The following is a 54,441-nucleotide window of genomic DNA, read 5'->3' as shown; positions in this document are numbered from 1 at the left end:
GCTACAAGCCTGACAAAGTCAGACACCTACACTGTATAATAGGTTATTTTGGACTGCTGAAGTTCTGGCTAAAATAAATCTTTGGTCTCTGCTGAATGATGACCGGGGGGGGGGGGGGGGATTGGAGCAGTGGCCGCTGCCTGGTTATGTAGTAAAATCATGATTTGGTTTTGCAAAGCAGCTACTGTCTGCGTTAAAGCTAAAAAATCATTCTGTGAATTGGACATGATGAAAGGCTGGACTGGATTCTCTCAGGTTTTTCTACAAAATGTTCTGGTTTGACTGGGGTCTGGCTTGCTGCTCCAAGAATACGAGCTTACAGGCTAGTAATCAGAGAATTTATTTTTCTTCCACATTAGAATTCTTCATATACAGCTCCGGCATGCAGAATGCATTCCAAACTCACAGACAAAAACTAGTCATAATTCTTCTTAAATGAACAGGCTGTCTACTTCAAACATCTTCTTATCTCTGAGTCAAGTTCGCCATACTTAAAAATAGTATTATCATGCAATTTATAAGCTCACTTCTCCAGAGACACGGCAAAAAACATCCATCTTGTTTATAGGACTTTGTAGAAAAGCATTCGTCTCTTCCGGTCAATTCCGGATGTGATGTAATTAATTAATTTACACATTCTGAATAGCATATTAAAAACCTCTTCCCCACAAGTTCATCTTCTTTTGAAGAAAAGACAAACTTTGCACTCAACCAGGGATTCATGTCTCTATCCCCATTATCTAACGAACTATGGCTATGCATACTTTTGTTGGATGGCTGCTCTATAAAATTTTCATCAACACTAGCTTCCTCCACACCGCTTAAATCAGGGTAATTAATAGCTTCTACATCATCATCTACTGAATCTGACATTTCCAAAGGCTGATAGGGAACACTCACAACATAAGCAAAGGTGTTTCCACAATCCGTGCATTTATATGCATTATCACATGTGGATTTTTCATGTATATTAAGTGTACCCTTTCGAGCAAAGGTCTTTCCACACTCCATGCATTTATAGGTTTCTCCCGCGTGTTGATCCACTTATGGGATGCAAGACCACTTCTTTTAGCAAAGGTCTTTCTAGAGTCCATGCATTTATATGGTTTCTCCCCCGTGTGGATCCTTTCATGCAAAGTAAGTGTATCCCTCCGAGAACAGATCTTTTCACAATCCATGCATTTATGCGGTTTCTCCCCCGTGCAATACCTTATGGGTTGCAAGACTTCATGTAGCAAAGGTCTTGCTAATCTCCATGCATGTATATGGTTTCTCCCCCGTGTGGATCATATTATGGGAAGTAAGTGCATTTCTACGAGCAAAGGACTTTCCACACTCCATACATTTATATGGTTTCTCTCCAGTGTGGATCATTTTATGGGAAGTAAGATTAGCTCTTTGAGCAAAGGACTTTCCACACTCCATGCATTTATACGGTTTCTCCCCTGTGTGCATCACCTTATGGGTTGAAAGACCACTTTTTGTAAAAAAGGTCTTTCCACACTCCATGCATTTGTACGGTTTCTCCCCTGTGTGCATCATGTTATGGGTTGCAAGACCACTTCTTCTAGCAAAGGTCTTGCCACATTCCATGCATTTATATGGTTTCTCCCCCGTGTGGATCCTTTCATGTAAAGTAAGTGTATCCCTCCGAGCAAAGTTCTTTCCACACTCCATGCATTTATATCGTTTCTCCCCAGTGTGGATCATCTTATGGGAAGTAAGATTAGCTCTTTGAGTAAAGGTCTTTCCACACTCAAGGCATTTATACGGTTTCTCTCCTGTGTGCGTCACATTATGGGTTGCAAGACCACTTCTTGTAGCAAAGGTCTTTCCACACTCCAGGCATTTATACGGTTTCTCCCCTGTGTGTATAGCCTTATGGGTTGCAAGACCACTTCTTGTAGCAAAGATCTTTCCACACTCCATGCATTTATATGGTTTCTCCTCTGTGTGGATCCGCTTATGGAAATTAAGTGAATTTCTATGAGCAAAGGTCTTTCCACACTCCATGCATTTATGTGGTTTTTCCCCTGTGTGGATCATCTTATGGAAATTAAGTGAATTTCTATGAGCAAAGGTCTTTCCACACTCCATGCATTTATGTGGTTTCTCCCCTGTGTGGATCATCTTATGGAAATTAAGTGAATTTCTATGAGCAAAGCTCTTTCCACACTCAATGCATTTATATGGTTTCTCCCCCGTGTGGATCCTTTCATGTGAAGTAAGTGTATCCCTCCGAGCAAAGGTCTTTCCACACTCCATACATTTATATGGTTTCTCTCCTGTGTGGATCATCTTATGGAAATTAAGTGAATTTCTATGAGCAAAGGTCTTTCCACACTCCATGCATTTATGCGGTTTCTCCTCCATGTGGATCATCTTATGGAAATTAACTGATTTTCGAAGAACAAAGGTCTTTCTACACTCCTTGCATTTATGCGGTTTCTCCCCCGTGTGGATCATCTTATGGAAATTAAGTGACTTTCTGTGAGCAAAGGTCTTTCCACACTCCATACATTTATGCGGTTTCTCCCCCATGTGGATACTTTCATGTGAAGTAAGTGTATCGCTCCGAGCAAAGTTCTTTCCACATTGCATGCATTTATATGGTTTCTCCCCTGTGTGAATCCTTTCATGTAAAGTAAGATTATTCCTATAAGCAAAGGTCTTTCCGCACTCCATGCATTTATGCGGTTTCTCCCCTGTGTGGATCCTTTCATGTAAAGTAAGTGTTTCCTTCCGAGCAAAGTTCTTTCCACACTCCATGCATTTATGCGGTTTCTCCCCCGTATGGATCCTTTCATGTGAAGTAAGTGTATCCCTCCGAGCAAAGGTCTTTCCACACTCCATACATTTATATGGTTTCTCCCCTGTGTGGATCCTTTTCTGTGAAGTAAGTTGTCTGCATGTTTTAAAACATTCTCCATCTTCCAAACATTTATAAGGCTTCTTTGTTTTGTCATTCCCTTTTTGTGATGTAAGGAAGTTATATGGTTCCTCTTGTTGGGCAAGGATGTCTCGCATTGGAACATCAGTAGAAGATGAGCTTTCCAGATTCCAATTCTTTGACTGGTTTCTCTCATGGCTTTCAAATTCGATTCCAATGCCAAACTTCTCAGTTCCTTCTTTAGCATTGATCACTTGGAACAGTTCACAGGAATCTTGATTCTCGGGCCCATTATTACCTTCAAAGCAAAAAGGAAATGAAAATTTTAACAAAGTTAGAGAAAAAGATGAAAGTGTGGAAAGTCAAGTGAATTTCCTTCTGAATTTCTCCGATAGACATTAGGTTGTATGCATGCGTGCTTAGACATTGCACAAATGATGTAGACAGTATTTCTATAATCTTGAGTCATGGAAGCTTTGAAAATATCTATAAAACACCTTTCTTTACCATTATCTAAATATATGCAAATTTCACTCCGTCAATTTTAAGTTAAAGAAAAAAATAGATTAACAGAGTTGGAAGGGAACTTGGAGATCTTTAAATCCAACCCCGATAAGGTGGAAAACCCTTTACCACTTCGGACAAATGGTTATGTCTGAAGTGGTATAGAACATCTTCTTAAAACTCCCACTGTTGAGAGCATTTACAATTTCTAGAGGCAAGTTGTTCCACTGATTAACTGTTTAGAATTTATGTTCATGTGTCAGTTCCCAGAGAACGCAGGCTTTAAAATTCTTTAGTGCAAGATCACACGAGACCAGTGGTGCAAGATCTCTGACTACTAATCTAGCGTGATCTCACACTGTAGTACTTTAGGCCTGTGTTCTTTTAAGCACCGAGGGTTGTACGAGATCTAAGACAAGAGGCTCTGAAACGAAGAGGCCTTCCCTCTCTTGTCAAACATTTTGTCCTGGATCTCGTGCAGGCCTATGTTAGCAGAGAACAGAGGCCTCAAGCACGGTAGTGCGAGATCATGTGAAATCAATCGTGCTATATTTCCCACCGCTGATCTTATGCATCTCTCACTATTTCAGCCCTCTTTTTTCTGCAAATGCACCAAAGTAGGCAATGGAAACAATGACTCGCCACATTGTGGTAAATATCATATTTTTCAGCTGCACTTAAGTTTTGGAGAAGAAAAACAAGGGGGGGGGGGAAAGGTTTTGCCTTCCACGCATCCCGTGTTTGCCCGTCTGGAGCATGAGAAGGCCAAATCCTTTTCTTCTCCCTCTCAAGTGACCGCCTCCCGTCATAATGGTTTTATAATAAAAAAATTAACTATAATCAGCCTTCTTGAACTCTCTGATTGGTGACTAGGAAAATCTTACCAAGAGAGACCACGTTCCTACGGTTTTCAAGCATGACTTCCGAATGTAGCGCTTTCTGGTCAGGGTCCAGCTGAGACCATTCCTCCTCAGAGAAATACACAGCCACCTCCTCGAGGGACACAAGACTCTCCTGAACCCGGAAAAAAGAACAGAACAGGAGGATTCGCTAGATCTGTCCATCTTCATCAATGATTTACACAAGAGGATCGAAGGGGAACCCATCAAATTTGCAGACAAGACCAAATCGATATGAATAACCTGTTGCATTGTGTGTAGCACAATAAATCAGACGCTTCACAAATGACTGCATTTTGCTGATCAAAATGACCTTTATAAGCATAAGAAAAAGATTTCTACAATACGACATATTCTTTCCTCAGTTTTTGGATATGCTCAGTCAACCCTTCAATTTGACTGGCTGATTGAGTCACCAGACAAGATTCATTGACTAACCATGTTCTGATTGGCTCTCCCAGTCAGGAACAAATCTCAACATAACACTGCAGAAGATAAGCTCGAGATATAGTAGAACCGAAAGATTGAGCCCCATCTAACTGTTCTGCCTGGGCCTACTCGGATCGGAACAAAAGCATCCACTTGTAGAGAATTCAAACCAAAAACAAAATTATATTTAAGAATGATTTCTGGAAAACCATGTCAGTATTTTGTCCATGTTGGCAGAATTCCCAGTCAAATTGGCTAATTTATTTATTTATTAAATTTATTTATTTATTTATTAAAATAATGAGTGGCTGCAACTGGTCGCCAAATCCAATTTAGACATATTCTTCAGGGGCCTAATGTCTTTTAAACACACACTGGTGAATCTTCAGGTTTTCATCAGACAGCTGTATCTTGGCATGATGAACTCAAAGGGATAACAGCAGTTTGCCACAAAGCCTTTCTGGAACTCCGGATCTAGGACCTCTACCATTACAAACCTTGGTTCTCCAGGTCTCTTTAGCCATAAATCCTCACTTGTATACTCTCTGGTTGTGGTCAACTGTTTTCTAGAGATATTCAATGTCTAGACATTTCCCATAAAGATATTCTTTTCTGTTTCATGACCTTCTTACCCTGGCATATTAATGGGGCTCCTGGTCCCCAATATCCCCCTCCTTCTCCAAGTCAGGCATTACCATCATTAGGGTTTTGATAGTCTCTGGTGGTTCCCCAGGTTCCCTCACTCTCATTCTCTAAGACAGCTGTCAAGAACATTGGCCTCGGGTACCAAGATGGACCCGGTTCATCCTCCTCAGAATCTATGAGTAACTGAGCTGGTCATGGACCACTCACAACGCTAACAAACTGAAATCAACAGTGAGAAATGTAAGGTTCTACATTTAGGAAAGAAAAACCAAATGCATTGGCATAGAATAGGTGATACCTGGCTCAACAGTAGTTAATGCCAGAAGGATCTTGGAGTCCTAGTGGACAACCACTGAAACATGAGTCAGCAGTATGCTACAGTTGCCAAAAAAACCCCAACAACCAACAGAATCATGAACTCCATGTTATGGAGAAAACTAATACTGACCAAACAAGAGAGGAAAATAGAGAGCACTCTGCACACCAGCTCCACTTCATGAAGGGAGAATACAAATCTAATAATTTCTCCCTTTCTTACTTGATTTGGAGGTCCAACCGCTGTTTGATCACCTTCATAAAAACCAGAAGGCTTCATTCCTTGTTTCTCTGTAAGGAATAAATAAGTTCAAAGTGCATAATTAACAAAATAGGAGGAGATAATTAACAAAATAGGAGGAGGTGTTCTATAGAAGAGAAGAGAGGGTGAAGATAAGAAAGATGGATAATCGGAGGATCTTCCAATACCTTCTGAGGTGTCCTGACTTTGATCTTCCCAAGGGACCCTCCAGAAAAACGGTGTTTGAGGGGTATTTGATGGGTTCTTCTTTCCTTCAGGATCTTTGGTCTCCATAGTAAAACACTTCAAATAGGAGGAAGGAAAAAACAGCAGAATTAATGTACTTCACACAAAATAAAGCAGATTCTTATAGTCGGAACACAACCTCAAAGCCCCCAATATTCACCCGTGAGATTGAGCGAGTAAACAATAGAACAATGTCCTAGAAGAATTGGTGAACTGCAATATATTATGAATGGCATAAAAGTCTGGGAAGGAGGGGTGAAGTATTCAAACCCATTATCTATTCCCTTCTGAGCCCCCCAAGATTTCTCACCTGCAAGTGGACCTGCTCCTTCTGCTCCTCTGCCTGGCTCAGGAGGAGACCTTCCACCAGGGCCACCGCCTGGGAGCTGGTCTGTGCTCCACACTCCCGCACCCAGCCCTCCATCTCTGCAGGCAGAAGGAACAGGAGATGCTCCAGAACCACCAGGTCCAGCATTTGGGCTTTTGTTCGATTTTCTGGTCTCAGCCATCCTCTGCAAAAGTCGTGGAGTCGGCTGCAAAGTCCTCGGGGCCCCTCAGCTTCCCGGTATCGGATGAAGTTACGGGGCTGAACTTCGGAAGGAAGGATGGTTTCTTCCTCCAGGATCTTCTGACCTGGTCTTCTCCAGATCTCCCCACCCTTCCCAGTCTGAGCAGCTGCAGGGCTTTTTCCGTTTCCCTCCTTTGCAAAAGGTGGGGTCTGCATCCTCTCTCTGCCCTGCAGAGCAACTCCAAAGGCGTCCAAGGATTCTTGTGGGTCTCCTGATGTCTTTTCCTTCACAGGGACATTTTAGGTGCAGTAGGACTTAGCCCTGCAAGTTATTCTGCTCTCTCTCTCTCTCTAATCCTAAGTCTTTAAAAAAAGATGCTGTCCAAAACCGGCTTCCACTTTCTGTATCTGAGATGGAAAGAGAAACAAAGGCCAAGAATTAGAAAACAGAATCCAGCCACTGAGCCACTTTCTCCCAACCTGCCCGGATCAATAAGAGGCTCATCCCAGCGCAGGGCCCGGAAGGAGGCAGCTGGAGGGGCCGCCCCGCCTCCCTTCGCCCTCCCGGGGACAGGATCGGGCCCTCGGAGAGCCAGGTGCGAATCCTGCCTCCTCCCCCTCCTTCTCTTCTCTCTTTCTGGGCCTGCCCCCGTCCATGGATCCTCTCCCTTTCCCTTCCAGGCATCCGCTCTTCCCTCTGAAGGGAGAGGGCGGCTGGGGAGCATGGGACCCGGGAAGCGCTCCCCCCCCGCACCTCGGACACATCTGGATCTCCTCTCGCCAGTCTCCCCGCCTCCTGCCCAGCCGCAGAGTTTAAGGAGAACGAGTGTGGCTTTCTAGAGAGGCAAGGCTCAGTGACATCACTTCCGTCGCCGCCTCCTTTTTCAAGTCAGCCGTGACGTAGTGCCTGTTGTTTTTCGTTTGCAGAGGATAGCCGCCGCCCTCCCTCGTGGATTTATTTATTTATTTGTCTTGTCCCATACATAATAATGCACAATGAGGGTTATAGAGCAGTGTTTCCCAACCTTGGTAATTTGAAGATATCTGGACTTCAACTCCCACAATTCCACAGCCAGCATTCGCTGGCTGGGGAATTCTGGGAGTTGAAGTCCAGATATCTTCAAATTATCAAGGTTGGGAAACACTGTTATAAAGGATATAATGAGGTAGAATGTATTAAAGGGGGAATTGAGGAGAAAACAAAGGAGTGAAATGTAACTATGAGAGAATAGCAGGTGTCTGATCCCATCTGCGTCTATAGCAAAAATAGAATTGGCCTTCCTAGTGGAAAGAGCATGATTCTGAAGAAGGTAGTGAACACATTTTTGCCATCACCGATTGGTATCTTGTGGGTTACATTGATAGCTTGCGTTTCCTTGAAGAGTTACAAGAGGATTCCGATTGGATTTCCTGCTTGCTAACTAAACAAGCGAAGGTCAAGAAGACGGACACTTTAAGAAGATGGTTAGAAGGGAAAACACGGAAGAGAAAATGAAAAAAAAAATTTCTTAAATTTTTAAATGAATAAAAAGGAAGGGGAAAATGGAAGTGCACTTAAGCAGCCCCAAAATGTCCAGGGTCAATGCTGCTTGCTGGAACGCCAATTTCTTTGAGGAGGCTGCAATCCTGACAAAGTCAGAGACCTACATTGTAGAATAGGTTCTTTTGTCTCGGAGGAAATAGGAAAATAAGTTTACAGATACAAGGGGAAGATAATAAAAAAATAGACAATTCCTAGTATGTTTCCTGGGGCTGATGATGTCCGATCCAATCTGTGTCTATAGCAATAATAGAATTGGCCTTCCTAGTGGAAACAGCAGGATCTCTGCATGATTCTGGAGAAGATAGTGAACGCATTTTTGCCATCACCGATTGGTATCTTGTGGGTTACATTGATAGCTTGCGTTTCCTGAAAGAGTTAAAGGAGATTTAACTTCGATGGGATTTCTCATTCTGGGTCCTCCACAACAGGGGTTTCAAACTCTATTTCACTGAAGGACACATGCATAGCTGGGGTTGGTGTGGCCAGCTCCTGAAGGGCTAATGCAGGGCTTCCTGCAGACCCTCCCTCATCCTCATAGTATCCTTCCTTCCTCCCACCTTCCCTCCTCATTCTTTCTTCTTCCTTTAGCAGCCCAAGAATGTTCCATTTTGTTGAAGGATTGTTTTTGATAAGTGGCAACTCTATAATGCTGAAGGACATTCAATTTATTTGTAATTTAAAGACAGGATCTAATCTGGTTGCCACCCTGACAAAGAACTACATTTTTATTTTATTTATTTATTTATTAGATTTGTATGCCGCCCCTCTCCATAGACTCGGGGTGGCTAACAACAGTAGTAAACAGCATGTAACAAATCTAATGTTTAAAATAATTTTAAAACCCTTATTTAAAGCCAGACATACACACCAACATACCATGCATAAATAAAGGGGACACAATCTGAAGTTAGTTGGGGGAAAGATCAAAAGCAACATGAGAAAATATTATTTTACTGAAAGAGTAGTAGATCCTTGGAACAAACTTCCAGCAGATGTGGTAGATAAATCCACAGTAACTGAATTTAAAGATGCCTGGGATAAACATATATCCATCCTAAGATAAAATACAGAAAATGGTATAAGGGCAGACTAGATGGACCAGGAGGTCTTTTTCTGCCGTCAGACTTCTATGTTTCTAAATTGTATAGGCCTAGGGGGGAAAGGGTAGTTCAGTTCCCCCATTTCTGGTTCTCCCTCACCCCTGCATAGTAAGCCCATTTGTATCTGGGAACATTAAAGATCTTTGTGGAATACTAAAAAAAAGTCAGTGGCCTTACAAAGTGAAAATCGTGACAAAGTGAAAATGCAAATTCTGGATGAGAAAAAAATATTTCAGAAACAAAATGGACCGAGCACTAAGTGGAAATTGAAAAGTTTCAATTTGTCTTTTTATTGAAAACGTCTTCTTCAATTCGCATAATTTCAGTCAGTAAACAAACAGATGGCATGAATCATTTTTATCACCCAACTCAAAATTATCCCTATTTTTGACAAAAATATACTGATAACTTTATGGGGTTCTAATTTGATGAGATAGGAATTGCTGGAGAGAGATTTTAATACACTTCTGAAACACCCCCGAAAGACACAATTTTTTTCTTTCTGTCCATCTAGGAATTAATGGAGCACTGATGCCTGAAGTCTTTTTTTCTTTTTAAATTAATTTGAAAAATATTTTTAATTGAAATTATTGAAATGATTTATTGAAATTTAAAATTTAAAAGAAATTATAGACATACAAAAAAAGAAACCAAATGTAAAAGAAACACGTAACAATAAATGCATTTACAAAAACAATATTACATCAAACACCTTCCTTATATTCTTTTGTTTTCTTGTTTTGGCAAATACACTTGGTAAAGATAATTGTCTCGGTTATTAATTTGTCTAAATATATACATTTATTATCATCCCTACTGCCTTATCTTAATCATTAATACAAGAATTCTTGTAATTAAAATAATTAAATTCAGTATATAATTAAAAAAAGAATTGTTAATTTAATATTTTTAAAAGAAAGAGACCCCTGTCTTTCTTCATTCTGCCTGGAGAGAAGTCGCTCCTTTGTCTCGGCTGCCGGTGGGGGGGGGGGATTCCGTTAACCGTCGCCTGCTGAGGGAGACCCCGGCGAAGGAGGAGGAAGAGGCAGAGGAGGGACTGTGAAGAAACGAACCAGCGGGGGCAATGAAAGCCCAGACCTGAAGTGGAGGGGGCGGCGAGGGTTACTGCTGTTGAGTGATCCTGGTCGGGGTTTTTTTCTCATTAAATAGCGGAACCCCTGGCTGGCCCTTGCGAAACCCCTGGGTTCTGCAGAACCCCGGTTGAAAAACACCGGTCTATGCATTGAAGACCTGGAAAAGAAATGCGATTCTGGGACCACATAATGTAGGGATTGTAGGTTCTTAGCCAAGCTAAGCCCAGGACGATAAGTAAATGCAGGCCTTTGATAACACAAAATGGGATGGGCTCTTGGCCATCAATGGTCTCAATTACGATGGGAGGTGTGACTGGGCACAAGGGTATGGCGTGAAATCAAGTGAAAGTATCTCCATAAAGTTGGTAGTGGCTCCGGAGTCCACTAAAGCATTAACAGGGAGGGCCTTGGGTGGGTTTTTTAATATCACCTTGGTGACTAAGGTCAGGTGTCTCCAAGGTGTACTGTAGAGCTAGAACTCAGTTTGGTGCCTGCCTGGCCTAATGTCTCTTTTAGGCTGGGCTCTGGTCATTTCCTGGTAGGGTGGCCTGGACCTGTTGCACTGGGCTGTGGGTCGGAAATGGAGCAGGAACTGTAGTACCATGTCTCTTCTGAGGACAAGTATGCTTGATTATGTAGTAAAATCATGACTTGATTTTGCAAAGCAGCTACTGTCTGCATTAAAGCTAAAAAATCATTCTGTGAATTGGCCATAAGGAAAGGCTGGACTGGATTCTCTCAGGCTTTTCTACAAAATGTTCTGGTCTGACTGGGATCTGGCTCGCTGCTCCAAGAATACAAGCTTACAGGCTGGTAATTAGAGAATTTTTCTTCCACATTAGAATTCTTCATATACAGCTCCGGCATGCAGTATGCATTGCAAACTCACAGACAAAAGCTAGTTATAATTCTTCTTAAATGAACAGGTTGTCTACTTCAAACATCTTCTTATCTCTGAGTCAGGTTCGCGCTACTTAAAAATAATTTTATCATGCAATATATAAGCTCACTTCTCCAGAGAAATGGCAAAAAGCATCCATCTTGTTTATAGCACTTTCTAGAAAAGAATTCGTCTCTTCCGGTCAATTCCGGATGTGATGTAACTAATTAACTTACACATTCTGAATAACATATTAAAACCTCTTCTCCCCAAGTTGGTCTTTTCTTGAAGAAAAGACAAACCTTGCATTTAACCAAGGATTCATTTGTACATCCCCACTATCTAACGAAGTATGGCTATGCATACTTTTGTTGGATGGTCTTAACACATTCCATGCATTTATATGGTTTCTCCCCCGTATGGATCCACTTATGGAAAGTAAGTTCACTTCTTGTAGCAAAGGTCTTTCCACAATCCATGCATTTATGCTGTTTCTTCTTTGTGGATCCTTTCATGTGAAGTAAGTAAATTACTCCGAGCAAAGGTCTTTCCACACTCCAGGCATTTATACGGTTTCTCCCCTGTGTGGATCATCTTATGGGAAGTAAGACTAGATGTTTGAGTAAAGGTCTTTCCACAATCCATGCATTTATACGGCTTCTCGCCCGTGTGGATCATCTTATGTCTTGCAAAACCACTTCTTGTAGCAAAGGTCTTTCCACAAATCATGCATTTATAGGGTTTTTCCCCTGTGTGCATTACCTTATGGGAATTAAGGTTAGGTTTTGTAGCAAAGGTCTTTCCACAGTCCATGCATTTATACGGTTTCTCCCCCGTGTGGGTCCTTCTATGATAAATAAGACTACTGCTACAAGCAAAGGTTTTTCCACACTCCATGCATTTATACGGTTTTTCCCCAGTGTGGGTCCTTTTATGATAAATAAGACTAGTGCTATAAGGAAAAGTATTGCCACAATGTATGCATTTATACAGTTTTTCTCCTGTGTGGATCACCTTATGGGAAGTAAGACCACGTCTTGTCGTAAAGGTCTTTCCACAATCCGTGCATTTATACGGTTTTTCCACTGTGTGGATCATCTTATGTTTTGCAAGACCACTTCTTGTCGTAAAGGTCTTTCCACAATCCATGCATTTATACGAGTTTTCCCCTGTGTGGATCACCTTATGGGAATTAAGGTTAGGTTTTGTAGCAAAGGTCTTTCCACACTCCATGCATTTATACAGTTTCTCCCTTGTGTGGATCAGCTTATGGGAGTTAAGGTGAAATTTTGTAGCAAAGGTCTTTCCACACTCCATGCATTTATATGGTTTCTCCACTGTGTGGATCCTTTTATGACAAATAAGACTACTGCTATAAAGAAAGGTCTTGCCACAATGGGTGCATTTATACGGTTTCTCCCCTGTGTGGATCAGCTTATGGGAAGTAAGACCACGTCTTGTTCTAAAAGTCTTTCCACAATCCATGCATTTATATGGTTTTTCCCCAGAGTGGAACAACTTATGAGAATTAAGACCAGCTTTCTGAGCAAAGGTCTTTCCACACTCCATGCATTTATACGGTTTCTCCCCTGTGTGGATCACCTTATGGGAAGTAAGATTACATCTTTGAGCAAAGGTCTTTCCGCAGTTCATGCATTTATACGGTTTCTCCCCTGTGTGGGTCCTTTTATGGTAAATAAGACTATTGCTATAAGCAAAGGTCTTGCCACACTGTATGCATTTGTACGGCTTCTCCCCTGTGTGGATCAGCTTATGAGAAGTAAGATTAGTTCTTTGAGCAAAGGTCTTTCCACAATCCATGCATTTATACGGTTTTTCTCCTGTGTGGATCACCTTATGGGAAGTAAGGTTATGTTTTGTAGCAAAGTTCTTTCCACACTCCATGCATTTATACGGTTTCTCCCCAGTGTGGATCATCTTATGGGAATTAAGGTACGTTTTTTGAGTAAAGGTCTTTCCACACTCCATGCATTTATACGGTTTTTCCTCTGTGTGGATCATCTTATGTTTTGCAAGACCACTGCTTGTAGCAAAGGTCTTTCCACAAATCATGCATTTATAGGGTTTTTCCCCTGTATGTAGCAGTTTATGGGAATTAAGGTTACGTTTTGTAGCAAAGGCCTTTCCACACTCCATGCATTTATACAGTTTCTCCCCTGTGTGGGTCCTTTCATGATAAGCTAGACTATTGCTATAAGCAAAGGTCTTTCCACAATGTATACATTTATATGGTTTTTCCCCTGTGTGGATCCACTTATGGGAAGTAAGACCACGTCTTGTCGTAAAGGTCTTTCCACAATCCATGCATTTATACGGTTTCTCGCCCATGTGGATCATCTTATGGGAAGTAAGACCACGTCTTGTTGTAAAGGTGTTTCCACACTCCATGCATTTATACGGTTTTTCCCCTGTGTGGATCATCTTATGGGAAGTAAGACTAGCTCTTTGTGTAAAAGTCTTTCCACACTCCTTGCATTTATAGGGGTTTTCCCCTGTGTGGATCATCTTATGGGAAGTAAGTTGTCTGCATGCTCTAAAACATTCTCCATCTTCCAAACATTTATAAGGCTTCTTTTTTTTGTCATTCCCTTTTTGAGATGTTAGGAAGTTATATGGTTCCTCTGCTCGGGCAAGGAAGTCTTGCATTAGAACATCAATGGAAGAAGAGCTTTCCAGATTCCAATTCTTTGACTGGTTTCTCTCATGGCTTTCAAATTCCATTCCAATTCCAAATTTCTCAGTTCCATCGTTAGCATTGATCACTTGGAACAGTTCACAGGAATCTTGATTCTCGGGCCCATTATTACCTTCAAAGCAAAAAGGAAATGAAAATTTTAACAAGGTTAGAGAAAAAAGATGAAAGTGTGGAAAGTCAAGTGAATTTCCTTCTGAATTTCTCCGATAGACATTAGGTTGCATGTGTGTGTGCTTAGACAGTGCACAAATGATTTAGACAGTATTTCTATATTCATGAGTCATGGAAGGTTTGAAAATATCTAGAAAACACTTTCTTTACCATTATCTAAATATATGGAAATTTGACTCAGTCAGTTTTGAGTTACAGAAAAGAATAGATTAACAGGGTTGGAAGGGATCTTGGAGAGCTTTAAGTCCAACCCCGTTTAGGCAAAAAACCCTTTACCATTGGTTATGTCTGATGCACTTAGTTTCAAAGAAGGAAAATGAGAAAAAAAAAGGTTTTGCCTTCCGCGCGTCCCGTTTTTGCCCATCCAGAAGCACACTGCAGGCCAATTTTTTGCCTCTGAAAACATGTGTGTTCTATTTTCAACTTCACCGAAGCCACGGAGGACAAAAACCAGACCCGCGGAGTGTTTGGGAGCCTCTATTTGCTCTATAAGACACACAAACATTTCCACCCACTTCTTGGGGTGTGTGTGCTTCTTTTGGTCTGAAAAATACAGTACGTCCCAGCGGGATGGTTTATAGGTAGGGCGAATGTTGCAGTGCCTCTGTTGTAGTTGGTAAGTGTGAACAAAGGCCATGGTGCTGCAACACTCGTAGTTTCGGGACTGGGTCTCAAGTACTTGGGGGAGGGCTCGCCACAACTACGAATGGTCACTAAGTGAACTGTTGTAACACAAGGACTATCTGTGCTCTGGGATGCTGTGAGTGACATTGCACGAAGCCTTTGTTCTTGAATTGGGTTGTGAGAAAGCACTTCTATGGGCTGTGTGTGTGAAAGTTTTGTTCTCATACAATTGTGGAGGTTTCAAGGGACATATGACAACACGCTCCTCTCACATGACCTCCAGAGGATACATAAAAGTAGACATCCTCCTTATCAGCCCGCACAGATACATTCAAACAAAAATGGAAAAATACAGATAAGAAGTGGGACAGAAAGCATGTAAGCAAAGAGACATTGACTCTTTCCTTCTATGGAGCATGAGAAGGCCAACTCCTTTTCTTCTCCTTTCCTGGTGACGATCTCCCGTCATAGTGGTTTTATAATTAAAAATTAACTATAATCAGCCTTCTTGAACTCTCTGATTGGTGACTAGGAAAATCTTACCAAGAGAGGTCACGTTCCTACGGTTTTCAAGCATGACTTCCGAATGCAGCGCTTTCTGGTCAGGGTCCAGCTGAGACCATTCCTCCTCAGAGAAATACACAGCCACCTCCTCGAAGGACACAAGACTCTCCTGAACCCGGAAAAAAGAACAGAACAGGAGGATTCGCCAGATCTGTCCATCTTCATCAATGATTTACACAAGAGGATCGAAGGGGAACCCATCAAATTTGCAGACAAGACCAAATCGATATGAATAACCTGTTGCATTGTGTGTAGCAAAATAAATCAGACGCTTCACAAATGACTGCATTTTGCTGATCAAAATGACTTTTATAAGCATAAGAAAAAGATTTCTACAATACGACATATTCTTTCCTCAGTTTTTGGATATGCTCAGTCAACCCTTCAATTTGACTGGCTGATTGAGTCACCAGAAAAGATTCATTGACTAACCATGTTCTGATTGGCTCTCCCAGTCAGGAACAAATCTCAATATAACACTGCAGAAGATAAGCTCGAGATATAGTAGAACCGAAATATTGAACCCCATCTAACTGTTCTGCTTGGATCCAACTCGGATCGGAACAAAAACACCCAATAGTAGAGAATTCAAACTAAAAACAAAATTATATTTAAGAATGATTTGTACAAAACCATGTCAGTATTTTTGTCCCTGTTGGCAGCATTCCCAGTCAAATTGGCTCATAGATAACGAGTGGCTGCAACTGGTCGCCAAATCCAATTTAGACATATTCTTCAAGGGTCTAATGTCTTTTAAATACACACTGGTGAATCTGCATCACTGCACAATGAACTTAAAGGGATAACAGCAGTTTGCCACAAAGTCTTTCTGGAACTCCGGATCTAGGACCTCCACCATTACAAACCTTGATTCTCCAGGACTCTTTACCCATAAATCCTCACTTATATACTCTCTGGTTGTGGTCAACTGTTTCCTAGAGATATTCACTGTCTAGACTTTCTTCCATAGACATTTCACCTTCTAGAACTTTTCCCATTAAGATATTCTTGTCTGCTTCGTGGCCTTCTTATCCTGGAATATGACTGGGGCTCCTGGTCCCCAATGTCCCCCTCCTCCTCTAAGTCAGGCATTACCATCATTGGGGTTTCGATAGCTGCTGGTGGTTCCCTAGGTTTCTCAGGTCCCACTCTGTAACAAAACTGTCAAGAACATTGGCCTCAGTAAACTAATCCTACTTCTGGATCTACCGATCTATTGCTCTGTCATTGATTGATCTGGTAGTCTCAGCCACAAGTAAGAAAAAGTTCCCCAGAAACGTCATTTCTCAGCTTTTGCGAAGCGGGAAAGTTTGATATTCTCTTATTTTCTCCAGGAACTTGAACCTGCTAATCTGTTCTCCATGTTGTGGAAGAAAACTAATACTGACCAAACAAGAGAGGAAAATAGACCAGCTCCACTTCATGAAGGGAGAATACAAATCTAATAATTTCCCCCTTTCTTACTTGATTTGGAGGTCCAACCGCTGTTTGATCACCTTCATAGAAACCAGAAAGCTTCATTACTTGTTTCTCTGTAAGGAATAAATGAGTTAAAGGTGCATAATTAACAAAATAGGAGGAGGTAATCTATAGAAGAGAGGGCGAAGATAAGAAAGATGGATAACCGGAGGATCTTCCAATACCTTCTGAGGTGTCCTGACTTTGATCTTCCCAAGGAACCGTCCAGAAGAACGGTGTTTGAGGGGTATTTGATGGGTTCTTCTTTCCTTCAGGATCTTTGGTCTCCATAATAAAACACTTCAAATAGGAGGAAGAAAAAACAGCAGAATTAATGTACTTCACACAAAATAAAGTGGATTCTTATGTTCGGAACACAACCTCAAAGCCCCATACGTGAAATTACAACAGAACACTATCCTACAGGAATTGGTGAATTGCAATATATTATGAACCCTAGAAAAGTTTGAGAAGGAGGGGTGAAGTATTCAAACATTCTCTATTCCCTGCTGAGCTCCGTAAGGTGTCTCACCTGCAACTGGACCTGCTCCTTCTGCTCCTCCGCATGGCTCAGGAGGAGACCTTCCGCCAGGGCCACCGCCTGGGAGCTGGTCTCTGCTCCACACTCCCGCACCCAGCCCTCCATCTCTGGTGGCAGAAGGAACAGGAGACGCTCCAGAACCACCAGGTCCAACATTTGGGCTTTGGTGTGTTTTTCTGGTCTCAGCCATCCTCTGCAAAAGTCGTGGAGTCGGCTGCAAAGTCCTCGGGGCCCCTCAGCTTCCTGGTATCGGATGAAGTTACGGGGCTGAACTTCAGAAGGGAGCATGGTTTCCTCCTCCAGGATCTTCTGCCCTGGTCTTCTCCAGATCTCCCCACCCTTCCTAGGCTGAGCAGCTGCAGGGCCTTTTCCGTTTCGCTCCTTTGCAAGAGGTGGGGTCTCCATCCTCTCTCTGTCCTGCAGAGCAACCGCAAAGGCGTCCAAGGACTCTTGTGGGTCTCCAGATGCCTTTTCCTTCACAGGACCATTTCAGGTGCAGTAGGACTTAGCCCTGCAAGTTATTCTGCTCTCTCTCGCTCTTTTTAATCCCCAGGAGAAAAAAATTGCTGTGCAAAGACCAGAAACCCAGGTTCTGTATCTGAGATGGAAAGAGAAATAAAGGCCAAGAATTAGAAAACAGAATTCAGCCACTTTCTCCCAACCTGCCCGGAGCCCTAAGAGGCTCATCCCAGCGCAGGGCCCGGAAGAAGGCAGTCACGCCTCCCCACCCCACCCCGGGGACAGGATCGGGCCCTCGGAGAGCCTGGTGCGAATCCTGCCTCCTCCTCGCCCAGCTTCTCCTCTCTTGCTGGGACTCCGAATGCCCTACCACCCCTCCCCCCTCCCGCCCCTCCACGGATCCTCTACCTTCCTGGCATCCGCTCTTCCCCCTGCAGGGAGACGGCGGCTGGGGAGCATGGGACCCGGGAAGAGCTCCCCCCCCCTCACAAACCTCGGACACGTCCGGATCTCCTCCCGCCAGTGTCCCCGTCTCCAGCCCAGCCCAGAGTTTAAGAGCGAATGTGGCTTCCTAGAGAAGCAAAGCTCTGTGACGTCACTTTATGCGACGTCGCCACCTTTCCATGTCAGCCGTGACGTTCGCCCTCCAGCGGACCAATGGGGAGTCCCCGTAGTTTGCTCCCTTCCGTTCGTAGAGGGCAGCCCCCCTCCCTCGTGAATTTCGGGCAAAGCGCCAGGATTGTAGGAAAGGCGGAAAATGGGGTGGGTGGGGGGGCTGAGGGGAAGGGAGAGGGCGGGGATGATGGGCCTGGGAGTCGGGGGAAGAAAAATGCTTCGTGGTTTCCAGAGGTTGCACTTTCTCCATCTTCTGATTCTTGTCCATGTTTGAAAAAACACCTTCAACTGAGCAGCAGCTGAAATATGCTCCCCTCTCCATCTGTTATGCATGTTTATCATCTAATGTCACCACTGATAATCTTATTTAATTTACCTCAACGTTATGGCCATAGAGAGACCAGAAATGGGGCCTAATGCTGGTAAAATAGATTTTGCCCATACATTTCCTTCAGCCTTTGATCATTGTAGCCCCTTGTTTGAAAGACAACTTGTTCGTCCTACACTGACACCTGTCATTATTCCATCCAGTGGTGGGTTTCAATTTTTTTACTACCAGTTCTGTGGGTCTGGCATGGCTTGGTGGCCGTGGCAGGAGGAGGATACTGCAAAATCTACAGCAGATGGGGATGGGGGCAGTCAGGGGGTATTTACAGGGTTATATTCTACCTGACTGGAGAATTCTGGGACGTGAAGTCCAGAAGTCTTAAAGTGGCCAAGTTTGGGGACCCCTGGCTTAGCAGGTTAGGTGAGTTCAGCTTCTGTTGGTGAATCACGAGATGGTTGAAATACAGGCACGAATCATTTTTATGGCCCAATCCTAGATTATCCCTATTTTTGACAAAAATATTCTGATAACTTTATGGGGTTCCAATTTGATGAGATAGGAGTTGCTGGACAGAGATTTTAATTTACTTCTGGATCCCCTAGTGAATCGGAAGAAGGGTTTTTTTAGAGACAACCCCTCCCCCCCGACACAACTTTTTCCTTCTGTCCATCTAGGAATTGACGGAGCCCTAGTGCCTGAAGTCTTAAAGCCAGTACAAGTCCTCAGAGGCTGGCATTCCTATCTGCACTTTCGGCTCAAGCACCGACCTTTTCAGGATCTATTGATATTCCTATAGGATCTCTTTTAGACAAGTGATGATCCAGTCTCTTAAAAAAAGTCCAGTGATGAAACAATCACAATGTCTGAAGAAAAGCTGTTCCACTGGTTAATTATTTTCAGGGTAAGATTCTCGTTATTTTGAGCTTGCTTCTCTCCTTGATTATTTTACTTATAGTGTTTCTTCTCCTGCCCTCTGGTGCTCTGGAAAATAAATTGACCCCCCTCCTCTTTGCGAGTCTGAAATTCTGCTATCATGTCAGTCCTAATCCTTCTTTTCTGTAGTCTTGTCAAACCCAAATTGTGCAACCGTTTTTCATTTTCAATTTAAGATCCTGCACATTATTTTTCATGCAGATCTGAAACTTGTGATTAAATGACTTTGCCTCATTTGAGGGCTTCTTACTATGAGTGTTTTGGGTTTTTTAAAAAAAACTTTTTGCTCCACGCTGATTGTTACACTTACACGGTTCAGGTCAAAATGACCCAAACAGTTATACAGGTTTGAAACTTGTGATTGACTTTTCTTCGTTTGAGGGGTTCTTACTATGTTTTTGATTTTTGGGGGGGGGGGTTACTTTTCGTTGTGCACAGATTATTACACATGTACTGTTTGGATCAATATTGACCTGAACAGATTTACAGGTCACTAATTATTTCTGCCTGCAAAATTTATTTCCTTTCCTGTGCATTTCATCTCATTATTCAAAAGGGTGCATATTGTAAAGTCATGTTGGATTACTGTGCCATGATGCTAATGTGTGCCACTCTGACAAAACAGATTGAATGATTGTTCAGGAGGGGGTGTATTCTCACTGCTGTGATATATTTATTTATTTATTTATTTATTAGATTTGTATGCCACACCTATCCGTAGATTCGGGGCGGCTATATATTGATTGCATGTCTCAGGACTAAGTACAGATTTGAACAGGGTGTTTCAGGGCCCTATCAGACATACAGATGCAGCCTGCAATTGTGATGCAAGGGGAATATAATAATAATAATAATAATAATAATAATAATAATAATAATAATAGATTTGTATGCCGCCCCTCTCCGAAAACTCCAGGCGGCTCACAATTGTAAACACAATATAAGAAATCCAATAATTAAATACGTAGTTTAAAAACCTATATCATTAAAATAATCATACATCCCAATCATACCATATATAAATTCTATTAGCAGGAGGATACATCACTTATCCCATGCCTGGTGACATAGGTGGGTTTTCAGCAACTTGCGAAAGGCGGGAAGTGTGGGGGCAGTTCGAATCTCTGGGGAGAGTTGATTCCAGAGGGCCGGGGCCGCCACAGAGAAGGCTCTTCCCCTGGGTCCCTAAGTCATTACCAACACTTTGAATTGTGACCGGAAAATAATAGGTAACCAGTGAAGACCACGGAGTGTTGTCGAGACATGGGGATATCTAGGCAAGCCCATGGCCGCATTTTGCATGATCTGAAGTTTCCGAGCACTCTTCAAAAGTATCCCCAGTAGTTGAACCTCGAGGTGATGAGGGTTTGAGGGACTGTGAGCAAAGACTCGCTGTCCAGACAGGGACATAAATGGTGCACAAGGCAGACCTGTGCAAAGGCCCTCCTCGCCACAGCCAAAAGATGGTGTTTTAAAGTTAGCTGTGGATAGAGGACACCCAAGATGCAAACCCTCTCCAAGGGGGTCAGTAATTCCCCCCCCTCCCATGGTAAAGGACGGACAGATGAAATTGTAGAACATGGTACTCAGTCAACCAGTCAAATGCAAGAAATCCATTCTAAAAACAAGGATGTAATTTGGAACTTGCAGTATAGTTTATTTATAAAGTGAACATAATTGCAAACAGCCTGTGTTACCCTTTTCTGAAAATAAAAATAAAGTTTTAATTTCATTTTCCACTTTTTTATGATCCACCACGTTCACACACAGTTTAATAATGAAATAGGTATTGAAAAAGAACATTTACAGAAGTTAAAATCAACATTTTAATAGGTCGGGTCATATAGACCCGAAACAGTACAAGTATATAGTAAAAGCGAAGAGAACGTAAATATTAAATCAGGATAGTTTACAGCCTCTGCCCCTTTGTCTTCCTCTGAATCTGGCATTTCCAGAGGCTGACAAGAACACTCACAATACTACTGCTAAATAGTTACTACCAAGCGTGGATCCTTTTATGAGTACATGACAATTCTGAGGAAAACTCTTTCCACACTCCACACATTTATATGGTTTCTCCCCTGTGTGTTTCATGAGAAATAAGACTACATTTATCAGCAAAGGTCTTTCCACCCTCCTTCCGTTTATACTGCTTCTCCTGTGTGGATCTTCTTATGGGAAGTAAGAGGATCTCTTTGAGCAAATATCTTTCCACAGCCCATGAATTTATATGGTTTCTCCCATGTGGATCCTCTTATGGGAAGTAAGATTAGCACTATGAGCAAAGGTCTTTCCACAATCCATGCATTTATACGGTTTTTCCCGTGTGGATCAACATATGGGAATTAAGGTTAGTTTTTCTTGCAAAGGTGTTTCCACACTCCATGCACTTATACGGTTTTTCCCCAGTGTGCATAACCATATGGGAAGTAAGACCAGCTCTTTGAGCAAAGGTCTTTCCACAATCCATGCACTGATACGGTTTTTCCCCTGTGTGGATCATCTTATGGGAAGTAAGCTGAGCTCCTTGAGCAAAGGTCTTTCCACACACCATGCATTTATATGGTTTCTCCCCTGTGTGGATCATACTATGGGAATTAAGGTTAGCTTTTCGTGCAAAAGTCTTTCCACATTCCATGCATTTATACGGTTTTTCCCCTGTGTGGATCATCTTATGGGAAGTAAGAGTAGCTCTTTGAGCAAAGGTCTTTCCACACTCCGTGCATTTATATGGCTTCTCCCCTGTGTGGATCCTCTTATGGGAAGTAAGATTAGATCTTTCAGTAAAGGTATTCCCACAAATCGTGCATTTATAGGGTTTCTCCCCTGTGTGGATCCACTTATGGGAATTAAGTCTATCTCTTGTAGCAAAGGTCGTTCCACAGTCTATGCATTTATAGGGTTTCTCCCCTGTGTGGATCCTCTTATGGGAAATAAGTGTACCCCTCTGGGCAAAGGTCTTTCCACAAATCATGCATTTATAGGGTTTCTCCCCTGTGTGGATCCACTTATGGGAATTAAGTCTATCTCTTGTAGCAAAATCCTTTCCACACTCTATGCATTTATAGGGTTTCTCCCCTGTGTGGATCCTCTTATGGGAAGTAAGTGTACCCCTCTGAGCAAAGGTCTTTCCACAAATCATGCATTTATATGGTTTTTCCCCTGTGTGGATCCTTTCATGTAAAATAAGTTTACTCCTTAGATCAAAGGTCTTTCCACAATCCATGCATTTATATGGTTTTCCCTCTGTGTGGATCATCCTATGGGAATTAAGGTTAGGTTTTCTTGCAAAGGTCTTTCCACACTCCATGCATTTATATGGTTTTTCCCCTGTGTGGATCCTTTCATGTAAAGTAAGTTTACTCCTTAGAGCAAAGGTCTTTCCACACTCCATGCATTTATACGGTTTTTCCCCTGTGTGGATCATCTTATGGGAAGTAAGATTAGCTTTTTGAGCAAAGGTCTTTCCACACACCATGCATTTATACGGTTTCTCCCCTGTGTGGATCATCTCATGGGAAGTAAGATTAGCTTTTTGAGCAAAGGTCTTTCCACACACTATGCATTTATATGGTTTCTCCCCTGTGTGGATCATCTTATGAGAATTAAGGTTAGGTTTTTTACTAAAGGTCTTTCCACAATCCATGCATTTATACGGTTTCCCCCCTGTGTGGATCACCTTATGGGAATTAAGAATAGGTTTTGTAGCAAAGGTCTTTCCACAGTCCATGCATTTATACGGTTTCTCCCCTGTGTGGGTCCATTTATGATAAATAAGACTAGCGCTATAAGCAAAGGTCTTTCCACAATCCATGCATTTATACGTTTTTTCCCCTGTGTGGATCATCTTATGGGAAATAAGACCACGTCTTGTCGTAAAGGTCTTTCCACAATCCATGCATTTATACGGTTTCTCGCCCATGTGGATCATCTTATGGGAAGTAAGACCACGTCTTGTTGTAAAGGTCTTTCCACACTCCATGCATTTATACGGTTTTTCCCCTGTGTGGATCATCTTATGGGCAGTAAGATTACCTCTTTGAGCAAAGGTCTTTCCACAATCCATGCATTTATACGGTTTCTCCCCTGTGTGGATCATCTTATGGGAAGTAAGATTACCCCTTTGAGCAAAGGTCTTTCCACACTCCATGCATTTATGCGGTTTTTCCCCTGTGTGGATCACCTTATGGGAAGTAAGATTAGCTCTTTGAGCAAAGGTCTTTCCACACTCCATGCATTTATATGGTTTCTCCCCTGTGTGGATCCTTTCATGTACAGTAAGTTTAAACCTATGAGCAAAGGTCTTTCCACAATCCATGCATTTATACGGCTTCTCGCCTGTGTGGATCATCTTATGGGAAGTAAGATTACCTCTTTGAGCAAAGGTCTTTCCACAATCCATGCATTTATACGGTTTTCTCCCTGTGTGGATCATCTTATGGGAAGTGAGATTACCTCTTTGAGCAAAGGTCTTTCCACAATCCATGCATTTATACGGTTTTTCCCCTGTGTGGATCATCTTATGGGAAGTAAGAGTAGCTCTGTGAGTAAAGGTCTTTCCACACTCCATACATTTATATGGTTTCTCTCCTGTGTAGGCCCTTTTATTGATAATAATGCTATTGGTATAAGCAATTTTGTTTCCAGAATCTATGCATTTGTATGGTTTCATTCCCGAGTGGATTCTTTTATGGGAAGTAAGTTGACTCCATGTTGTAAAACATTCTCCATGTTCCAAACATATATAAGGCTTCTCCTCTGTGTCATTCCCTTTTTGAGATGTAAGGAAGTTATATGGTTCCTCTGGTTGGGCAAGGAAGTCTTGCACTAGAACATCAATGGAAGATGAGTTTTCCAGATTCCAATTCTTTGACTGGTTTCTCTCATGGCTTTCGAATTCCATTTTAATTGCAAACTTCTCGGTTCCATCTTCAGCATTGATCTCTTGGAACATTTCACAGGAATCTTGATTCTCGGGCCCATTATTACCTTCAAAGCAAAAAGGAAATGAAAATTTTAACAAGGCTAGAGAAAAAGATGAAAGTGTAGAAAGTCAAGTGAATTTCCTTCTGAATTTCTCCGATAGACATTAGGTTGTATGTGTGCGTGCTTACAGGGCTGTGATATAGACAGGATTTCCATATTCATGAGTCATGGAAGGATTGAAAATATCTAGAAAACACCTCTTTCTTTACCATTATCAAAATATATGCAAATTTGACTCAGTCAGTTTTGAGTTACAGAAAAGAATAGATTAACAAAGTTGGAAGGGATCTTGGAGATCTTTAAGTCCAACCTCGTTTAGGCAAAAAACCCTTTACCACTTCAGATATATGGTTATGTTTGAAGTGGTATAAAACATCTTCTTAAAACTTCCACTGTTGGGAGCATTTACAATTCCTAGAGGCAAGTTGTTCCTCTGATTAATTGTTCAGGATTTATGTTCAGGTGTCAAGTTCCCAGAGAACGGAGGCTTTAAAATTCTTTAGTGCAAGATCACACGAGATCGGTAGTGCAAGATCTCTGGCTACTAATCTAGTGTAATCTCACACTGTAGTACTTTAGGCCCATGTTCTTTTAAGCACTGAGTATTGTACGAGATCCAAGACAAAACTATCTCTTTAAACAAAGAGGCCTTCCTCTCTTGGCAAAACATTTTGTCCTGGATCTTGTGGAGGCCTTGGTCAGCAGAGAACAGAGGCCTCAATCACGGTAGTGCGAGGTCACGTGAATTCAATCGTATTACATTTCCCACTGCTGATCCTGTGTATCTGTCACTATTTCAGGACTCTTTTTTCTGCAAACGCACTAAAGTAGGAAATGGTACCGATGACATGCCACAATGTCGTAAATATCATATTTTTTACATGCACTTAGTTTTGGAAAAGGAAAATTAGAAAAAAAAGGTTTTGCCATCCGCGTATCCCATTTTTACCCGTCCAGAAGCACACTGCAGGCCCTAAATGGGCCAATTTCTTTTGCCTCCATTTTCAACTTCCCCGATGCCACGGAGGACAAAAACGAGACCCGTGGAGGGTTTGGGAACCTGTATCTGCTCTATAAGACACACACAGATTTCCACCCACTACTTTTTGGGGGAAGGGGGGGGAGAGGGACATATGACGACACGCTCCTTTCACATGACCTCCAGAGGATACATAAAAGTAGACATCCTCCTTATCAGTCCGCACAGATATATTCAAACAAAAATGGAAAAATACAGAAAAGAAATGGCACAGAAAGCATCTAAGCAAAGAGACATTGACTCTTTCCTTCTATGGAGCATGAGAAGGCCAACTCCTTTTCTTCTCCCTCCCAGGTGATGATCTCCTGTCATAGTGGTTTTATAATAAAAAAAATAAGTATCATCTATCTTCTTGAACTCTCTGATTGATGACTAGGAAAATCTTACCAAGAGAGACCACGTTCGTAAGGTTTTCAAGCATGACTTCTGAATGCAGCGCTTTCTGGTCAGGGTCCAGCTGAGACCATTCCTCCTCAGAGAAATACACAGCCACCTCCTCGAAGGACACAAGACTCTCCTGAACACAGAAAAAAGAACGGAACAGAAGGATTCATCAATGATTTACACAAAAGGATTGAAGGGGAACCCATCAAATTTGCAGACTTTCTAGAACTCTTCCGATAAACACACAGACATATTCTTCAGGGGTCTAATGTCTTTTAAACACACACTGGTGAATCTTCAGGTTTTCATCAGACAGCTGCATCAGTGCACGATGAACTTAAAGGGATAACAGCAGTTTGCCAGCAAAGCCTTTCTGGAACCCTGGATCTAAGACCTCCACTATTACAAAAGTTGATTCTCCAGGTCTCTTTATCCATAAATTCTCACCTATATACTGTTTGGGTGTGGTCAACTGTTCTCTAGGAATACCCAATGTGTAGACATTTTTCCATAGAGATTTCACCTCCTAGAACTTTCCCGATAAAGATATTCTTGTCTGCTTCACGACCTTCATACCCTGGCATATGAACGGGGCTCCTGGTCCCCAATGTCCCCCTCCTCCTCTAAGTCAGGCATTACCATCATTGAGGTTTCGACAGTCTCTGTTGGTTCCCCAGGTTTCTCAGGTTCCCTCATTCTCACTCTGATCCAGCTGTCAAGAACACTAGCCTCAGGTACCAAGATGGACCCGGTTCTTCCTCCTCAGAATCTGTGACTAAATGAACTGGTCATGGACCACTCACAATGCTAACAAAACCTACAAAATCATACGCTATATTAAGATGTATAGAATCAAGATGACATGAAGTGTTAGTGTCACATTAACCACACTTAAGGACTAGGCGTGACATAATAGCACATATCTACAGTGTTCCCTCGATTTTCGCGGGGGTTACGTTCCAAGACCTCCCGCGAAAGTCGATTTTCCGTGAAGTAGCGGTGCGGAAGTAAAAACACCATTTTTGGCTATGGACAGCCAAAAACTACCCCCATGCACCCTTTTTCAAGGCAGCGCAAGGAGCCGGGCTTGAAATTAGGGCAGGGAGCGACAAAAGTGCGGAGGCCGGCAAAGATTGCTTTGAATGTCGGCTGCCCCCGCCCCCCCAGCGCCTCCGGCCCTCGCCACTACCGCCCGCCCGCCCGATCCACCCCTCTCACTGGCTTTCTTCGGACACGGGTCCTCCTGCAGCAGCGCTGGCGGCTACGGCTTCTCATCCTCCTCATTCGGCCGGTAGCCGCTCTGAGCGCTTTGAGAATGCCTGCCTTGCCCCTCTCACAGTCCCTTAGCTGAGAGCACTTTCGTCCCAGCTATCAGCGAGGGAGCTGCAGGAGAGGTGGGGGCAGGCGTTCTCACAGAGAGGGAGAGGGAGAAAGAGAGCAAGAGGGGGGAGAGTGGAAGGTAGAGAGAGAGAGAAAAATGATAGAAAAAGGGAGAAAAAAGAGAAATGAGAAATTGATTGAAGCAGAGAATGACAGGAAAGAAAGAGAAAGAGAGAGAGAGAAGTGACTCTTGGTGATGACGTATGATGTCACCGGGTGGGAAAAACCGTGGTATAGAAAAAAAAACTGCGGAGTATTTTTTAATTAATATTTTTTGAAAAACCGTGGTATAGCGTTTCGCGAAGTTTGAACCCGCGAAAATCGAGGGATCACTGTATATCTAATCTATATCTAGCCGCCCAGAGTGCTTTGGGATTGGGCGGCATAGCACTCGAATGAATGAATTAATGGATAAGGAAATAAATCTGAAAATTGCTTCTGGTGAAGAAATATTTGGGGAGATTTTATCAAATTCATTGATTCTGCACAACCTTCAGTGCCTTTCAGTAAACTAATCCTACTTCAGGATCTACCGATCTATTGCTCTGTCTGTCACTGATTGATCTGGTAGTCTCAGCCACAAGTAAGAAAAAGTTCCCTGGAAACATCATTTCTCAGGCTTTGCAAAGCGGGAAAGTTTGATCTTTTATTCTCCAGGAATTTGAACCTGCTATTCTGTTCTCCATGTTGTGGAAGAACTCCATGTTATGGATGAAAACTAATACTGATCAAACAAGAGAGGAAAATAGAGAGCACTCTGCACACCAGCTCCACTTCATGAAGGGAGAATACAAATCTAATAATTTTCCCCTTTCTTACTTGATTTGGAGGTCCAACCGCTGTTTGATCTCCTTCATAGAAACCAGAAGGCTTCATTCCTTGTTTCTCTGTAAGGAATAAATAAGTTCAAAGTGCATAATTAACAAAATAGGAGGAGGTGTTCTATAGAAGACAAGAGAGGGTGAAGATAAGAAAGATGGATAATCGGAGGATCCTCCAATACCTTCTGAGGTGTCCTGACTTTGATCTTCCCAAGGGACCCTCCAGAAAAATGGCTTTTGAGGGGCATTTGATGGGTTCTTCTTTCCTTCAGGATCTTTTTTCTCCACAGTAAAACACTTCTAATAGGAGGAAGGAAAAAAGCAGCAGAATTAACGTACGCCACACGAAATAAAGCAGATTCTTATAGTCGGAACACAACCTCAAAGCCCCCAATATCCACCCGTGAGATTACAAGAGAACACTATCCTACAGGAATTGATGAACTGCAATATATTATGAATGGCATAAAAGTCTGGGAAGGAGGGGTGAAGTATTCAAACCCATTATCTATTCCCTTCTGAGCCCCCCAAGATGTCTCACCTGCAACTGGACCTGCTCCTTCTGCTCCTCCGCCTGGCTCAGGAGGAGACCTTCCGCCAGGGCCACCGCCTGGGAGCTGGTCTCTGCTCCACACTCCCGCACCCAGCCCTCCATCTCTGCAGGCAGAAGGTACAGGAGATGCTCCAGAACCACCAGGTCCAGCATTTGGGCTTTGGTGAGCTTTTCTGGTCTCAGCCATCCTCTGCAAAAGTCGTGGAGTCGGCTGCAAAGTCCCCGGGGCCCCTCAGCTTCCCGGTATCGGATGAAGTTACGGGGCTGAACTTCGGAAGGGAGGATGGTTTCCTCCTCCAGGATCTTCTGCCCTGGTCTTCTCCAGATCTCCCCACCCTTCCCAGTCTGAGGAGCTGAAGAGTTTTTTCCGTTTCCCTCCTTTGCAAGAGGTGGGGTGTCCATCCTCTCTCTGTCCTGCAGAGCAACTGCAAAGGCGTCCAAGGACTCTTGTGGGTCTCCAGATGCCTTTTCCTTCACAGGACCATTTCAGGTGCAGTAGGACTTAGCCCTGCAAGTTATTCTGCTCTCTCTCTCTCTCTAATCCTAAGTCTTTAAAAAAAGATGCTGTTCAGAAACGGCTTCCACTTTCTGTATCTGAGATGGAAAGAAAAACAAAGGCCAACAATTAGAAAACAGAATTCAGCCACTTTCTCCCAACCTGCCCGGAGCCCCAAGAGGCTCATCCCAGCGCAGGGCCCGGAAGGAGACAGTCACGCCTCCCCACCCCGGGGACAGGATCGGGCCCTCGGAGAGCCTGTTGCGAATCCTGCCTCTTCCTGCTCGCCCGGCTTCTCTCCTCTCTTGCTGGGGCTTCCCTTCCCGCCCTCCACGGATTCTCTCCCTCTCCTTCCTGGCACCCGCTCCTCTCCCTGCAGAGAGCCGGCGGCTGGGGAGTATGGGACCCAGGAAGAGCCCCCCCGCACCTCGGACACGTTCCGATTTCCTCCCGGCCGTCTCCCCGCTTCCTGCCCAGCCCCAGAGATTGAGAGCGAATGTGGCTTCCTAGAGAGGCAAATAGCAGTGACGTCACTTCCTACGCCGTCGCCCCATTCTTCAAATCTGCCGCGACATTGGCCCTCCAGCGGACCAATGGGGAGTGCTCGGATTCTGCTCCCTTCCGTTCGTAGAGGGCAGCCCCCCTCCCTCGTGAATTTCGGGCAAAGCGCCAGGATTGTAGGAAAGGTGGGAAATGGGGGCGCGCCTGAGGGGAAGGGAGAGGGCGGGGATGATGGGCCTGGGAGTCGGGGGAAGAAAATTTTTCGTGGTTTCCAGAGGCTGCACTTTCTCCATCTTCTTCACCTTCAACTGAGCAGCAGCTGAAATATGCTCCCCTCCCCATCTGTTATGCATGTTTATCATCTAATGTCACCACTGATAATCTTATTTAATTTACCTCAATGTTATGGCCATAGAGAGACCAGAACAGGGGCCTAATGCTGGTAAAATAGATTTTGCCCATACATTTCCTTCAGCCTTTGATCATTGTAGCCCCTTGTTTGAAAGACAACTTGTTCGTCCTACACTGACACCTGTCATTATTCCATCCAGTGGTGGGTTTCAATTTTTTTACTACCAGTTCTGTGGGTCTGGCATGGCTTGGTGGGCGTGGCAGGAGGAGGATACTGCAAAATCTACAGCAGATGGGGATGGGGGCAGTCAGGGGGTATTTACAGGGTTATATTCTACCTGACTGGAGAATTCTGGGACGTGAAGTCCAGAAGTCTTAAAGTGGCCAAGTTTGGGGACCCATGGCTTAGCAGGTTAGGTGAGCTCAGCTTCTGTTGCTGAATCACAAGATGGTTGAAATACAGGTACGAATCATTTTTATGGCCCAATCCTAGATTATCCCTATTTTTGACAAAAATATTCTGATAACTTTATGGGGTTCCAATTTGATGAGATAGGAGTTGCTGGACAGAGATTTTAATTTACTTCTGGATCCCCTAGTGAATCGGAAGAAGGGTTTTTTTAGAGACAAACCCCCCTCCCCCCGACACAACTTTTTCCTTCTGTCCATCTAGGAATTGATGGAGCTCTGGTACCTTAAGTCTTAAAGCCAGTACAAGTCCTCAGAGGCTGGCATTCCTACCTGCACTGTCGGCTCAAGCACCGACCTTTTCAGGATCTATTGATATTCCTATAGGATCTCTTTTAGACAAGTGATGATCCAGTCTCTTAAAAAAAGTCCAGTGATGAAACAATCACAATGTCTGAAGAAAAGCTGTTCCACTGGTTAATTATTTTCAGGATAATATTCTCGTTATTTTGAGCTGGCTTCTCTCCTTGATTATTTTACATATATTGTTTCTTCTCCTGCCCTCTGCTGCTCTGGAAAATAAATTGACCCCTGTCCTCTTTGCGAGTCTGTGAAATTCTGCTATCACGTCAGTCCTAACCCTTCTTTTCTGTAGTCTTGTCAAACCCAAATTGTGCCACCGTTTTTCATTTTCAATTTAAGATCCTGCACATTATTTTTCATGCAGATGTGAAACTTGTGATTAAATGACTTTGCCTCATTTGAGTGCTTCTTCCTATGAGTGTTTTGGTTTTTTTTAAAAAAAACCTTTTTGCTGCGCGCTGATTGTTACACTTACACGGTTCAGGTCAAAATGACCCAAACAGTTTTACAGGTCTGAAACTTGTAATTAATTGACTTGTACAGGTTTGAAACGTGTGATTGACTTTTCTTCGTTTGAGGGTTCTTACTATGTTTTTGATTTTTTGGGGTGGGTTACTTTTCATTGTGCAGATTATTACACATGTACTGTTTGGATCAATATTGACCTGAACAGATTTACAGGTCACTAATTATTTCTGCCTGCAAAATTTATTTCCTTTCCTGTGCATTTCATCTCATTATTCAAAAGGGTGCATATTGTAAAGTCATGTTGGATTACTGTGCCATGAAGCTAATGTGTGCCACTGTGTGATATATTTATTTATTTATTTGATTTGTATGCCACCCCTATCCATAGACTCGGGGCGGCTATATATTGATTGCATGGCTGAGGACTAAGTACAGATTTGAACAGGGTGTTTCAGGGTCCCATCAGACATACAGATGCACCCTGCAATTGTGATGCAAGGGGAATATAATAATAATAATAATAATAATAATAATAATAATAATAATAATAATAATAATAGATTTGTATGCCGCCCCTCTCCGAAAACTCTAGGCAGCTCACAATTGTAAACACAATATAAGAAATCCAATAATTAAATACTGTACGTAGTTTAAAAACCCGTATCATTAAAATAATCATACATCCCAATCATACCATATATAAATTCTATTAGAAGGAGGCTACATCACTTATCCCATGCCTGGTGACATAGGTGGGTTTTCAGCAACTTGCGAAAGGCGGGAAGTGTGGGGGCAGTTCTAATCTCTGGGGAGAGTTGATTCCAGAGGGCCGGGGCCGCCACAGAGAAGGCTCTTCCCCTGGGTCCCTAGGTCATTACCAACACTTTGAATTGTCACCGGAAACTAATCAGCAACCAGTGAAGACCACGGAGTGTTGTCGAGACATGGGGATATCTAGGGAAGCCCATGATTGCTCTCGCGGCCGCATTTTGCATGATCTGAAGTTTCCGAGCACTCTTCAAAAGTATCCCCAGTAGTTGAACCTCGAGGTGATGAGGGTTTGAGGGACTGTGAGCAAAGACTCGCTGTCCAGATAGGGGCATAAATGGTGCACTAGGCAGACCTGTGCAAAGGCCCTCCTCGCCACAGCCAAAAGATGGTGTTTTAAAGTTAGCTGTGGATAGAGGACACCCAAGATGCAAACCCTCTCCAAGGGGGTCAGTAATTCCCCCCCCTCCCATGGTAAAGGACGGACAGATGAAATTGTAGAACATGGTACTCAGTCAACCAGTCAAATGCAAGAAATCCATTCTAAAAACAAGGATGTAATTTGGAACTTGCAGTATAGTTTATTTATAAAGTGAACATAATTGCAAGCAGCCTGTGTTACCCTTTTCTGAAAATAAAAATAAAGTTTTAATTTCATTTTCCACTTTTTTATGATCCACCACGTTCACACACAGTTTAATAATGAAATAGGTATTGAAAAAGAACATTTACAGTAGTTAAAATCAACTTTTTAATAGGTCGGGTCATATAGACCCGAAACAGTACAAGTATATAATAAAAGCAAAGAGAACATAAAGATTAAATCAGGATAGTTTACAGCTTCTGCCCCTTCGTCTTCCTCTGAATCTGGCATTTCCAGAGGCTGACAAGAACACTCACAATACTACTGCTAAATAGTTACTACCAAGCGTGGATCCTTTTATGAGTAGATGGCAATTCTGAGGAAAACTCTTTCCACACTCCACACATTTATATGGTTTCTCCCCTGTGTGTTTCATGAGAAATAAGACTACATTTCTCAGCAAAGGTCTTTCCACCCTCCTTCCGTTTATACTGCTTCTCCTGTGTGGATCTTCTTATGGGAAGTAAGAGGATCTCTTTGAGCAAATATGTTTCCACAGCCCATGCATTTATATATTTTATCCTGTGTGGATCCTTTCATGTAAAGTAAATTTACCTCTATGAGCAAAGGTCTTAACACAATCCATGCATTTATACAGTTTTCCCCCTGTGTGGATCATCTTATGGGAAGTAAGATTAGCACTAGGAGCAAAGATCTTTCCACAATCCATGCATTTATACGGGTTTTCCCATGTGGATCAACATATGGGAATTAAGGTTAGTTTTTCTTGCAAAGGTGTTTCCACACTCCATGCACTTATACGGTTTTTCCCCAGTGTGCATAACTATATGGGAAGTAAGACCAGCTTTTTGAGCAAAGGTTTTTCCACAATCCATGCATTGATACGGTTTTTCCCCTGTGTGGATCATCTTATGGGAAGTAAGCTGAGCTCCTTGAGCAAAGGTCTTTCCACACACCATGCATTTATATGGTTTCTCCCCTGTGTGGATCATCCTATGGGAATTAAGGTTAGCTTTTCTTGCAAAAGTCTTTCCACACTCCATGCATTTATACGGTTTTTCCCCTGTGTGGATCATCTTATGGGAAGTAAGAGTAGCTCTTTGAGCAAAGGTCTTTCCACACTCTGTGCATTTATATGGTTTCTCCCCTGTGTGGATCCTCTTATGGGAAGTAAGATTAGATCTTTCAGTAAAGGTATTCCCACAAATCGTGCATTTATAGGGTTTCTCCCCTGTGTGGATCCACTTATGGGAATTAAGTCTATCTCTTGTAGCAAAGGTCGTTCCACAGTCTATGCATTTATAGGGTTTCTCCCCTGTGTGGATCCTCTTATGGGAAATAAGTGTATCCCTCTGAGCAAAGGTCTTTCCACAAATCATGCATTTATAGGATTTCTCCCCTGTGTGGATCCACTTATGGGAATTAAGTCTATCTCTTGTAGCAAAATCCTTTCCACACTCTATGCATTTATAGGGTTTCTCCCCAGTGTGGATCCTCTTATGGGAAGTAAGTGTACCCCTCTGAGCAAAGGTCTTTCCACAAATCATGCATTTATATGGTTTTTCCCCTGTGTGGATCCTTTCATGTAAAGTAAGTTTACTCCTTAGAGCAAAGGTCTTTCCACACTCCATGCATTTATACGGTTTTTCCCCTGTGTGGATCATCTCATGGGAAGTAAGATTAGCTTTTTGAGCAAAGGTCTTTCCACACACTATGCATTTATATGGTTTCTCCCCTGTGTGGATCATCTTATGAGAATTAAGGTTAGGTTTTTTACTAAAGGTCTTTCCACAATCCATGCATTTATACGGTTTCCCCCCTGTATGGACCACCTTATGGGAATTAAGAATAGGTTTTGTAGCAAAGGTCTTTCCACAGTCCATGCATTTATATGGTTTCTCCCCTGTGTGGGTCCATTTATGATAAATAAGACTAGAGCTATAAGCAAAGGTCTTTCCACAATCCATGCATTTATACGTTTTTTCCCCTGTGTGGATCATCTTATGGGAAATAAGACCACGTCTTGTCGTAAAGGTCTTTCCACAATCCATGCATTTATACGGTTTCTCGCCCATGTGGATCATCTTATGGGAAGTAAGACCACGTCTTGTTGTAAAGGTCTTTCCACACTCCATGCATTTATACGGTTTTCCCCCTGTGTGGATCATCTTATGGGCAGTAAGATTACCTCTTTGAGCAAAGGTCTTTCCACAATCCATGCATTTATACGGTTTCTCCCCTGTGTGGATCATCTTATGGGAAGTAAGATTACCCCTTTGAGCAAAGGTCTTTCCACACTCCATGCATTTATGCGGTTTTTCACCTGTGTGGATCACCTTATGGGAAGTAAGATTAGCTCTTTGAGCAAAGGTCTTTCCACACTCCATGCATTTATATGGTTTCTCCCCTGTGTGGATCCTTTCATGTACAGTAAGTTTAAACCTATGAGCAAAGGTCTTTCCACAATCCATGCATTTATACGGCTTCTCGCCTGTGTGGATCATCTTATGGGAAGTAAGATTACCTCTTTGAGCAAAGGTCTTTCCACAATCCATGCATTTATACGGTTTTTCCCCTGTGTGGATCATCTTATGGGAAGTAAGAGTAGCTCTGTGAGTAAAGGTCTTTCCACACTCCATACATTTATATGGTTTCTCTCCTGTGTAGGCCCTTTTATTGATAATAATGCTATTGGTATAAGCAATTTTGTTTCCAGAATCTATGCATTTGTATGGTTTCACTCCCGAGTGGATTCTTTTATGGGAAGTAAGTTGACTCCATGTTGTAAAACATTCTCCATGTTCCAAACATATATAAGGCTTCTCCTCTGTGTCATTCCCTTTTTGAGATGTAAGGAAGTTATATGGTTCCTCTGGTTGGGCAAGGAAGTCTTGCACTAGAACATCAATGGAAGATGAGTTTTCCAGATTCCAATTCTTTGACTGGTTTCTCTCATGGCTTTCGAATTCCATTTTAATTGCAAACTTCTCGGTTCCATCTTCAGCATTGATCTCTTGGAACACTTCACAGGAATCTTGATTCTCGGGTCCATTATTACCTTCAAAGCAAAAAGGAAATGAAAATTTTAACAAGGCTAGAGAAAAAGATGAAAGTGTAGAAAGTCAAGTGAATTTCCTTCTGAATTTCTCCGATAGACATTAGGTTGTATGTGTGCGTGCTTACAGGGCTGTGATATAGACAGGATTTCCATATTCATGAGTCATGGAAGGATTGAAAATATCTAGAAAACACCTCTTTCTTTACCATTATCAAAATATATGCAAATTTGACTCAGTCAGTTTTGAGTTACAGAAAAGAATAGATTAACAAAGTTGGAAGGGATCTTGGAGATCTTTAAGTCCAACCTCGTTTAGGCAAAAAACCATTTACCACTTCAGATATATGGTTATGTTTGAAGTGGTATAAAACATCTTCTTAAAACTTCCACTGTTGGGAGCATTTACAATTCCTAGAGGCAAGTTGTTCCTCTGATTAATTGTTCAGGATTTATGTTCAGGTGTCAGTTCCCAGAGAACGGAGGCTTTAAAATTCTTTAGTGCAAGATCACACGAGATCGGCAGTGCAAGATCTCTGGCTACTAATCTAGTGTAATCTCACACTGTAGTACTTTAGGCCCATGTTCTTTTAAGCACTGAGGATTGTACGAGATCCAAGACAAAACTATCTCTTTAAACAAAGAGGCCTTCCTCTCTTGGCAAAACATTTTGTCCTGGATCTCGTGGAGGCCTTGGTCAGCAGAGAACAGAGGCCTCAATTACGGTAGTGCGAGGTCACGTGAATTCAATCGTATTACATTTCCCACTGCTGATCTTGTGTATCTGTCACTATTTCAGGACTCTTTTTTCTGCAAACGCACTAAAGTAGGAAATGGTACCGATGACATGCCACAATGTCGTAAATATCATATTTTTTACATGCACTTAGTTTTGGAAAAGGAAAATTAGAAAAAAAAGGTTTTGCCATCCGCGTATCCCATTTTTACCCGTCCAGAAGCACACTGCAGGCCCTAAATGGGCCAATTTCTTTTGCCTCCATTTTCAACTTCCCCGATGCCACGGAGGACAAAAACGAGACCCGTGGAGGGTTTGGGAACCTGTATCTGCTCTATAAGACACACACAGATTTCCACCCACTACTTTTTGGGGGAAGGGGGGGGAGAGGGACATATGACGACACGCTCCTTTCACATGACCTCCAGAGGATACATAAAAGTAGACATCCTCCTTATCAGTCCGCACAGATATATTCAAACAAAAATGGAAAAATACAGAAAAGAAATGGCACAGAAAGCATCTAAGCAAAGAGACATTGACTCATTCCTTCTATGGAGCATGAGAAGGCCAACTCCTTTTCTTCTCCCTCCCAGGTGATGATCTCCTGTCATAGTGGTTTTATAATAAAAAAATAAGTATCATCTATCTTCTTGAACTCTCTGATTGATGACTAGGAAAATCTTACCAAGAGAGACCACGTTCGTAAGGTTTTCAAGCATGACTTCTGAATGCAGCGCTTTCTGGTCAGGGTCCAGCTGAGACCATTCCTCCTCAGAGAAATACACAGCCACCTCCTCGAAGGACACAAGACTCTCCTGAACACAGAAAAAAGAACGGAACAGAAGGATTCATCAATGATTTACACAAAAGGATTGAAGGGGAACCCATCAAATTTGCAGACTTTCTAGAACTCTTCCCATAAACACACAGACATATTCTTCAGGGGTCTAATGTCTTTTAAACACACACTGGTGAATCTTCAGGTTTTCATCAGACAGCTGCATCAGTGCACGATGAACTTAAAGGGATAACAGCAGTTTGCCAGCAAAGCCTTTCTGGAACCCTGGATCTAAGACCTCCACTATTACAAAAGTTGATTCTCCAGGTCTCTTTATCCATAAATTCTCACCTATATACTGTTTGGGTGTGGTCAACTGTTCTCTAGGAATACCCAATGTGTAGACATTTTTCCATAGAGATTTCACCTCCTAGAACTTTCCCGATAAAGATATTCTTGTCTGCTTCACGACCTTCATACCCTGGCATATGAACGGGGCTCCTGGTCCCCAATGTCCCCCTCCTCCTCTAAGTCAGGCATTACCATCATTGAGGTTTCGACAGTCTCTGTTGGTTCCCCAGGTTTCTCAGGTTCCCTCATTCTCACTCTGATCCAGCTGTCAAGAACACTAGCCTCAGGTACCAAGATGGACCCGGTTCTTCCTCCTCAGAATCTGTGACTAAATGAACTGGTCATGGACCACTCACAATGCTAACAAAACCTACAAAATCATACGCTATATTAAGATGTATAGAATCAAGATGACATGAAGTGTTAGTGTCACATTAACCACACTTAAGGACTAGGCGTGACATAATAGCACATATCTACAGTGTTCCCTCGATTTTCGCGGGGGTTACGTTCCAAGACCTCCCGCGAAAGTTGATTTTCCGTGAAGTAGCGGTGCGGAAGTAAAAACACCATTTTTGGCTATGGACAGCCAAAAACTACCCCCACGCACCCTTTTTCAAGGCAGCGCAAGGAGCCGGGCTTGAAATTAGGGCAGGGAGCGACGAAAGTGCGGAGGCCGGCAAAGATTGCTTTGAATGTCGGCTGCCCCCGCCCCCCCCAGCGCCTCCGGCCCCCTCGCCACTACCGCCCGCCCGCCCGATCCACCCCTCTCACTGGCTTTCTTCGGACACGGGTCCTCCTGCAGCAGTGCTGGCGGCTACGGCTTCTCATCCTCCTCATTCGGCCGGTAGCCGCTCTGAGCGCTTTGAGAATGCCTGCCTCGCCCCTCTCACAGTCCCTTAGCTGAGAGCACTTTCGTCCCAGCTATCAGCGAGGGGGCTGCAGGAGAGGTGGGGGCAGGCGTTCTCACAGAGAGGGAGAGGGAGAAAGGGAGCAAGAGGGGGGAGAGTGGAAGGTAGAGAGAGAGAGAAAAATGATAGAAAAAGGGAGAAAAAAGAGAAATGAGAAATTGATTGAAGCAGAGAATGACAGGAAAGAAAGAGAAAGAGAGAGAGAGAAGTGACTCTTGGTGATGACGTATGATGTCACCGGGTGGGAAAAACCGTGGTATAGAAAAAAAAACTGCGGAGTATTTTTTAATTAATATTTTTTGAAAAACCGTGGTATAGCGTTTCGCGAAGTTTGAACCCGCGAAAATCGAGGGATCACTGTATATCTAATCTATATCTAGCCGCCCAGAGTGCTTTGGGATTGGGCGGCATAGCACTCGAATGAATGAATTAATGGATAAGGAAATAAATCTGAAAATTGCTTCTGGTGAAGAAATATTTGGGGAGATTTTATCAAATTCATTGATTCTGCACAACCTTCAGTGCCTTTCAGTAAACTAATCCTACTTCAGGATCTACCGATCTATTGCTCTGTCTGTCACTGATTGATCTGGTAGTCTCAGCCACAAGCATAGTTCCCTCTAAGCTGAGCAGGTGAGCAATCGCTCACTTAAAAATCATCATCAACTCAGAGTTTTCCAAACCTGCCCAGAAGCCGAGAGGGAAATTTTATTATTATTTCTGTCCCGCTCAGTCCCGAAGGGACTGCCGCTCAGACACTATACTTTTCCGCCCACCCCAAAAAAAATTTAGAGAGAACACTGGCCACAAGTAAGAAAAAGTTCCCTGGAAACATCATTTCTCAGGCTTTGCAAAGCGGGAAAGTTTGATCTTTTATTCTCCAGGAATTTGAACCTGCTATTCTGTTCTCCATGTTGTGGAAGAACTCCATGTTATGGATGAAAACTAATACTGATCAAACAAGAGAGGAAAATAGAGAGCACTCTGCACACCAGCTCCACTTCATGAAGGGAGAATACAAATCTAATAATTTCCCCCTTTCTTACTTGATTTGGAGGTCCAACCGCTGTTTGATCCCCTTCATAGAAACCAGAAGGCTTCATTCCTTGTTTCTCTGTAAGGAATAAATAAGTTCAAAGTGCATAATTAACAAAATAGGAGGAGGTGTTCTATAGAAGAGAAGAGAGGGTGAAGATAAGAAAGATGGATCGGAGGATCTTTCAATACCTTCTGAAGTGTCCTGACTTTGATCTTCCCAAAGGACCCTCCAGAAAAATGGCTTTTGAGGGGCATTTGATGGGTTCTTCTTTCCTTCAGGATCTTTTTTCTCCATAGTAAAACACTTCAAATAGGAGGAAGGAAAAAAGCAGCAGAATTAACGTACGCCACATGAAATAAAGCAGATTCTTATAGTCGGAACACAACCTCAAAGCCTCCAATATCCACCCGTGAGATTACAAGAGAACACTATCCTACAGGAATTGGTGAACTGCAATATATCATGAATGCCATAAAAGTCTGGGAAGGAGGGGTGAAGTATTCAAACACATTCTCTGTTCCCTTCTGACCTCCCCAAGATGTCTCACCTGCAACTGGACCTGCTCCTTCTGCTCCTCCGCCTGGCTCAGGAGGAGACCTTCCGCCAGGGCCACCGCCTGGGAGCTGGTCTCTGCTCCACACTCCCGCACCCAGCCCTCCATCTCTGCAGGCAGAAGGTACAGGAGATGCTCCAGAACCACCAGGTCCAGCATTTGGGCTTTGGTGAGCTTTTCTGGTCTCAACCATCCTCTGCAAAAGTCGTGGAGTCGGCTGCAAAGTCCCCGGGGCCCCTCAGCTTCCCGGTATCGGATGAAGTTACGGGGCTGAACTTCGGAAGGGAGGATGGTTTCCTCCTCCAGGATCTTCTGCCCTGGTCTTCTCCAGATCTCCCCACCCTTCCCAGTCTGAGGAGCTGCAGGGCTTTTTCCGTTTCCCTCCTTTGCAAGAGGTGGGGTGTCCATCCTCTCTCTGTCCTGCAGAGCAACTGCAAAGGCGTCCAAGGACTCTTGTGGGTCTCCAGATGCCTTTTCCTTCACAGGACCATTTCAGGTGCAGTAGGACTTAGCCCTGCAAGTTATTCTGCTCTCTCTCTCTCTCTAATCCTAAGTCTTTAAAAAAAGATGCTGTTCAGAAACGGCTTCCACTTTCTGTATCTGAGATGGAAAGAAAAACAAAGGCCAAGAATTAGAAAACAGAATTCAACCACTGAGCCACTTTCTCCCAACCTGCCCGGAGCCCCAAGAGGCTCATCCCAGCGCAGGGCCCGGAAGGAGACAGTCACGCCTCCCCACCCCGGGGACAGGATCGGGCCCTCGGAGAGCCTGTTGCGAATCCTGCCTCTTCCTGCTCGCCCGGCTTCTCTCCTCTCTTGCTGGGGCTTCCCTTCCCGCCCTCCACGGATTCTCTCCCTCTCCTTCCTGGCACCCGCTCCTCTCCCTGCAGAGAGCCGGCGGCTGGGGAGTATGGGACCCAGGAAGAGCCCCCCCGCACCTCGGACACGTTCCGATTTCCTCCCGGCCGTCTCCCCGCTTCCTGCCCAGCCCCAGAGATTGAGAGCGAATGTGGCTTCCTAGAGAGGCAAATAGCAGTGACGTCACTTCCTACGCCGTCGCCCCATTCTTCAAATCTGCCGCGACATTGGCCCTCCAGCGGACCAATGGGGAGTGCTCGGATTCTGCTCCCTTCCGTTCGTAGAGGGCAGCCCCCCTCCCTCGTGAATTTCGGGCAAAGCGCCAGGATTGTAGGAAAGGTGGGAAATGGGGGCGCGCCTGAGGGGAAGGGAGAGGGCGGGGATGATGGGCCTGGGAGTCGGGGGAAGAAAATTTTTCGTGGTTTCCAGAGGCTGCACTTTCTCCATCTTCTTCACCTTCAACTGAGCAGCAGCTGAAATATGCTCCCCTCCCCATCTGTTATGCATGTTTATCATCTAATGTCACCACTGATAATCTTATTTAATTTACCTCAATGTTATGGCCATAGAGAGACCAGAACAGGGGCCTAATGCTGGAAAAATAGATTTTGCCCATACATTTCCTTCAGCCTTTGATCATTGTAGCCCCTTGTTTGAAAGACAACTTGTTCCTGCTACACTGACACCTGTCATTATTCCATCCAGTGGTGGGTTTCAATTTTTTTTAGTACCAGTTCGGTGGGCGTGGCATGGCTTGGTGGGCGTGGCAGGGGGAGGATACTGCAAAATCTAGAGTTGATGGGGGGTGGGGCCAGTCAGGGGGGTATTTACAGGGTTATACCCTTACCTGGCTAGAGAATTCTGGGACATGAAGTCCAGAAGTCTTAAAGTGGCCACGTTTGGGGACCCCTGGCTTAGTAGGTTCGGTGAGTTCAACTTCTCTTTATTTATTTATTATTATTACTTGGATTTGTATGCCGCCCCTCTCCGAAGACTCGTTGGTGAATCACAAGATGGTTGAAATACAGGCACGAATCATTTTTATGGCCCAATCCTAGATTATCCCTATTTTTGACAAAAATATACTGATAACTTTTTGGGGTAACAATTTGATGAGACAGGAGTTGCTGGACAGAGATTTTAATTTACTTCTGGATCCACTAGTGAATCAGAAGAAGGGCTTTTTTTAAGAGCCCCCCCCCCAAGACAGAACATTTTCCTTTATTTATTTTATTTATTTATTTTGTCCAATAGTGTATTTATAAATTAAACATAATTGCAAACAGCCCGTGTTACCCTTTTCTGAAAATAAAGTTTTAATTTCACTTTCCACTTGTTTATGATCAACCATGTTCATACAGTTTACTAATGAAATAGGTGTTGAAAAAGAACATTTACAGTAGATAAAACCAACATTTTAATAGGTCAGGACATATAGACCTGAAACAGTACAAGTATATAGTAAAAGCGAAGGGAACGTAAAGATTAAATCAGGATAGTTTACAGCTTCTGCCCTTTCGTCTTCCTCTGAATCTGGGATTTCCAGAGGCTGACAGGAACACTCACAATACTATTGCTATATAGTTACTACCAAGCGTGGATCCTTTTGAGTAGATAACAATTCTGAGGAAAACTCTTTCCACACTCCTCATTTATATGGTTTCTCCCCTGTATGGATCATATGAAAAGTAAGACATTTCTCAACAAAGGTCTTTCCACACTCCTTCCATTCATACTGCTTCTGCTGTGTGGATCTCCTTGTGGGATATAAGGACCTCTTTGAGCAAATATCTTACCACAGTCCATGAATTTATATTTATTTATTATTTATTTATTAATTTGATTTTTATGCTGCTCTTCTCCTTAGACTCAGAGCAGCTTACAACATGTGAGCAATAGCATTTTTTAAACAGAGCCAGGCTATTGCCCCCACAATCCGGGTCCTCATTTTACCCACCTCAGAAGGATGGAAGGTTGAGTCAACCTTGAGCCGGTGATGAGATTTGAACTTCTAACCTAAAGATCTACAAGTCAGCTTCAGTGGCCTGCAGTACAGCACTCTACCTGCTGCGCGACCCCGGCTCATTGGTTTCTTATATAGTTTCTCCCATATTGATACTTTCATGTAAAGGAAGTGTACCCCTCTGAGCAAAGGTCTTTCCACACTTCATGCATTTATATGGTTTCTCCCGTGTGGATCCTTTCATGTAAAGTAAGTTTACTCCTTTGAGCAAAGGTCTTTCCACAATCCATGCATTTATATGGCTTTTCCCCTGTGTGGATCATCTTATGGGAAGTAAGATTAGCACTATGAGCAAAGGTCTTTCCACAATCCATGCATTTATACGGTTTTTCCCCCGTGTGGATAATCTTATGGGAAGAAAGAGTAGCTCTTTGAGCAAAGGTCTTTCCACACACCATGCATTTATATGGTTTCTCGCCTGTATGGATCATCTTATGGGCATTAAGGTTAGTTTTTCTTGCAAAGGCCTTTCCACACTCCATGCATTTATACGGTTTTTCCCCAGTGTGGATAACCGTATGGGAAGTAAGACCAGCTCTTTGAGTAAAGGTCTTTCCACACTCCATGCATTTATATGGTTTATCGTCCATGTGGATCATCTTATGGGATGCAAGACCACTTCTTGTAGCAAAGGTCTTTCCACAAATCATGCATTTATAGGGTTTCTCTCCTGTATGGATCCACTTATGGGAAGTAAGACCATCTCTTGTAGAAAAAGTCTTATCACAGTCCATGCATTTATAGGGTTTCTCCCCTGTGTGGATCCTTTCATGTAAAGTAAGTGTACCCCTCTGAGCAAAGGTCTTTCCACACTCCATGCATTTATACGGTTTCTCCCCTGTGTGGATCCTCTTATGGGAAGTAAGATGCGCTCTTTCAGTAAAGGTCCTTCCACACTCCATGCATTTATATGGTTTCTCGCCTGTGTGGATCTTTTCATGTAAAGTAAGTTTACTCCTTAGAGCAAAGGTCTTTCCACAATCCATGCATTTATATGGTTTTTCCCCTGTGTGGATCATCTTATGGGAATTAAGGCTAGGTTTTCTTGCAAAGGTCTTTCCACACTCCATGCATTTATATGGTTTTTCCCCTGTGTGGCTCATCTTATGGGATGTAAGATTAGCACTATGAGCAAAGGTCTTTCCACACTCCATGCATTTATACGGTTTTTCCCCTGTGTGGATCATCTTATGGCAAGTAAGATTAGCACTATGAGCAAAGGTCTTTCCACACTCCATACATTTATACGGTTTTTGCCCTGTGTGGATAACCTTATGTGAAGTAAGATTAGCTCTTTGGGCAAAGGTCTTTCCACACACCATGCATTTATATGGTTTCTCCCCTGTGTGGATCATCTTATGGGAATTAAGGTTAGCTTTTCTTGCAAAGGTCTTTCCACACTCCATGCATTTATACGTTTTTTCCCCTATGTGGATCATCGTATGGGAAGTAAGACTAGCTCTTTGAGTAAAGGACTTTCCACACTCCATGCATTTATACATTTTATCGTCCATGTGGATCATCTTATGGGAGTTCAGGTTAGGTTTTTTAGTAAAGGTCTTTCCACAATCCATGCATTTATACGGTTTTTCCCCTGTGTGGATCACCTTATGGGAATTAAGGTTAGGTTTTGTAGCAAAGGTCTTTCCACACTCCATGCATTTATACGGTTTCTCCCCTGTGTGGGTCCTTTTATGATAAATAAGGCTAGTGCTATAAGCAAAGGTCTTGTCACAATGCATGCATTTATAAGTTTTTTCCCCTGTGTGGATCATCTTATGGGAAATAAGACCACGTCTTGTCGTAAAGGTCTTTCCACAATCCATGCATTTATATGGTTTTTCCCCTGTGTGGATCATCTTATGGGAAGTAAGATTACCTCTTTGAGCAAAGGTCTTTCCACACTCCATGCATTTATATGGTTTTTCTCCTGTGTGGATCATCTTATGGGAATTAAGATTACCTCTTTGAGCAAAGGTCTTTCCACACTCCATGCATTTATATGGTTTTTCCCCTGTGTGGATCATCTTATGGGAAGTAAGATTAGCTCTTTGAGTAAATGTCTTTCCACACTCCATGCATTTATACGGTTTTTCCCCTATGTGGATCCTTTCATGTAAAGTAAGTTTAAACCTATGAGCAAAGGTCTTTCCACATTCCATGCATTCATATGGTTTCTCCTCTGTGTGGGCCCTTTTATGGGAAGTAAGTGGTCTCCATGTTGTAAAACATTCTCCATGTTCCAAACATATATAAGGCTTCTCCTTTGTGTCATTCCCTTTTTGAGATGTAAGGAAGTTATATGGTTCCTCTGGTTGGGCAAGGAAGTCTTGCACTAGAACATCAATGGAAGATGAGTTTTCCAGATTCCAATTCTTTGACTGGTTTCTCTCATGGCTTTCGAATTCCATTCCAATTCCAAACTTCTCGGTTCCATCTTTAGCATTGATCACTTGGAACAGTTCATAGGAATCTTGCTTCTCTGGCCCATTATTACCTTCAAAGCAAAAAGGAAATGAAAATGTTAACAACGTTAGAGAAAAAGATCTAAGTGTGTAAAGTCAAGTGAATTTCCTTCTGAATTTTCCAATAGACATTAGGTTGTATCTGTGCGTGCTTACAGGGCTGTGATATAGACAGTAGTTCTATATTCATGGGCCATGGAAGGTTTGGAAATATCTAGAAAACACCTCTTTCTTTACCATTACCTAAATATATGCAAATTTCAGTCAGTCAGTTTTGAGTTAAAGAAAATAGATTAACAAAGTTGGAAGGGATCTTGGAGATCTTTAAGTCCAACCCCGTTTAGGCAAAAAACTCTTTACCATTGGTTATGTCTGAATTGGTATGAAACATCTTCTTAAAACTTCCACTGTTGGGAGCATTTACAATTTCTAGAGGCAAGTTGTTCCTCTGATTAATTGTTCAGGATTTATGTTCACGTGTCAGTTCCCAGAGAACGGAGGCTTTAAAATACTTAGTGCAGGATCACATGAGACCGGTGGTGCAAGATCTCTGGCTACTAATCTAGCATGATCTCATACTGTAGTACTTTAGGCCCATGTTCTTTTAAGCACTGAGGATTGTACGAGATCCAAGACAAAACTATCTCTTTAAACAAAGAGGCCTTCCTCTCTTGGCAAAACATTTTGTCCTGGATCTCGTGGAGGCCTTGGTCAGCAGAGAACACAGGCCTCAATCACGGTAGTGCGAGGTCACGTGAACTCAATCGTGTTACATTTCCCACTGCTGATCTTGTGTATCTGTCACTATTTCCGGACTCTTTTTTTGGCAAACGCACCAAAGTAGGCAACGGAACTGATGACACGCCACATTGTCATAAATATCATATTTTTCAGATGCACTTAGTTTTGGAAAACGTAAACGAGAAAAAAAAGATTTTGCCTTCCGCGTATCCCGTTTCTGCACATCCAGAAGCACATTGCAGGTCATAAATGGGCCCATTTTTTTTGTCTCTGAAACCATCTGTATGTTCTATTTTCAACTTCCCCGATGCGACGGAGGACAAAAACCAGACTCGCGGAGGGTTTGGGAGCTTCTATTTGCTCTATCAGACACACAGACATTTCCACCCACTATTTTTTTGGGGGGTGAGGGAGAGTGCGTCTTTTGGTCTGAAAAATACTGTACGTCCCAGCGGGATGGTTTATAGGTAGGGCGAATGTTGCAGTGCCTCTGTTTTCATTTCTAAGTGTGAACAAAGGCCGTGGTGATGCAACATTCGTAGTTTCGGGACTGGGTCTCAAGTACTTGGGGGAGGGCTTGCCACAACTTTGAATGGTCACTAAGTGAACTGTTGTAACACAAGGACTACCTGTGCTTTGGGATGCTCTAAGTGACAATGCACGAAGCCTTTGTTCTTGAATTGGATTGGGAGAATGATCTTCCATGGGCATCTAAGCAAAGAGACATTGACTCTTTCCTTCCTTGGAGCATGAGGATGCCGAATCCTTTTTCTTCTCCTTCCCAGGAGACAATCTCCCATAATGGTGGTTTTATAATAGAAAACTTACTATAATCTGTGTTCTTGAACTCTCTGATTGGCGACTAGGAAAATCTTACCAAGAGAGACAACGTTCCTAAGGTTTTCAAGCATGACTTCCGAATGCAGCGCTTTCTGGTCAGGGTCCAGCTGAGACCATTCCTCCCCAGAGAAATACACAGCCACCTCCTCGAAGGACACAGGACTCTCCTAAACATGGAAAAAAGAACAGAACAGGAGGATTCGGAAGATCTGTCCATCTTCATCAATGATTTACACAACAGGATCGAAGGGGAACTGATCAAATTTGCAGACAAGACCAAATCAACAGGAATAAGCTGTTGCATTGTGCGTAGCAAAATAAATCAGAAGCTTCACAAATGACTGCATTTTGCTGATTCAAATAACCTTTATAAGAATAGGAAAAAGATTTGCATAGTACCACATGTTCTTTCCTTAGTTTGGTTGGCTGATTGAGTCACCAAACAAGGTTCATTGACTAACCATGATCTGCAGAAGATAAGCTCGAGATATAGAAGAACCGAAAGATTGAGCCCCATCTGTTCTGCTCGGGCCTACTTGGATTGGAACAAAAGCACCCATGTTGGGAGCGTTCCCAATCATATTGGCTAATAGATAACAAGTGGCTGCGGCTGGGAGCCAAATCCAATTTAGACATATTCTTCAGGGGTCTAATGTCTTTTAAACACACACTGGTGAATCTTCGGGTTTTCATCAGACAGCTGCATCACTGCACAATGAACTTAAAGGGATAACAGCAGTTTGCCAGCAAAGCCTTTCTGGAACCCTGGATCTAGGACCTCCACCATTTCCAATGTTGATTCTCCAGGTCTCTTTACTCATAAATCCTCACTTATATACTGTCTGGATGTGGTCAACTGTTATCTTGAGATACCCAATGTCTAGACTTTTTTCCATAGAGATTTCACATCCTAGAACTTTTCCCATAAAGATATTCTTGTCTGCTTCGTGACCTTGCTACCCTGGCATCTAAGTGGGGCTCCTCGTCCCAAATGTACTCCTCCTTCTCTGAGTCAGGCATTACCACCATTGGGGTTTCAACAGTCTCTGGTAGTTCCCAAGGTTTCTCAGGTTCCCTCACTCTCTTTCTGCCCCAGCTGTCAAGAACAGTGGCCTCGGGGATAATATTAACACAAAAATTAATGTAAAACAATGGAATTTGGATTTCAAAAAAGAGATTAAAGAAGAGGAGTGGCAAATACTTTGGAGCAGAAATTATAAATTGACTATTGCCACGTCCTACAAAGAGAATTTAGTTAAAATGTTTTACAGGTGGCATATTACCCCGATTAAATTAACAAAACTAAATAATAAACTTTCACCTTATTGTTGGAAGTGCCACCAAGAAATAGGCACCTATTTCCATTTATGGTGGTAATGCACAAAAGCTAAAATCTATTGGAATAAAATTGGAACTTGGATTGACGAAATACTTAATCTGACAATAGAAAAAAACCCTGAATGTTTTCTTCTGGGCATTATTAGACAAAAATTACCCAAATCTCAAATACATCTAATTGTCCACTTAACAACAGCAGCCAGACTAACCTTTGCGCAGTGGTGGAAGAATGAGGAGATACCTCCAAATGACGCAATAATAAAAAAAATTACATACTGCGCAGAGATGACGAAATTAACTATATTAGTAAGAAACGAAACTATGGCTACATTTAATAACTGTTGGGATCCTTTTTATAACTGGATAGGAAAAAAGAGTGAGAATAACACGCCATAAGAATGATATGTTAGATACAAACATGACCAGTTACAAATCTGGTATATAGCTATTTTATATTTAATATAATATTAAGAGACTTTATATATATACTGACAGTATCTTTACTACTACTTTCTAAAATCTCTATAACTTGATTAACTCAACACTTGCATTAACCAATCTAGATAAATAAACCGAACCATGGTAACGAGCTAATGAAATAGGAAACAGTTCTCGTTCTCAGTACAGCTCCCCCGGACATTCGCCAATCTTTTACCTTTTCTATCCTTTCTACGTTCTCTGTTCTTTCTATCTTTTTCCCTCCTTCTCTCTACCCTCTCCCTATCTACTTCTTCCCCTCCTTTTTTCTAACTTTTAATTTGTACCTCGTTAATCGACATGCCATTCGATCGTCTCGATTGTTACGATCATTGTTTTATGTTTTGTATATTATGTTGTATTTTGTATTATTTGTATAATTAAAAAAAAAAAAAGAAGAACAGTGGCCTCGGCTACCAAGATGGACCCGGTTCATCCTCCTCAGAATCTATGACTAATTGAGCTGGTCATGGTCCACTCACAACGCTAACAAATCCAACAGAATCATATGCTACATTAAGAGGTATAGAATCAAGATCACATGAAGTGTTAGTGCCACTTTATAATGCCTTGATAAAACCACACTTAATAGTCTTTAGGGAGTTGGGCGGCATACAAGTTGAAATAATAAATAAATAATAACACTTTCCTGAAAAGAAGGACTAGGGGTGACATAATAGCAGTGTTCCAAGAAACAATGGATGGAAACTATTCAAGGAGAGAAACAAACTACAAGGAAAGAGAAATTTCCCGACAGTGAGAACAATTAATCAGTGGAATGACTTGCCTGCAGACATTGTGGTTGCTCCAACACTGAAGGTGTTTATGAAATATTATAGGGCTTCCTGTCTGAGCAGGGGGTTGGACTAGAAAACCTCTAAGATCCCTACCAACTCTTATTATTATGTTCCATTGTTAACAAAGAAGAGATAGGTATGTTAAATAGCCGTATGTCACACATGTCTACGGAGAGGAGCAGCATACAAATCTAAATAATAATAATAATAATAATAATAATAATAATAATAATAATGTCCAAATTTTAGGTGGGAATATGGGCAAATCCATATCTAGCCGCTCAGAGTCCGTCGGGATTGAGCGGCATAGAAATCGAATGAATGAATGAATGAATGAATCTGAAAATTGCTTCTGGTGAAGAAATATTTGGGGAGATTTTATCAAATTCATCGATTCTGCACAACCTTCAGTGCCTTTCAGTAAACTAATCCTACTTCTTGATCAACAGATCTATTGCTCTGTCTGTCATTGATTGATCTGGTAGTCTCAGCCACAAGTAAGAAAAAGTTGCCTGGAAACGTCATTTCTCAGCTTTTGCAAAGCGGGAAAGTTTGATCTTCTCATATTTTCTCCAGGAATTTGAACCTGCTATTCTGTTCTCCATGTTGCGGAAGAACTCCATGTTATGGACGAAAACTAATACTGACCAAACAAGAGAGGAAAATAGATCGCACTCTGCACACCAGCTCCTCTTCATGAAGGGAGAATACAAATCTAATAATTTCCCCCTCTCTTACTTGATTTGGAGGTCCAACCGCTGTTTGATCACCTTCATAAAAACCAGAAAGCTTCATTCTTTGTTTCTCTGTAAGGAATAAATACGTTCAAAGTGCATAATTAACAAAATAGGAGGAGATAATTAACAAAATAGGAGGAGGTATTCTATAGAAGAGAGGGTGAAGATAAGAAAGATGGATAATCGGAGGATCTTCCAATACCTTCTGAGGTGTCCTGACTTTGATCTTCCCAAGGGACCCTCCAGAAAAATGGCTTTTGAGGGGTATTTGATGGATTCTTCTTTCCTTCAGGATCTTTGTTCTCCATAGTAAAACACTTCAAATAGGAGGAAGGAAAAAAGAGTAGAATTAACGTACGTCAGACGAAATAAAGTAGATTCTTATAGTTGGAACACAACTCAAAGCCCCCAATATCCATCCGTGAGATTGAGTGAGTAAACAATAGAACAATGTCCTAGAAAAATTGATGAACGCCATAAAAGTCTGGGGAGGAGGGGTGAAGTATTCAAACACATTCTCTGTTCCCTTCTGAGTCCCCCAAGATTTCTCACCTGCAACTGGACCTGCTCCTTCTGCTCCTCCGCATGGCTCAGGAGGAGACCTTCCGCCAGGGCCACCGCCTGGGAGCTGGTCTCTGCTCCACACTCCCGCACCCAGCCCTCCATCTCTGCGGGCAGAAGGAACAGGAGACGCTCCAGAACCACCAGGTCCAACATTTGGGCTTTTGTTCGCTTTTCTGGTCTCAACCATCCTCTGCAAAAGTCATGGAGTCGGCTGCAAAGTCCCCGGGGCCCCTCAGCTTCCTGGTATTGGATGAAGTTACGGGGTTGAACTTTGGAAGGGAGGATGGTTTCCCCCTCCAAGATCTTCTGCCCTGGTCTTCTCCAGATCTCCCCACCCTTCCTAGGCTGAGCAGCTGAAGAATTTTTTCCGCTTCGCTCCTTTGCAAGAGGTGGGGTCTCCATCCTCTCTCTGTCCTGCAGAGCAACCGCAAAGGTGTCCAAGGACTCTTGTGGGTCTCCAGATGCCTTTTCCTTCACAGGACCATTTCAGGTGCAGTAGGACTTAGCCCTGCATGTTATTCTGCTCTCTCTCGGTCTCTAATCCTAAGGACTAAAAAAAATGTTGTCCAAAACCGGCTTCCACTTTCTGTATCTGAGATGGAAAGAAAAACAAAGGCCAACAATTAGAAAACAGAATTCAGCCACTTTCTCCCAACCTGCCCGGAGCCCCAAGAGGCTCATCCCAGCGCAGGGCCTGGAAGGAGGCAGTCACGCCCCCCCCCCCGGGGGACAGGATCGGGCCCTCGGAGAGCCTGGTGCGAATCCTGCCTCCTCCTGCTCGCCCGGCTTCTTTCCTCTCTTGCTGGGGCTTCCCTTCCCGCCCTCCACGGATCCTCTCCCTCTCCCTTCCTGGCACCCGCTCCTCCCCCTGTAGGGAGCCGGCGGCTGGGGAGTATGGGACCCGGGAAGAGCTCCCCACGCACCTCGGACATATTCGGATTTCCTCCCGGCCGTCTCCCCGCTTCCTGCCCAGCCTCAGAGGTTGTGAGCGAATGTGGCTTGCTAGAGAGGCAAATAGCAGTGACGTCACGTCGCCCTATTCTTCAAATCTGCCGCGACATTGGCCCTCCAGCGGACCAATGGGGAGGGCTAGGATTCTGCTCCCTTCCGTTCGTAGAGGGCAGCCCCCCTCCCTCGTGAATTTCGGGCAAAGTGCCAGGGTTGTAGGAAAGGCGGGAAATGGGGGCGCGCCTGAGGGGAAGGGAGAGGGCGGGGATGATGGGCCTTGGGAGTCGGGGGAAGAAAAATGCTTCGTGGTTTCCAGAGGCTGCACTTTCTCCATCTTCTTCTCCTTCCTGTCCATGTTTGAAAAAACACCTTCAACTGAGCAGCAGCTGAAATATGCTCCCCTCCCCATCTGTTATGCATGTTTATCATCTAATGTCACCACTGATAATCTTATTTAATTTACCTCAACGCTATGGCCATAGAGAGACCAGAACAGGGGCCTAATGCTGGAAAAATAGATTTTGCCCATACATTTTCTTCTGCTTTTGGTCATTGTAGCCCCTTGTTTGAAAGACAACTTCTTGGTCCTAAACATTTTCCATACCCTCTATCATCTATCTATCTATCTATCTATCTATCTATCTATCTATCTATCTATCTATCTATCTATCTATCTATCTATCTATCTATCTCTCTCTCTCTCTCTCTCTCTATATCTATCTATCTATCTATCTATCTATCTATCTATCTATCTATCTATCTATCTATCATCTATCTAACTATTTATTGGATTTGTATGCCGCCCCTCTCCGCAGACTCGGGGCGGCTAACAACAGCAATAAAACAATATACATGTACCTGTATAACAAAATCCAATACTAAAAACAGTTAAAAGCCCATTATATAAAAACCAATCATACATACAGACATACCATGCACAAAATTGTAAAGGCCTAGGGGGAAAGTATATCTCAGTTCCCCCATGCTTGATGGCAGAGGTGGGTTTTAAGCAACTTTCTAAAGGCAAGGAGGGTGGGGGCAATTCTAATCTCTGGGGGGAGTTGGTTCCAGAAGGCCGCGGCCGCCACAGAGAAGGCTTTTCCTCTGGGTCCCGCCAAGCAAGAAGACCCACTTTGTGGGACCTGACTGGTCGCTGGGATTTGTGCAGCCTCTACACTGACACCTGTCATTATTCCATCCAGCAGTGGGTTTCAATTTTTTTTACTACCAGTTCTGTGGGCGTGGCATGGCTTGGTGGGCGTGGCAGGGGGAGGATACTGCAAAATCTAGAGCAGATGGCGGGTGGGGCCAGTCAGGTGGTATTTACAGGGTTATACTCTACCTGGCTGGAGAATTCTGGGACGTGAAGTCCACAAGTCTTAAAGTGGCCGAGTTTGGGGACTCCTGGCTTAGCAGGTTAGGTGAGTTCAGCTTCTGTTGGTGAATCACGAGATGGTTGAAATACAGGCACGGATCATTTTTAAGGCCCAATTATTATTATTATTATTATTATTATTTAATTAAATTTGTATGCCCTCCCTCTCTGTAGACTCGGGCGGCTCACAGCAGTGATAAAACAATTACAATAACAAATCTAATATTAAGGTTGAAAATAGCAATTTTACATAAAAAAAAATATCCTAGATTATCCCTATTTTTGACAAAAATATACTGATAACTTTTTGGGGTTCCAATTTGATGAGATAGGAGTTGTTGGAGAGAGATTTTAATTTACTTCTGGATCCACTAGTGAATCGGAAGGTTTTTTTCTTAGCGCCCCCCTCCCCCAAGACTCACCTCTTTCTTTATTTTATTTTGTCCAATACACAATGAGGGTTTTAGTGGGGGTATATATATATATACACACACACATAGTAAAATACATGATGAAGGTTATAGAGGAGATACTCATAGTAAAATACATGTAAGAAAGAATAGAAAAGAAGATATAGTAATAGAACATATCAGTGAAAGAACAGAAGAGATAGAAGGAATAGGAGATATAGGAGAGCAATAGGACAGGGGACGGAAGGCACTCTAGTGCACTTGTACTTGCCCCTTACTGACCTCTTAGGAATCTGGAGAGGTCAACTGTAGATAATCTAAGGGTAAAGTGTTGGGGGGTTGGGGATGACACTATGGAGTCTGGTAATGAGTTCCACGCTTCGACAACTCGGTTACTGAAGTCATATTTTTTACAGTCAAGTTTGCAGCGGTTAATATTAAGTTTAAATCTGTTGTGTGCTCTTGTGTTGTTGTAGTTGAAGCTGAAGTAGTCGCTGACAGACAGGACGTTGTAGCATATGATCTTGTGGGCAATACTTAGATCTTGTATAAGGCATCTTAGTTCTAAGCTTTCTAGACCCAGGATTGAAAGTCTAGTCTCGTAGGGTATTCTATTTC

General features: G+C 42.9%; 1 protein-coding gene and 1 pseudogene across 1 annotated transcript; both read right to left on the bottom strand.

Moving 5' to 3' along the window:
* Nucleotides 1-324: 324 nt before the first annotated feature.
* Nucleotides 325-29,875, bottom strand: LOC139173210 (zinc finger protein 208-like). Its single transcript, XM_070762824.1, has 7 exons — nucleotides 29,790-29,875; nucleotides 28,855-29,460; nucleotides 17,013-17,127; nucleotides 16,834-16,901; nucleotides 15,349-15,478; nucleotides 11,810-14,122; nucleotides 325-2,807 (listed from the first exon to the last, which is right to left on the bottom strand). Exons 2-7 carry the CDS (start codon nucleotides 29,266-29,268, stop codon nucleotides 1,228-1,230), a joined length of 4,620 nt encoding a protein of 1,539 aa, XP_070618925.1. The 5' UTR covers nucleotides 29,269-29,460; nucleotides 29,790-29,875; the 3' UTR covers nucleotides 325-1,227.
* Nucleotides 29,876-32,779: 2,904 nt separating this feature from the next.
* Nucleotides 32,780-52,094, bottom strand: LOC139173208 (zinc finger protein 208-like; annotated as a pseudogene).
* Between the last annotated feature and the right edge of the window lie 2,347 nt (nucleotides 52,095-54,441).

The sequence above is a fragment of the Erythrolamprus reginae genome, chromosome 10, assembly GCF_031021105.1.
Source record: "Erythrolamprus reginae isolate rEryReg1 chromosome 10, rEryReg1.hap1, whole genome shotgun sequence".
Taxonomy (NCBI): domain Eukaryota; kingdom Metazoa; phylum Chordata; class Lepidosauria; order Squamata; family Dipsadidae; genus Erythrolamprus; species Erythrolamprus reginae.
Note: the sequence above shows the minus strand (reverse complement) of the source record. Positions and strands in the feature narration are given on the sequence as shown.

What these genes read in the sequence shown, in the direction of transcription:
- LOC139173210 (XM_070762824.1), bottom strand. Translation starts at nt 29,268, where the DNA reads ATGGACACCCCACCTCTTGCAAAGGAGGGAAACGGAAAAAACTCTTCA. An exon ending in AGGAGCAGGTCCAGTTGCAG is followed by an intron (nt 17,128 to 28,854) that starts GTGAGACATCTT and finishes TCCTATTTGAAG; the next exon opens with TGTTTTATTATGGAGACCAA. An exon ending in CGGTTGGACCTCCAAATCAA is followed by an intron (nt 15,479 to 16,833) that starts GTAAGAAAGGGG and finishes TTCCGGGTTCAG; the next exon opens with GAGAGTCTTGTGTCCTTCGA.